At 43.7% G+C, this 72,089-nt stretch overlaps 1 protein-coding gene across 1 annotated transcript; it reads right to left on the bottom strand.

Moving 5' to 3' along the window:
• Positions 1–13,917: 13,917 nt before the first annotated feature.
• LOC124037999 (cytosolic phospholipase A2-like) lies at positions 13,918–65,127 on the bottom strand. The gene is made up of 18 exons (XM_046353340.1): positions 64,746–65,127; positions 41,996–42,120; positions 40,994–41,075; positions 40,551–40,699; positions 40,300–40,416; positions 39,831–39,868; positions 38,491–38,635; positions 37,471–37,607; positions 37,055–37,277; positions 36,821–36,935; positions 30,575–30,712; positions 30,320–30,409; positions 29,483–29,548; positions 25,155–25,400; positions 18,819–19,003; positions 16,326–16,515; positions 14,854–15,011; positions 13,918–14,291 (listed from the first exon to the last, which is right to left on the bottom strand). Exons 2-18 carry the CDS (start codon positions 42,026–42,028, stop codon positions 14,163–14,165), a joined length of 2,241 nt encoding a protein of 746 aa, XP_046209296.1. The 5' UTR covers positions 42,029–42,120; positions 64,746–65,127; the 3' UTR covers positions 13,918–14,162.
• Between the last annotated feature and the right edge of the window lie 6,962 nt (positions 65,128–72,089).

The following is a 72,089-nucleotide window of genomic DNA, read 5'->3' as shown; positions in this document are numbered from 1 at the left end:
TGTGCGTTTATGCTTACACAAGCGCACATGCCAAGGGGGAAAAAAACAAGTATCTTGGTAGCTGCAACCTGTTCAGAATGAGTCTGACGTCATCAGATATTTCCATTTCAATGGCTGGAGGTCAGTATGAATTGATGCCGACCTCAAGACATATGCTAAGGGGACCTGTAGTAGTTTTACTACAAGTCACTGTCTTACACCATTGCAGTGGCGGTAGGTATGAAGGAGTCTATTTCATAGCTATGTTATCCACAGAGGATCTAACATCACAATGGAAGTACTCTATAAGCACTGAACCAGTCGTTCGCGGTGTGATCATGACTTCTAATAATGTTCCTCCGGAATGGAGTGTTGTATTTATTAGTGGCATATGTGTTAACCATCAGGAAAGTGTTTTGGAGATTCCCTTCCACGTGTTGCAATCTAAGTGACTACTAACTCCTTTGTCAATATCATTTTGAACTGTGAGGTCTCTAACCTCCTTACTGATTGTTGCTGGACTGACAGTGCTGGCATTGGTACTGGTATTCAAGGGGACCAGTTATCCTTCCAGAACACATGATTAGAGCATTTTACTAGTTGCATTGTAGTTGAAACTACATATGGCAAGAAATTATTATTGTTGCCATTTCTCTTAGAGGTGGAAAGTCCACTGGAATTCTTTTATGACCAGTGTGGTATCTCAGATATATTCTAAGGTTAGACCCATCGAGGGGCCTGTCCACTCCTCATGGGGAGTTTACAAATTGATTTATATCCTGCTCTGGCGGCCTCGTACTGTGTTGCACGTAGTCTCAACCCACACACAGGCCTCGACGAGGCACATCATGGCTGGGCTAGAATATCCCCCCCTTTATATCTCGGGACCCCCCCCCCCACCAGCGGTTGACGTTGGTATACGAGTGCTTCAGAACGCTCAGAGGTTGTCGAGGTCTGTCAGTCACCACAGCGTCTGCGTGTGGCAACCGTTTCAGTACCTGCGAACTGAGACAAGGATATCTGTCTGCGATATCGCACAGTGTTTCAACAGTAAGAGTCATCGGGTCAGTTGCGGAACTGATGCCGTGAGTGTCATTCTAAGGAGTTTCAGTCCCCCACAAAGCGGAAAATGTATCATCGGAAGCACAGTACTTAGAGGTCATGTGTAGTTTAGTACGGTACCCTGCGTCACCACTTTATTGCTCCAGACCAGCGCAAGGGGGAGTTAGAGCACGGATTATGCTTTTGGGTCCTACTGTGTCTCTAACTAACAATGAATGGGCGACATAAACCTAAATATAAACTGATAACTGTGGACAACTTCAGTATTACTTCTTAAAACTGTTGTTACACTAATGTTTGTTTGTTGTTTTTTAAAATTATTTTGCTCTTACTGTATGCCACTCCTGACCGGTCACGTTGTACAGCGCCTAAGTGGCGTAACCGTCTAAGACGCTGCATAGCAGTGCAAGCTGTGTTGCTACAGATGCTGGTTCTATACCTGTGCTGGCCTTGACTGGGAGACCCAGGAGTTGACTGTAGGTTTTTGGTTTCTCTCTACTTCTAAAAAACAAACTGGCTTTATTTACAAATTAATTACAATATCTAACCCCATGTTCAAGAATGGCTTTTTTCCTTGCTAATTTTACATTATTTGAAAATGAAATCATCTCCAAAATAGTTATTTTTTAAACAAAGTGATTATTATTAGTATTATTATTAATTTAAAATGATATAAAAGCCCCTTGGATATTTCCACAGATATATTATTAACCCTGTTATTAGCAGGACAATATATTTTGGCCATATTGCTCATGTCTCCTGAGCGGCGCACAATGGTATTGCCTTGCTGTTCTCCAGCTGTATCCACTGAAAGTGCTCGAGGTTCAAGGCACGAGGATAGGGGGCACGGGATTGGCCGCAGAGCCACACACATAAGACAGACCTAGCCCATGGGGAAGGGAGGAAGAGGAGGAGGGAGGGAGGGTGGACCCCCACCCTGCCACACTGGGTAACTCAGAGGGACACTGTAATGGGCATTGCACTAATAAGGGCGCTGACGAGGGAAACGTTCCCGCTGTTCTAGCAGGTAACTGGACAATGATGGACGGTAGGGGGAGAATTCCATCGTCAAATGTATTTCTAAGTTAGGTTATAAGTTAATAATACTTATGTATCACATCCGACCATGATTGGGAGTCCCATTGTGACTTGGGTGGGCAAATCTATGTTTCTATTACTTTGTTGGCCTAGTATGGTTCCCAATCAGAGGCAGCTGTTTATCGTTGTCTCTGATTGGGGATCATACTTACGCAGCCTTTTTCCCACCTTAGATTGTGGGATCTTGTTTTTGTATAGTTGCCGTGTTAGCGCTACAAAACTTTACATGTCGTTTATCTTGTTTTTTGGTGTTCATTTAATAAATGTATGATGTACGCCGACCATGCTGCACCTTGGTCCGATCATTCCATCAATGAACGTAACACCCATAGGGCGGTGAAAAATTGGCCCAGCGTTTTTCTCCCTCTAAAAATAGAAAGAAATGTTTTGGCCTTCACAAATATTATTTTGACCTTTATTCAGATTACAATCGCTCACTTCCGTTTTTTTGAAAATGAAATAACCTCCAAAAAATCGTTATATATTATCAAGTTGATGGCACAGTCACATAGCCAGCACCTACATAAAGCTGAGTGACTCACTCATTCATGGCTTTGGGTCAAAATAAATAAGTACCAACATTCTTTCTGATAGTCTTTAATAAATACATGTTTTGGTTATCCTGACCTGGACACCGTGTACATTATTATAATAACACATTATGGGCTATTAGCAGAACAATTTACCTTTACCAACACCTCTCTGTAGTTTGACACTTTGTGGATGGGGCCTCCCCAGTGGCGCAGCTGTCTAAGTCACCACATCACAATGCGTTGCTACAGATACCTGTCCTGGCCGCCACCGGGAGACCCATGAGGCAGCTTTTGGTTTTAATTTAGAATCCTCCAATCTTCTATATGTAATTACTGGCGGAGAGTCACATATTTTTCGATATACTGTAGGTGACCTGAGTCTCACTAGTGTTGAGTAATGTGCTGTTACAAGACTTGAAGGTCTGATTTATTTAAAGAGCATATTGAATTTAGAAGCAATAGGATTTGATAGCCTACAACTATTTTAGCACCGTTTTGCGCTGCTATGAGACAAGTTTGGGGACGGGTCTTTTGAAATCAATGAGATTTGTATTTTCACTGAACCTCCGTTTTGGTATTGGTTAGACTAGAATTATGGTGCACAAATGTTATGCTCTTAGTGTAACCTTCACTTAACTAGGCAAGTCAGTTAACCTATTGCTCCTACCTGACACACAGGCGTCCCATCTAGACATCTGGAAATGCAAATGCACTACGCTAAATGCTAATAGTACTAGTTAAAACTCAAATGTTCATTAAAATACACATGCAGGGTATTGAATTAAAGCTACACTCGTTGTGAATCCAGGCAACAAGTCAGATTTTTAAAATGCTTTTCGGCGAAAGCATGAGAAGCTATTATCTGATAGCATGTAACACCCCAAAAGACCCGCAGGTGACGTAAACAAAATAATTAGCATAGTCGTCGCTACACAAACCGCACAAATAAAATATAAAACATTCATTACCTTTAACCATCTTCTTTGTTGGCACTCCTAGATGTCCCATAATCACGATTGGGTCTTTTTTTCCATTAAATCGGTCCATGAAGACTGTGTGATAAACAAAAAAATAGCGTCTTATAACGTAACGTCATTTTTTAAAATTAAAAAAGTCGACGATAAACTTTCACAAAACACTTCGAAATACTTTTGTAATGCAACTTTAGGTATTAGTACACGTTAATAAGCGATCAAATTGATCACAAGGCGATGTATATTCTATATGGGGTACGTCTGGAAATAATGTCCGGGTAAATCTCAACCAAAATATCCGGTCGGAGACCTGAACAAATGGCTTGTCTCTTCTTTGTTTGACCAAGAAACAAAGCCTAGGCAAATGACAAGACTGTTGACATTGTGTGGAAGCGGTAGGTATTGCAACCTCAGCCCCATTTAATGTGGTTCGCCTTTAACAATGGGTTGAAGTGGCGGATGGATATATTTTTCCATTTTCAGTGATCAGATTTTCCTGCGCTTTTCGATGAAACGCACGTTCTGTTATAGTCACAGCCGTGATTTAACCAGTTTTATAAACGTCTGAGTGTTTTCTATCCACACATACTAATCATATGCATATACTATATTCCTGGCATGAGCAGCAGGGCGCTGAAATGTTGCGCGATTTTTAACAGAATGTTCGAAAAAGTAGGGGGTAGGAGTAACAGGTTAAGAACACATTCTTATTTACAAGGACAGCCTACTCCTTCCTCCCCGTTGGGGAATTGAACCCCAGTCTCACGTGTGCCTGCACAACACGGGGATGCTTTATCTAAATAGCCCAGTACTGTATAACATACACCCAACCGTAAATTTGTACAGCACCATATTTTCCATTCCATCCTAATGGAAACAGAGGGTTTTTTGTTTTTCTTGGAATATAAACACCATAGTATTAATCAAATGAATCCCAAACTCTAAAAATAATTGGAAAGGTAGATACAAATGATTTGTGATGTGGTTACAATATAGAATGTAAACAAGATGTAAACAAGATGCTGTGTTTTTATTTACAGTAGTGATGGACAGCTGGTGGCATTTTGAAAACAGGTTTTCAAACACTTTTAGCAGGACACTTTTAGTAATAGCCCGATTAGCAGGACAATGGACCCTTTATAGCCGGCTACTGTAGGTGTGAACATCCCCCTACCTACAATGTATTCGAAGCTTAAGTATTAAGTACTCTGAAGTGTTACATTTCTAACTCAAAACAGCGGTACAGTATTTCTTCATCAACATCTTTATGCTTTCGTTAATAAAATAACTAGAAAAAAAGAATTTCAAAAATGCAGATGGTTATTTAAACTACATTTTAGTTGCACTTCCACCCAGCTCCACAACTACAGGTAAATCCTTGCTGAGATGATCAATGTATTTGTTGCATTGTGGCTTTTCAATTTCTCTAGCCAAAACATCTTGATGGCCTCAGAAGTTTGGACACACCAACTCATTCCAGAATTTTTCTTTATTTTGTACTATTTTATACATTGTAGAATGATAGGGAAGACATCACAACTATGAAATAACACATGGCATCAGTTAAGAACACTTATATTTCCAAGGACAGCTTACTTCTTCTTCTCCATTGAGGGATTGAAACCCGGTCTCCTGCGTGCGGTGCATGACACGGATATTCTTCAGCTAAATAGCCCAGCATTGTAGACTACTCAAGACCGTCACGTTGTAGAGTGCTATATTTTCCATCCTAACGGAAACCCAGAGGGTTTTTCGTTTTACTTGGAGTAGAAACACCATAAATGTAATCAAATTAATTAAGCAAGTACCAGTCAAAATCTTGTATACACATACTCATTCCAGGGGTTTTCTGTATTTTTAGTTTTATTCTACAATGTAGAAAATAGTATGAAATAACACATACGGAATCATATAGTAACCAAAAAAGTGTTAAAAAATATATAAATATACAGTTGAAGTCAGAAATTTACATACACTTAAATTGGAGACATTAAAACTCGTTTTTCATCCCCTCCACAAATTTCCTGAAAAAAGGAATTGCTTAACTTCTTTGAGATAGGGGGCGCTCTTAATTTTTGGATAAAAAACATTCCCGTTTTAAAGAAGATATTTTTTCATGAAAAGATGCTCGACTATGCATGTAATTGACAGCTTTGGAAAGAAAAAACTCTGCGTTTCCAAAACTGCAAAGATATTATCTGTGAGTGCCACAGAACTAATGCTACAGGCGAAACCAAGATGAAGTTTCATACAGGAAATGCCCCAGATTCTGAAGGCACTGTGTTCCAATGTCTCCATATATGGCTGTGAATGCGCCAGGAATGAGCCTGCTCTTTGTGTCGTTTCTCCAAGGTGTCTGCAGCATTGTGACGTATTTGTAGGCATATCATTGGAAGATTGACCATAAGAGACTACATTTACCAGGTGTCCGCCCGGTGTCCTGTGTCAAAATTATTGCGTAATCTTTAGGTCCATGCGCCGTTCCATTTCTTCAGAAGAGAAAGTTAACTGCCACGATGGATTTATCGTCGATAGATATGTGAAAAACACCTTGAGGATTGATTCTAAACATCGGTTTGCCATGTTTCTGTCGATATTATGGAGTTAATTTGGAAAAAAGTTTGCGTTTTAATGACTTAATATTAGTTTTTTTTCTTACCCAAACGTGATGAAGAAAACGGAGTGATTTGTCAACACAAATAGTTTTTTTGCAAAAACTGAACATTTGCTATCTAACTGAGAGTCTCCTCATTGAAAAGATCTGAAGTTCTTCAAAAGTAAATTATTTTATTTGAATGTTTTTCTGGTTTTTGTGAAAATGTTGCTTGCTGAATGTCAGGCATAATCATATGCTAGGCTATCAATACTGTTACACAAATGCTTGTTTTGCTATGGTTAAGAAGCATATTTTTGAAAATCTGAGATGACAGTGTTGTTAACAAAAATGTAAGCTTGAGAGCTAGCATATTGATTTCATTTCATTTGCGATTTTCATGAATAGTTAACGTTGCGTTATGGTAATGAGCTTGAGGCTGTATTCACGATCCCGGATGCGGGATGGCTCGTCGCAACAGGTTAACCCCTCTGTGCACGGAACCCGCTAGCGGGCTGAAATTCCACAACATTCGGTGATCGCTTCATAAATAGTCATATTAAACATTCCTGAAAATACAAGTGTCTCACATGTATCGAAAGCCTAGAATCTTGCTAATCCAACTGCATTGTCAGTTGGTAGAGCATGGCGCTTGTAACGCCAGGGTAGTGGGTTTGATCCCCGGGACCACCCATACGTAGAATGTATGCACACATGACTGTAAGTCGCTTTGGATAAAAGCGTCTGCTAAATGGCATATATTATTATTATATTATTAAAAAAATGATTTACTGCGAAAGAATACAATGTGATTATCTGAGCAGAGAGCCCCATAATTTTATTTTTTAGCCAGCACAGGCGTAACAATCACAAACTGATTAAAATAAATTGTTTACCTTTGACGATCTTCGTCTGTTTGCAATTCCAATGCTCATTGTTAAACAATGAATGATCTTTTGTTTGATAAAATCCGTTTTTATAGCCTAACACAAAACATTTTGTGAACCGCTTATGTCGTGAATACCGTCAGATTCCATTTTCGACGACACATTCAGAACGTGACTTTTCCAGTCATGTTTGGTTTCACTGCAATCAACTGGTTTGTTTGTAACACAATCAAACGTGATGGGCCATTTCGCAGGACGTATTGACTGAAAGAAACCGATTTGAAGACAACAAGTCATGACATCATTGTGCACCAATGATTTGCCCGCTGTTTCGTTGATTGACTGTCTTTTAACCCAATGACCACTGATCGTCTTGAAATCTGAGGCGGCAGGGTAGCCTAGTGGTTAGAATGTTGGACTAGTAAACGGAAGGTTGCTCAAATTCCCGAGCTGACAAGGTACACGTCTGTTGTTCTGCCCCTGAACAGGCAGTTAACCCACTGTTCCTAGGCCATCATTGAAAATAAGAATTTGTTCTTAACTGACTTGCCTAGTTAAATAAAGGTTAAAAAATTGCCAATGAGCTGAGGTAAACGGCAATAGGCCATGTTTATGTGTTGCAAGACCAACCCATGTAGTAAGCTCAAGAGTCATTCGCTATTGAAGTTTCATACCGGACGGAGAAACACATATTACGCACTGCATTGTTTGGTAAACGTGCAGATTCAGCTGTTTATTTATCAATCATTATGGCGACTAAGTCTAGATGTACATATGTACACACATTTTAGAATAAATTGATTGGGAAAGTGAGACGATTCATTTAGCGATTGTGGAGGAATATTTTTTGAATGGGAGTGGACATCGTTTTGGACTTGGGCATCGTTTTATCATGCTAATGGCATCGTTTGAAATTAATAAAATAAAATATTATTTGTGATTTTTTTAATTTTAGAAGCAATATATAAACATGTAATGTCATGAAATGTGAGATGCGTGTGTCAGCCGCCCCACCCCAACCCACATGAAATAGCCTATTTTGAGGCTGTTGAGGGGAGGGCAGGCCCACAACAATGGCCAAAGTGAAATGGAGACAGTAGATACAGCTGAAATGTCATAATATAAAAATAGACAGATCTAGCAGGTCATAATAATATATTTAACCTTATGTTCCCTGTACCCCATATATAATATCTGTTTATTATACCTGTTGATACAGGGCTCATATGTGAAACTATTCAAACTGAACATTTTCTTTCACAGTGACACTGACTCCAAATGGGAGTCTTATCCGGTGTCCTGTGTGATTTTAAGTATGCTCTCTCTAATTCTGTCTCTCGGAGGACCTGAGCCCTAAGGACCATGCATCAGGACTACCTGGCATGATGATTCCTTGCTGTCCCCAGTCCACATGGCCTTGCTGCTGTTCCAGTTTCAACTGTTCTGCCTGCGGCTATGGAACCCTAAACTGTTCATTTTTACTCGAGGTGCTGTCCTGTTGCACCCTCTACAGCCACTGTGATCTCCACCCGGCACAGCCAGAAGAGGACTAGGTTTCTTCCTAGGTTTTTGCCTTTCTAGGGAGTTTTTCCTAGCCACCATGCTTCTACACCTGCATTGCTTGCCGTTTTGGGTTTTAGGCTGGGGCTATATAAATAGATTTGATTTGATAGAGGACTGAGGGTCTTCCAAATATTGAAAGTGTGTAAATAGTTACCCATGTTATTTTGTAAATGTATATATTTTTTTCTTCTCATAAATATATATATTTTTCCCCATTTAAAAAAAATGTTATTTTTCTAAATTTTTGGGGTGTGTTAGAATACCATTTTGGTATTTTGTATATATTTATTTGTTTCAAAATGTATACCTTCACCAATTTTGCCACTTGGGTACATTTGGGCAACTTGTGTGGGAAACCTGGGTGACTTCATGGTAAATGTCATGTAGCACACTCATTTTGGAAGTTATCATTCTGGAACTTTGCACAAGTACTGTTGCCGTCTTATATTTGTCACTGAAATTGTCCCCATCATCCTATCTGAATGTTTGTTTTGTCTTGTTCATTTCAAAGATGATACAAAAATAAAATACGTATGGTTTTTTCATTGTTTTATCTAAACCAGATCTATTGCGTTATATTCTCCTACATTCAATTCACATTTACACAAACTTCAGAGTGTTTTCTTTCAAATGGTACCAAGAATATGCATATCCTTGGTTCTGTGTCTGAGCTACAGGCTGTTAGATTTGGGTATGTCTTCAGGCAGAAAGAGCACAAAACTATAGCTTGTTAAGAGGTTGACAAAGCTATAGTTTGTTAAGTCGGTTAGGACATATACTTTGTGCATGACACAAGTCATTTTTCCAACAATTGTTAACAGACAGATTATTTCACTTATAATTCACTGTATCACAATTCCAGTGGGTCAAACGTTTACATACACTAAGTTGACTGTACCTTTAAACCGCTTAGAAAATGATGTCCTGGCTTTAGAAGCTTCTGATAAATTATGTCAATTGGAGGTGTACCTGTGGATGTATTTTAAGGCCTACCTTCAAACTCAGTGCCTCTTTGTTTGACATCATAGGAAAATCCAAAGAAATCAGCCAAGACCTCAGAAATGTTTTCCCAAGGGAGCAATTTCCAAACGCCTGAAGGTACCATGTTCATCTGTACAAACACCATGAGACTACGTAGCTGTCATACCGCACAGGAATGTATTTGAAATGTATTTGGCTAAGATGTATGTAAACTTCCGACTTCAACTGTACGTGACTCACCACCTGGATTCGGTCTTATGTAGCAACATTTTTATTTTATGTTTTTTTACATTGGATAAAAGTAGAGACTCAGAGCTACAAAATGGTATATCATACACTGCATTTGAGGAAACAATGGGAAATTAATTCTGCTTTGAAAGTTGATAAACTTTCAGAACACCATCTGTTTTAGTACTACAATTTTCTACACCCATTCAGCCTTAGCCCCACCCATATCTTTAAGGGTTGATCGGAGCATTCTGTACTAAATTTTCAGCTACATCCAGACATCGAGAGAGAACAGGTCACTGAACATTACTTGCCCTAGCAAAGCTGGTTAGGCTGTTAAGTTATACAGAGCGCTGATGACTACAACTGTGCTGTCAGATTGTCTGTTGGTAATTTCAGAGTGTTTCGTGTTCAGAGCGCACACTGGATGTTCTGGCCAATAAGTAGGGTTGATCCGAAAGCTCTGACCTCACAACAACAGTCAAGCACCCAAGCTAACTGGCTGACATTGGCTAGCTACTTCCAGGCAAATAATGAGATAACACCCCACTCTGACCATTTTACTCACCCTAGCAGAGCTGGTTAGGCTGTTTTCATGTTGTCCAGAGCGTTGGTGACTAACTTTGCTGCTTGCAACAAATGAATTATGCTTTGTTGCCGACGTTAACTTACACCAGACATATTCAACGGGTGTTGAGCATAAAATGAATCAGTTATTCTGCACTCTGGCACACTAAGACAAGAGTTAAGGTAAACTATGAATCCCAATGCATGACGTAACGTTAGTTAACGGGCCAGCCAGCTAACGTTAGCTAATAATTATCCAAAATGGCATAGCAGTCAAATGTCTTGTCGTGTCGTGTCCCTTGTATATATCGTTTTGTTACATATTTTTTTTCGCATATCTTTTAAAACATTTGACTAAACCTCAACATCTAAATACTCTCCTGCAACCCGTCTCACACAATGTAGCGTGGATCTGCTTTTTCCCCCCTAAAGTATATATATATTTACTTTGGATCCGGAACCCCTCAACTGAAGCTAGCCAGCTAACTACCAGCTATCAGTCAGCAAACCATTGCTAGCGGTCATCGGCTAACCTTTAGCTCGGGAAAGCTCTCGCCAGTTCGAACAATGCGACTCTAACCAGAGCATAACGGACCTATTATTTTTATCCCCGGATTCCCACCACAAACTGAACATTTTCATCTGGGTCTTCACAACTAGCTTACCGCAACCCCGGATGACTACTCCTGGCTAGCGTTTCCATCCACTTAGCTTGAAGCTAGCCCAGCCAGAGCTCCTGTGCTACCACCGAAGCATACTCCTGGGCTACAATCGATGTCACCGCATGAAGAGGCATAAACAGACTTAACCCCATCGTGATGTCCCCCAAAGGCTAACTTTATAGCCCTTGCTATCTGCTTGCTTGCTAATTCGGCCTGCTAACTGCTAGCCTGCCCCAGTCTACTAACTGCTAGCTTGTTTAGCCCCAGTCTGCTAACTGCAAGCTTGTTTAGCCCCGGCCTAATAACTGCTAGCTTGTTAGCACAGGCCTGCTAACTGTCTGAATAGCCGTGTCCCCAGCCAGCCCAACCTCTCACTGGACCCATATTTATTTTCAATCTCTTTTCAATTTTTAATTCGTTTATACCTTCCGCTAACCTGCCTCACCCAATATGATATGGGATCGCTATTATTTTACATTTTTAGAACACACTCAAGAACCTCCAGAAGCTAACCAGCTACAAGCTATTTCGTCATTTTTAGTCACTGCTAGCGGCTTTTACCTTCTGCACAGCCAGCCAGTTTTTTTTGCTTGGATAATACTCGCCAGTCTAGCTTCCCTGTCCCATCTACCGCTGCCCCCTGCATCCTGTAGCTCTAACTCCAAAAAGTTCTGGGACACTAAAGTCCATGGAGAACAAGAGCACCTCCTCCCAGCTGCCCACTGCACTGAGGCTAGGTAACACGGTCACCACCGATAAATCCATGATTATCGAAAACTTCAACAAGCATTTCTCAACGGCTGGCCATGCCTTCCTCCTGGCTACTCCAACCTCGGCCAGCTCCACCCCCTCCCCGCAACTACTCGCCCAAGCCTCTCCAGGTTCTCCTTTACCCAAATCCAGATAGCAGATGTTCTGAAAGAGCTGCAAAACCTGGACCCGTACAAATCAGCTGGGCTTGACAATCTGGACCCTCTATTTCTGAAACTATCCACCGCCATTGTCGCAACCCCTATCACCAGCCTGTTCAACCTCTCTTTCATATCGTCTGAGATCCCCAAGGATTGGAAAGCTGCCACAGTCATCCCCCTCTTCAAACTGTTACAGACCTATATCCATCCTGCCCTGCCTATCTAAGGTCTTCGAAAGCCAAGTCAACAAACAGGTCACTGACCATCTCGAATCCCACCATACCTTCTCCGCTGTGCAATCTGGTTTCCGAGCCGGTCACGTGGTGCACCTCATCCACGCTCAAGGTACTAAACGATATCATAACCGCCATCGATAAAAGACAGTACTGTGCAGCCGTCTTCATCGACCTTGCCAAGGCTTTCGACTCTGTCAATCACCATATTCTTATCGGAAGACTCAGTAGCCTCGGTTTTTCTGATGACTGCCTTGCCTGGTTCAACAACTACTTTGCAGACAGAGTTCAGTGCGTCAAATCGGAGGGCATGCTGTCTTGTTCTCTGGCAGTCTCTACGGGGGTGCCACAGGGTTCAATTCTCGGGCCGACTCTTTTCTCTGTATATGTCAATGATGTTGCTGCGGGCGATTCCCTGATCCACCTCTACGCAGATGACACCATTCTGTATACTTCCAGCCTGTCCTTGGACACTGTGCTATCTAACCTCCAAACGAGCTTCAATGCCATACAACACTCCTTCCGTGGCCTCCAACTGCTCTTAAACGCAAGTAAAACCAAATGCATGCTTTTCAACCATTCACTGCCTGCTTTTCAACCGTTCGCTAGCATCACCAACCTGGATGGTTCCGACCTAGAATATGTGGACATCTATAAGTACCTCGGTGTCTGGCTAGACTGTAAACTCTCCTTCCAGACTCATATCAAACATCTCCAATCTAAAATCAAATCTAGTCGGCTTTCTATTCCGCAATAAAGCCTCCTTCACTCACACCGCCAAACTTACCCTAGTAAAACTGACGATCCTACCGATCCGCGACTTTGGCGATGTCATCTACAAAATAGCTTCAAATACTCTACTCAGCAAACTGGTTGCAGTTTATCACAGTGCCATCCGTTTTGTTACTAAAGCACCTTACACCACCCACCACTGTGACCTGTATGCTCTAGTCAGCTGGTCCTCGCTACATATTCGTCGCCAGACCCACTGGCTCCAGGTCATCTACAAGTCCATGCTAGATAAAGCTCAGCCTTATCTCAGTTCACTGGTCACGATGGCAACACCCACCTGTAGCACGTGCTCCAGCAGGTGTATCTCACTGATCATCCCTAAAGCCAACACCTCATTTGGCCGCCTTTCATTCCAGTTCTCCGCTGCCTTTGACTGGAACTAATTGCAAAAATCGCTTAAGTTGGAGACTTATCTCCCTCACCAACTTTAAACATCTGCTATCTGAGCAGCTAACCGATCGCTGCAGCTGTACATAGTCCATCGGTAAATAGCCCACCCAATTTACCTACCTCATCCCCATACTGTTTTTATTTATTTACTTTTCTGCTCTTTTGCACACCAATATCTCTACCTGTACATGACCATCTGATCATTTATCACTCCAGTGTTAATCTGCAAAATTGTAATTATTCACCTACCTCCTCATGCCTTTTGCACACAATGTATATAGACTCTTTTTTTTCTACTGTGTTATTGACTTGTTAATTGTTTACTCCATGTGTAACTCTGTTGTCTGTTCACACTGCTATGCTTTATCTTGGCCAGGTCGCAGTTGCAAATGAGAACTTGTTCTCAACTAGCCTACCTGGTTAAATAAAGGTCAAATAAAAAAATAAAAACAGTACACTTTAACTTGAAATAAATACTTTATGTCGAGAGCATGTCTGCCAAGCTGTCATCAAGGCAAAGGGTGGCTCCTTTGAAGAATCTTAGATATATCTTCATATGTTTATGTTCATATGTTTTTATTGGTTGCTACATGATTCCATGTGTTATTTAGTAAATAAAAATGTAGAAATAACTTTTGACTGGTTCTGTATGTCATTTCGCAAAGTCTTGTCTGATAGCTTGACGTTGCTTCTGCCAGCATTCCGGCTCTCACTTCCGGGCTTTCTCCCGCTTCAGGAACATTTTGTTCTGGATCTCGTTGAGTGAGAGGGACACAGAGCTGCGTGAGGGATTCTCCTTCCTGTACATAATGCTCTCCTTAATTGCTTCTTTTATCACCTAGAGAGGTGGATGGAGGATGTGGAATGGGTTAAACACTGTATTAACCTACACATGTGGTTAGTCAATTGACCGTTAACAAGCAATCATAATGAATTCAAATGTGGTTATAGGTTAGATTTTAAAAAACAATCAGCATAGGCCTATACACAGGCGTTTGATGTCCAGGGGACCCATAATTAGATCTGGCTAACCGAACTCGCCACTATGTGGAGGGTGGTTTGAACAGGAGTCAGGATGCACATCATCTACCACATACAGTACTAATGTCATATTGGAAAACCACTTCAGTCACTGGCATTTTAGTTCTGACCGACTGAACTGACTTTTTGATTCGTGGAATCTTTTTACACACCCACACAAAGTGCTTAAGAATCAATTTGACCTTGATGTTAAAAGCACTTCACGATAACGCACCAACCACAGACAAAACTAATATGACTCCACATCAACATATTCCTGGCTCTTTAATTAAAGAGCACTTAATTGTTTCAAAAACTGTCTGACCTAACATATTAGAGACGGATGTACAGTATGCGATGTTGTTGAAGGCTGAACATACCTCGATGTTGTTGAGCGTATTGAACTCCATGAGGTCGTGGAGTTGTGTGAAGGCCTGGTTTGAGTACTGGAAGTTAAACGTGGAGTACGGCGTCTCGGGGTCATCAAAGATGTCAAAGTCAGCCATCTTCTTCTCCTGTTCTGTTTCACGAGGCACTCCTTCAAACACACAGCAAAGGGATGATATTTATTTCAGGATGATAGTGACTATGACTAACTAATAAATGGTCATATACAGCTAATAATAGCCTATATCATATGACTAATTCAGAACTACGGTTGTTTCAGCCCCAACTCCAGTGGATTATGCACATTTTAACAATGGCGAAGTTACGTGATGGTTAGTCATCTGTGCCTCACCACCTGGATTCGGTCTTCTGTAGCAAAATTTGAAATCATGTTTTTGACATGGAATACAAGTAGAGACTCAGAGCTACAAAATGGTATATTATACACTGCATTTTTGAGTAACAATGGGAAAGTAATTCTGCTTTGAAAGTTGATAAACTTGTAAACTCACTTTAGCGAAAATGGCCTTTGAATGTTTTGGTATCTAGTGTAGAGCTCTTCTTTGTTTACACCCATTCAGCATCGTTCAAACCCTCTTAAGCTTTAGCTGTACCCATCTCGTTTCACTCTCTGAGGGTTCAGAGCGCACACTTGACGCTCTGGCCAATGATTTGTTTACCTCTGGATAACATGAAAACAGCCTTACCAGCTCTGCAGGCAACAATGTAATTCATGATACCGGCCATATTCAACGGGGGTTGTACACCTTAGCTTAAGTCATGTAGCTCAAGGCACACTTTAGCTTAAGTCATCCTAAATGAGGTGTACACTTGTCTTTGACTATACAGGGGATTAACAGACCAGTGATATAACCTACTCTCTCTCCTACACAGACCTAAATATATCAGTGTATGACAACATGTGAGTGGCCCTCGTCATGAGGCCCTAAACACTCTAGTTCAGTGTGTCTGCCGCAGAGGCCAGGCCAGTGTATATATGTGTTCCTATGGCTGATGATGTTTACCCTGTTTACACACACTGCTCTCCCAGCATAGTAAGAGATTCCCCCCATATCACCTGGTCACAGATCTGCTCCTTATGGGTTCATAAGTCACCCCACTAGGCAACTTGTAAAATACCAATCCCACACATGGCCCAGTTCTCCACTATAAACCCTCAACTTCCGTAGGGGCATATTCCCTATGGATAAACAGTCAGTAAGGGGCCTACTATTATGTATGGGATACATCGGAACAGACCAGACTTGATCGGAATACACTGGAATTGATCTAGGAACCAAAACCAAGATAGGGGAGACCAGTCACTAAAATAACATTAATTATAGCTAAACATAGCTTAATTGAAGAGGAAATCACTTTCAAACAGGGCTCACATATTTCACATGTACACAAACAACATGTACAGACATACATATGGCATACACTGTACATATACAGTACTTACCAGGGGCTTTGAACATCCTGAAGTTGATGTTGACCAGGACAAAATGGATGACAGTGGGGCAGTTCCGTTCCCCCTTTATTGGCTTGAAGATGTAGCACTCTTTCAGGCCCTCGCGGTCAAACACCTTGGGGTCGATCTTAGGGAATGGCAGCTTGTTCATCCGGGCCCACTTCTCAGCCAGCAGCAGCTCCTATACACCAAAGACAGGTCAAAAAGTTCACATCTCGATTACTACGGAATAGTAAAATGATTGTAACTTTTATCCTAACTCATAACTACTTAATCATCACACAAAATAATCTTTGATGATCAAATGAAATAAACATTTTAAAGCAAAGTACTGGCAGGCAGAGCTTGGCAGTACAATGATCTAACCTGAAGGGTGACCACATTTTGACTAGGCCATTCCAAGACATTTAAATGTTTCCCCTTAAACCACTCGAGTGTCGCTTTAGCAGTATGCTTAGGGTCATTGTCCTGCTGGAAGGTGAACCTCCATCCCAGTCTCAAATCTCTGGAAGACTGAAACAAGTATCCCTCAAGAATTTCCCTGTATTTAGCACCATCCATCATTCCATCAATTCTGACCAGTTTCCCAGTCCCTACCGATGAAAAACATCCCCACAGCATGATGCTAGATGGATAGTGTTCTCGGGGTGATGAGAGGTGTTGGGTTTGTGCCAGATGTAGCGTTTTCCTCGACGGCCAAAAAGCTAAATTTGTGTCACATCTGACCAGAGCACCTTCTTCCACATGCCTTTTGGCGAACACCAAATGTGTTTGCTCATTTTTTTCTTAAAGCAATGGCTTTTTCCTGGCCACTCTTCCATAAAGCCCAGTTCTGTGGAGTGTACGGCTTAAAGTGGTCCTATGGACTGATGTTCCAATCTCCACTGTGGAGCTCTGCAGCTCCTTCAGGGTTATCTTTAGTCTCTGATTCATGCCCTCCTTGCCTGGTCTGTGAGTTTTGGTGGGCGGCCCTCTCTTGGCAGGTTTGTTGTGGTGCCATATCCTTTAAACATTTGTATAATGGATTTAATGGTGCTCTGTGGGATGTTCAAAGTTTTTGATACATATTTTTTAACCCAACCCTGATTTGTACTTCACAACTTTTGGAAACATGTAATATTTTTCATTTCACTTCACCAATTTGGACCATTTTGTGTACGTCCATTACATGAAATCCAAATAAAAATCCATTTAAATTACAGGTTGTAATGCCACAAAATAGGGAAAATGCCAAGGGGGATGAATACTTTTGCAAGGCACATAGCCTTCCTGTCTCAGTTTGCATGCTTTTGAGTTTTGGCCACATTATTATTATTATTTTTTACTATTCAGCTGACCATCCTAAACTCTCATAACAAATTAGGTGGTGTTTTTGGTGTAACAGTAATGTTATATCATGTGATTATATTTGGTTCTGTTATGTAGAGTACTAATTATTCATTATGTGATCTTCCTAGACATTGATTCAGCTTTTGATCTAACTTCACAATGCTCCGGCCACACCTGCTCCCGCTGCACTGAGCGAGCAAAGGGAATGTAACACAGTTAAGAAGGGAGACTTAAAACAGGATTGAGTGAAGTAGCAGCAAATATGTTGAATAAGAAACTAATGAGCATGGAGAGCCTCACAAGTTTGATGAAATTACCTTATGTGTTTGAGTTTAATACGTCTATTTACTTAAATGTGTAGCTCTTCATCAGAAGTACACTTTTTACAAGTTGTTAGGCCTAACCAGTCCCTCCAGGATTGTGATTTCTGTGGCCAAAAATGCTTGATTTTGCGGCAGCTTTTCTGAAAAGCTGCGATACATTTTGCGATGTTTTTTTCACTTTAATTTTGAAATGGTTTTGCACGGTCGTTAGCTGTTATTTTTGTTTGCAAATGAGATTGATTTCTGTTCATGGCACCAGCCATCAACAATCACCCATCTTCGCACGTGAATACGTTGACAAACCAGGGGGAAAAAACTTCGTTGACATGTGGTTGTACTGGGCCATTTTCCACAGTAACAGTGCAGTAATTAGTCAATATTACAAACCCGCTTTTGATTGGATTCTTTAATGCACCAAAAGTGCAGGAATTGTTCAAAATCGCGAGCTCTCATATAATATGTGCTGATTAGTTGATTTTTCATTGAATTACGCGATCGCACAATCCTGGAGGGACTGCCTAACTGTCCTCTCCAGTTTTAGCTGGAATTTAACCTGAAAATATTTGAGAAATATGATTGATTGACAATAGGCATATGCGTTGCGCAGAATATCAGATCTCAACAACGATTGGAGAAGTGTTTGACATGATATGATATATATGTTTTCACAAGCACAACGTGACTGGAAGAGACAGGTTGAAATGTGACTGAAATATGGAACAAAACAACAATTAGTGATGTTTGAACTTGTTGATAAAATGCGGGACATGGTTGGTTTCGGGACTCAGGACAAAGGTCCAAATTGTGGGACTGTCCTGCACAATCTACTGACCTTGAAGGGTGGACTGGAGTCACTGGGGCGGGCTGAAAAGTCGAAGGAGATGATGAGGTCAACGCCACGCTGCGGGCGCAGGATGAGGGGGTACGGGAGGTTATAGGTCAGACCACTGTCCACTACGTGGATCTTCTTACTCTTCACGTCCAGTGGCTCGTAGATACCAGCAAACTCATCTGGGTCTGAGAATGTTATGGAATACAATGCAGAATAAATAACAGAAGGTGTTATAGTAGAAATGCGCAAGGGAACGGATGTGTGTGTTGATTGGGTGTGTGTGGAATTAAAAGTTAAAGGCGAAGGATAGGCTACAACTATCAAGAGCCAACAGCTTGCTTGACAAGTGTCTCTCAGTTTTATGCAGTCGAGACCGATACTATGTAATCATATTTGATGAGTTAACCTAGCTATGGCAGCTATTAGACGCAGACCAGCTGGCCGGTTTGTTTACGGACATATTCAGTCAATCCCTATACCAGTCTGCTGTTCCCACATGCTTCAGGAGGGCCACCATTGTTCCTGTTCCCAAGAAAGCTAAGGTAACTGAGCTAAACGACTACCGCCCCGTAGCACTCACTTCTGTCATCATGAAGTGCTTGAGAGACTAGTCAAGGACCATATCACCTCCACCCTACCTGACACCCTAGACCCACTCCAATTTGCTTACCGCCCAAATAGGTCCACAGACGATGCAATCTCAACCACACGGCACACTGCCCTAACCCATCTGGACAAGAGGAATACCTATGCGAGAATGCTGTTCATCGACTACAGCTCGGCATTCAACACCGTAGTACCCTCCAAGCTCAAGACCCTGGGTCTCGACCTCGCCCTGTGCAACTGGTTACTGGAATTCCTGACGGGCCGCCCCCAGGTGGTGAGGGTAGGCAACAACATCTCCACCCCGCTGATCCTCAACACTGGGGCCCCACAAGGGTGCGTTCTGAGCCCTCTCCTGTACTCCCTGTTCACCCACGACTGCGTGGCCACGCACGCCTCCAACTCAATCATCAAGTTTGCGGACGACACAACAGTGGTAGGCTTGATTACCAACAACGACGAGACGGCCTACAGGGAGGAGGTGAGGGCCCTCGGAGTGTGGTGTCAGGAAAATAACCTCACACTCAACGTCAACAAAACTAAGGAGATGATTGTGGACTTCAGGAAACAGCAGAGGGAACACCCCCCTATCCACATCGATGGAACAGTTGTAGAGAGGGTAGCAAGTTTTAAGTTCCTCGGCATACACATCACAGACAAACTGAATTGGTCCACTCACACAGACAGCATCGTGAAGAAGGCGCAGCAGCGCCTCTTCAACCTCAGGAGGCTGAAGAAATTTGGCTTGTCACCAAAAGCACTCACAAACTTCTACAGATGCACAATCGAGAGCATCCTGGCGGGCTGGATCACCGCCTGGTACGGCAACTGCTCCGCCCACAACCGTAAGGCTCTCCAGAGGGTAGTGAGGTCTGCACAACGCATCACCAGGGGCAAACTACCTGCCCTCCAGGACACCTACACCACCCGATGTTAGAGGAAGGCCATAAAGATCATCAAGGACAACAACCACCCGAGCCACTGCCTGTTCACCCCGCTATCATCCAGAAGGCGAGGTCAGTACAGGTGCATCAAAGCTGGGACCGAGAGACTGAAAAACGTCTTCTATCTCAAGGCCATCAGACTGTTAAACAGCCACCACTAACATTGAGTGGCTGCTGCCAACACAAAGACACTGACTCAACTCCAGCCACTTTAATAATGGATATTGATGGGAAATGATGTAAAATATATCACTAGCCACTTTAAACAATGCTACCTAATATAAGAGTAGAATGTACAAGCTGACATTTCGAAATTGAGTAGTGCTGTCACGCCCTGGTCTTAGTATTTTGTGTTTTCTTTATTATTTTGGTCAGGCCAGGGTGTGACATGGGTTTACATTTACATTTAAGTAATTTAGCAGACGCTCTTATCCAGAGCGACTTACAATGTGGGGTGTTTTGTATTGGGGTTTTAGTAGGTATTAGGATTGTGGCTTAGTAGGGTTGTCTAGCATAGTCTATGGCTGTCTGAATTGGTTCTCAATCAGAGGCAGGTGATTATCATCGTCTCTGATTGGGAGCCATATTTAGGCACCCATATTCTTTGAGTGTTTCGTGGGTGATTGTTCCTGTCTCTGTGTTTGTTGTCACCAGATAGGCTGTATAGGTTTTCACATTCTGTTTGTTGTTTCTTGTTTCTTGTATTGTTCGTTTTTCGTCGTCATTAAACATGTATCAAAAATACAACGCTGAATTTTGGTCCGACTCTCCTTCGACGGAAGAAAACCGTAACAAGTGCATCATCAGTTCCTCAAGGCACATTAGTCTTTGCACACCTTAGAGAGCTATTTATAATTTGTCAGAAATGTCCTGATCAACTAGCCCATGTCAGCTAACGTAAAGAATTAGAACCTAACAGTTGGCACTGAGAGCAGGGTTCACCACGATTTGTAGTCAAACCAGAGAGTCCAGATCAGTGGAGCAGGAGCTGGCAACAAACAACATACGCACAGTTCCCACACCTGTTATCCACTCATTTTGACATCTTGGGGAGATGAGAAAACATAGGCTGAACAATTATAGGATATGGACCTAGAGAGCCTGAGTTTATTCGGTAGGCCCATTGTGTAAGAACCGGTTGTAAATATCTGGTGGAGGGTAGGTTCCTTAAGGATAGGTCCTGAGTGGAGGTTTTCCTCTGCAAGATCCAGGTAAAAATCAGGTTTAGGGTAGGATCCATAAGGATAGGTTCCGAGTGGAGGTTTTCCTCTGCAAGACCTAGGAGTGACAATACAGTGTAGGGTAGGTTCCGTATTAGGATAGGTCCCTAGTGGAGGTATTCCCCTGCGAGATCTGTAAAAGGGACAAAAGTCCCAGCTGCAGTGAGTTTTTGTAAGACGAGAGTTCTAGAACATAATGAGTTTTAGGAAGACGAGAGTTCTTGCAACTAGTGAGTTTTAGAAGATGAGAGTTCTAGAAGCCAGTGAGTAAATTTTTTAAACAAAAAATAAGATATTCGGACACTGTTTGAGTTACATGCAGTAGCAATACAGAGAGAGGTTGGTTTATGCCCTATGGGGAGGGGGAACCATGAAAGATTATGTGGAAATTAGGAAGACAAGGATGAATAATTTTGGTAACGTATGTTATCAAAAACATTGATTTTTGTGGTGCAATATTGGAATCTGTATTCTCCAGTAATACATTTGCAGACGCTATAGTATTGGTACTAATATAAGGTATTAAGTGCCATGACCAATGAATTAGGTACAGAAACCATAACTAATCTCCCGGGGAAGTGGGTAGCGCTACCATGGAAAATAGTTAATACGTGTGTATTATAGATGGGAGTTAAGAAATTTAAAACACCCTAAACACAAATGGGAGAGGTTGTGGAATAATAACTATTGGCCAAAATACTCAGAAAGTTTAGTTTTTTTTGATCTCATGAGATATTTTATGTGGTTCTATTATGAAATTGATTTCTAGAATGTACGAAAGGGTGGTGGGGTAACGAGGAATTAGCAAAAGGGTTTAAATGTTTTTATTTATTTTTTAGTTAGTTCATGAACATTGTGGTGCGGTGGTTATGGAGAATAAATAGTACATGCTAAATAAAAGATAAATAAATTATGGAGTAGGCCATAAACAGAGTTCCAGATAACTGAGGCCTGTTCATGTGTGTTTTCGACCTATGGTTTACCACACACACACACACCTGCACGCACACACAACTTACAGGTTATGAATATGTGTTAGTGGTGTTGATACTGTGGGATTTATTTTGGTGGGGTCTTTTCAATTCAGTTTTAAATTGGGTATACAGAAGGATGGACATGTTTGGAAGGTTTTGAAATGGTTTCTGAAGGACAGGGAAAGAAAAGGGAGGGGAAATATTTAATTGTGTCAAATGCCTTGTGTCCTGACTTTCCGGTGAGCCCTGATCAAACTCACTAGAAATGATAGAAACAGGTGGGCTTGAATTATAAAATGAATGATTAACACCAGTTTCTACTCTATTTTACCATTACTTCATGAGATACTATTATTTCCTTATGGGGTTATCAAGAGTTGTAATTCTAAGTTGATTAGTTATTCAAATTTGTTTATTTTTGATTTAACATGTTGTTTTTGAATCACGATGTGAATCGTGTTCAAAGGGAAAATTACCAGTTCCCTGGGTTCCTGGTACTTGGGTAAATATACAAATGCACTTTGTTCAATCTGCATATAGAAGGAAAACTATGTTAAATAGGGATGACAGTTACTCCAAATGGATTGTGATATGTGTATTGCCGATTTCCGCTTTGTCTTTGTTTCGATACAAATTTCACCAGATTGGGACTTATGGAGTGTGGGATTCCCCAATGGGTTAGGGTGCTAACTTCCTGATCTGGTAACTCTTCCGAGAGGTTGCCAGTACAATAAGGGAGTATGAACTAACTTGAAAATGGTTTTAACAGTAACAGTATGTTGCTATGCTCTTTGACATTTGTCGTAGAGATAATGTTATTAAAAACTTCTTAGGGCTAGGCGTTCCGGTTGAAATTGGAGGGCGAGCAATTCAAATAAATAATCATAAAAAATATGTATATATTAAGGTTAATGTAATAATTTGTCATATAGTCAATGCTTGTCTGGATTTCCTGAAACAGATATGAATTGAACTAAACTGTTGTTCTGATCTGTCCTTTTTTGAGGTTATCATGGAAGGTGACGTCAGATCGTGTATTAATGCATGGTAGGAATAATTTGACCACAAACAGTGAACCTGTGTGTGAACCTCAAAACCCCTCCCTGAATGGCTGAAGAAAGAGCGACAAAAGCATTCATGCGACAGTGACAGTGACTTTTAACACTCCAATCTGAGTCCGAGCCAAACCAGAGTAAGGACAGCAGGAGGGCTGAGAGCCCATGTGGAGTGAGCGTGGAGAGAGAACGGCTCAGGTGAGAGACTTGTGTACGTTGGAGAAACGGATGGATATTAGGATATTGAAATCGGGACATTATCAAGGGCCAATCTAATGTGACAGGCAGGAGTTGCACGTGCCGTTGGGAAGATGAATTGTAAATGATATCTGAAGAAGACGAGCTAGAATGATAAGTGATGATAAATGTACTGTGGCGAAATCCTGCACGGAGCCTTCACCGTGCGCTGCCACTTTAAGAGCGCATGAGCAGTAAGGAAGGAGGAAATAAAGAGAGCTCGTTCACCTCTTTGGGGAGGGGCTCTTGGGTGGCGCGACAGTTTGATTGTGTGTGCTGTGCTGCAGAAGTTTTGTTTGTTTTCAGCGCGTGTAGTTTATAAAGTATTTGCCTCAATCATCAGTGTGACCGCTCTAGGTCGTGGTTGTTTTCGTTTGGGACAGCGCCCATTATGGATCGCATGGATTAGTAGCAACCTTGTTGCAAATCTTTAACATACAAACCATCGGACGGTCAGACAGTACACCTGCACGCCTGAAGACACAGCTAAGAGCTCTCTTGTTCTCTTTCCTCTATCTTTCCTGTGCTTTACCCTGAGGTGAGGCAGTTAAGGGAGGGCTATAGGTGATAAGGGTGGAGAGCTTTGGATTAGGCATCATGGGGGTTGAGGTCAGGTCACCTTAAGGGAGGAGGAACAGTTTATTACCCCATCACTTTGTCTTCCTGTCGAACCATAACAGATGTCAGGGTTGGAGAGCATCTAAATTGGAGTATATATACTTGTGTTGGTGGAAACATGTTTTGTCTGATGCAGCTGTATTGATCCTCTGGGAAGAATAAACTTTGTTAAGCTTCCATAGTGTCTGTTGAGTTTTTTGCTCTGAGAATTAGAACCGCACAACACTATGACAAAATATGCAGAATTGCAGGAAATAGGCTTTAAATCTGCAAAATTGTCTCCACCAACAAGAGGGGTGTGAACAGGTTTTGTTATGAACAGTGCTTGTGCCCATAGAAATAGATGTGGCACGTGCACGGAATGTTCCCCGAGTGAAAAAGTTTGGGAACCTATGCTGCAGTGGAGAGGGTCAAAAGCTTCAAGTTCCTCGGCGTGCATCAGAGGATCTGACTTTTTATTACTACTTGTTATTTTTTTGCTTTTGGCATTTGATTCTTGATGGATTGATCATGTAATGCATTGTTGAGGAGAGTTAGCAAGTAAGCATTTCACTGTACTGTGCACCTGACAAATAAACATTGATTTGATTTGCTTTAACTAGAATCTAACAACGGTCATAGACCTGTCATATATCTGGAATGTGTTACATCTAGAACTCCTAGATCTGCAGATTTGACATCTGACCTGTGACAGCGTCAACCTCATCCTCGAAGGAAGCGCAGGAGTTCTGGTGCATAAAGTCTCCGAAGGTAGAGAAGGGCATGTTGGTGTTGAGGTTGAGGCCTAGCATGAAGTTATGAACCTTCCCCGCCCGCCCCTCTCGCGTGTTGAGCAAGGAGTCGCCACTGAAGAGGGAGGTGATCATTCGCTGGACCCAGCTGTTCTGGGCGGTTCCGTACTCATCTTCCGCCCCTGGGTTCTCCTTGCCTCCTGGGGAGGGAGAGATGAAGGAAAAAGAAGGGAGGCAAGGGAGAGAGAAGGGGACAATGTTGATAAAGAGAGGCCACATGGGATGTACAGTAGGATTACAGAATGCATTTGGTGGCTAGAGGTGCTTGATAGGGTTTGATCTTAAATGCACAGTTCCTCGAGGGTCACAGTTTAATTGATCAATCGTTTCGTCTACAAGCCCAGGTATAAAAACATTACATACAGTGCATTCGGAAAGTATCAGACCCCTTGACTTTTTCCAGATTTTGTTACATATCACATTTACAAAAGTATTCAGACCCTTTACTCATTACTTTGTTGAAGCACAGCCTCTTGGGTATGACACTACAAGCTTGGCACACCTGGATTTGGGGAGTTTCTCCCATTCTTTTCTGCAGATCCTCTCAAGCTCTGTCAGGTTGGATGGGGAGCGTCGTTGCATAGCTATTCTCAGGTCTCTCCAGAGATGTTCGACCCAGTTCAAGTCTGGCTAGGCCACTCAAGGATAATCAGAAACTTGTCTCGAAGCAACTTCTGCGTTGTCTTGGCTGTGTGCTTAGGATCGTTGTTCTGTTGGAAGGTGAATCTTCTCCCAAGTCTCAGGTCCTGAGCGCTCTGGAGCAGATTTTCATCAAGGATCTCTCTGTACTTTACTCAGTTAAACTTTCCCTCGATCCTGACTAAAAAACCCAGTCCCTTGCGCTGAAGAATATTCCCACAGCATGATGCTGCCACCACCATGCTTCACTGTAGGGATGGTGCCATGTTTTCCCCAGCCGTGATGCTTGGTATTCAGGCCAAAGGGTTCAATCTTTGTTTCATAAGACCAGAGAATCTTGTTTCTCATGGTCAGAGTCCTTTAGATGCCTTTTGGCAAACTGTCATGTGCCTTTTACTGAAGAGTGGCTTCGGTCTGGCCATTCTACCACAAAGGCCTGATTAGTTAAGTGAGTTAATAGCACCGGAGGGGAGTTAATGGCATGTTGTTTGTAACACATTTTTTCACTTATTTGGTACATCATGTTGCTGCTGTCGTCTCTTATGACCAAAAATAACTTCTGTACATCAGAACAGCGATTATTCACCTCGAACTGGACAAAGATTTTTATTTTAACGAGTCCAACGTGAAGGATATACTGCTTTCTCGGGAATGGGCCCAAATCCCTGCCATTGTCGGAAAAAAAGACAGAGAAAAAGGGGGCGGCGGTCAGGCTTCATTCTGAGAATTCGTAGGCGCGTGACTAAACTTCCACTACCATCCGCTCTATTGACCATTGTGCAATCATTGGAAAACTAAATGGATGATATATGGTCAAGACTATCCTACCAACGGGACATTAACAACGGTAATATCTTGGTCGTTTGATAAGGAAATGTACTTTAGAATGGATCTTTCACAAGTACCACCCGGTGGTTATTGGTCAAGGTTACTAGAATAGATACTTTAGAGTTATCTATCATGGTGAAAGGAGATTGTTCTTCTCGCTCTTCTTCGGTCGAGTTTCCTAGACTATTTTACATATACAGTTGCAGACTGTGAATGTGTAGTCTTTAGTTTTGTAGATTTCTTAACCATTCATGACTTCAGGTTCACACCATCCGCCTGCTTGGTCTCTATTTAAATTGCCAACCATTTCAACATGTAGCTACAGCTCCAAGCTCTCTGGTCTATAGAGTAGCAGCCATTTCAAAGTGGGGACTCCCGTCCCTGCATTTTCTTGACTAAATGTAAATTTTGTCACAAGTGCTATTTAAGCACTCGTGGAAACAGGGGCGTTACATTCTTTTGTCGTAATGTGTGCTCACGTGGGTGTGAGCATTCTGCAGCAATATATGCCATACCATCTGGTTTGCGCTTAGTGGGACTATCATTTGTTTTTCAACAGGACAATTATCCAAAACACACCTCCAGGCTGTGCAAGGGCTATTTGACCAAGAAGGAGAGTGACAGTGATGCAACAGATGACCTGGCCTCCACAATCACCCAACCTGATTTAGGATGAGCTGGACCGCAGAGTAAAGGAAAAGAAGCCAACAAGTGCTCAGCATATGTGGGAACTCCTTCAAGACTGTCCGATGATCATTCCAGGTGAGCTGGTAAATAACAAGGGTGTGCAAAGCTGTCATCAAGGCAAAGGGTGGCTACTTTGAAGAATTTTAAATATAAAATATATTTTGATTTGTTTAACCATTTTGTTTGGTTACTACATGATTCCATATGTGGTATTTCATAGTTTGTCTTCACTATTGTTTTACAATGTAGAAAATATTGAAAATAAAGAAAAAGCCTTGAATGAGTAGGTGTGTCCAAACCTTTGACTGTGTTAGGTTGTAATTATCAGAGTAAGAATTCAACGGACACTATGAAAGCTTAAACCAAGTTTATTCTTCCCAAAGAATCGAACAGCTGAACCGACAAAAACATGTTTCCAATAGCGGTGGCATATGTATCCCACTTTGGGTGGAGTCTCCTCCTTCTCGCTAAACATTGTATCTTTATTGCTAGGCAGGAAACTAAGTGATACGGGCAATAATGTTTTCCTTCTCCCTTAACGTGACCCGACCGTGGCCCCCTTCATCACTAATACATGACTCTCTTCCCTTATCAATGCCTGCCACGTATGATCGTTCTCCCAACACTCACTACATTCTAAGCTTAATTGCACCCACCATATACCTTCCTCCTACAGTTGACCATTAAATCCACTTCAATGACTGTAGATGAAGGGGAGGAGACAGATTAAATAAGGATTTTTAAGCCATGAGGCAATTGAGACATGGATTGGGTATGTTTACCATTGAGAGGGTGAATGGGCAATACAAAATATTCAAGTGCCTTTGAATGGGGTATGGTAGTAGGTGCCAGGCGCACCGGTTTGTGTCAAGAACTGCAATGCTACTGGGTTTTTCACACTCAACAGTTTCTCATGTGTATCAAGAATATGCCAAGGACATCCAGCCAAATTGACACAACTGTGGGAAGCATTGGGCCAGCATCCCTGTGGAATGCTTTTGACATCTTGCTTTGATGAATTGAGGCTGTTCTGAGGGCACAGAGGGGGAGGGGTGCAACTCGATATTAGGAAGGTGTCCTTAATGTTTTTAACACTCAGTGTATGTAAGTTGTTTGTCATGAAAGATGGTCTCTAGTTCTATCGATCTTTGAGTGATTAGGGAAAAAAATTAAAGTGTTACTTTCGTCTCAGTTCTTCCCTACATGCACGACTAGGGTTGGGCGATACTATCATAGCATCGTCTATCGACGATAATTGACTGCCGTCGCTGATGGTGACAACATTGTGATGTGACAGATAATGGTTTAGCCTATTTTAACTATATAGCCAACTATACAGAACGAGAGGAATATAGAAAGAGAGGAATGCAAGAGAGGACTATAGGCCAGACAGAGCAGAGAATTCCACCAAAGCAGCACAATGTCCAGTCAGAAAATAGCCTATTGTTTCTCTCTCTGTCGGATGCATGGGCATTAGGCAATAGCCTAAACCTAATTTTGTTTTATAATGGACACTCATTTAACTATCTAGTGTCAAGCCGTTTAAAGTAATGTAGGCTATATTCCCTTCGATAGTCTATGAATATGACTGAAGGCTACACATACATGTCTTTCTCCAAATCAAACAATAAATGGAACAGAGGTCCATCTCCAAAGGATATTTGAATAGCCTAAAAACGTCAGGTACTCGAGCATGTCGTGATATTCAAAAATAACAAGAATGAAAGTCTATAGCCTCAGCCTAGGCATATGCTATTCTCAATCACAGCTTTATGAGAGATAGAACAAACAATATGATTTATTTCCTATTATTTTATGAGGCAAATAAAGCAATTATTATCCAGTTCTGAAGATGGTAGACTGCTTCTATCCAGCCCATGATGTAGCCCATTGACCTAGCTCACTATGTTGAGAGAGCCTGTTCCTCATCAGACAGTCACTGCAGCATCAAGGCTGTGACTTCCCCTGGACAGTTTGAATGTGTTAAAATAATGTAGACCACACAATTATTCAGGTTTCTGTGTATTTCGCATGAATCATTATGCATCATGGATATCGCAGTTCTCACCTTTCCAAGGCCTCTCGTCATTATCTAGTCTGTCCTCCCCCACAATGTGTTGAGGCTTTAACTGTTCTGCAGGAAAAGACAAGGACATCTTCTTTAAATCACACTTTCACTCAATATCCAAGTCTTCACTCCATCTCAAACAGAGGTTATCATAGCATGACATGTATCGCTTACATTAGGCTGTCCAATTAACTTTCAATTGTTTAGGCCCTACCTTTTTATAAACTCATTTGCGACAATGGCTTACATAGCAAACACAAAACAATTGGCATTTACTGGAATGGGTGTAGGTGTACCTGCTTGCAGATGCAGTGAGTGCAACATGTGCAACGCACGCGAAAAAGGTCAAATCAAACACAATAGCCCATAAAACAAACCTAAAAAGCAGTTCTAAATAATGACAGGAAGCTGAACATTATCTTTGTTTGGACCAAAAGGGAATCACACTCACATCTGTGAGCTGGCATCACATTCACCTGTGTTCACAAAGAGTCAGGTATGTAATCAAAATAAAACAGACTACAATGGGAGGTGCAGTTGGCTTGTGTTGTGCAGAGCAGATCCATCACATTGGATTGGGACTATGGGCTAACACAACACATAGGAACTAAGCCTTTGGGCTAAGCGCAGTCATTGTCTTCAGGTCTATATGCTGCAATGTATGAGATTCACTGTGAGTAGGTACAAGACAAGTGTGTGTGTGCTGTACTAACTGTAGAGGAGACCATGATGTGGTACTTTATCTGTACAGGGTGCATGACTTCATTTGAGTCAGAGATCAGACCAGAGGTCAGGGTTAGGATTGGGGTTATAAGACAAGTGTGTGTGGTTTCTTACCGAGCTCTTCCTCCATGGTGCTCCCCCCGACAGTGTCTTTGACACCCAGCACTCTGTTGAAGAGGATGGAGAAGGCACTCCCCCAAACCCCTGGAGAGCGATAAACCCACTAGATCAACATCATGTGATGACTTATGAGTATCATGTTTGATGATAGCTTATCATGTGAAGAATCTCTTTAGGAAGTCCTATGCAGAAGTGCCAGCAATATTCTGTTGTTTGTGTATGTGTGTGTCTATGTGTGGGGTTTCTTACCCATAAGGAAATGTAGTGGGTTCTCTTCATACTGCTTCACAGTGATTCCCATGAAGAACTTGCTTCCAAAAAGATCAGGGGTCATGAATGTTCCGTACTTTGCCATTCCAATCTCATACGGGCTGAACTCCACCCAGTCTGTCAAAAGAAATGGTTAAATAAAATAACAACATCCATTGATAAAAACCAATCCGTGTATGTAACTAACTAACTCTTTAATTTAGGGGAGCACACTGTAAGTGCAATGTAATTGGGAAAATGTGTATATCCTGCAGTAAATATGTGTATGTTATGGAAAAAGGGTAGCCCAGGTTTACAGTAACGGTGCAAGCCAGAAGCAACTGTCATTATGACCTCCATTACTGGAACCAGGTGACAGGGGGTATATGCCCTACCTGACTCTAGTGACACAACAACACCCACACATATAATTGTAAGGCACAACACAACACACTGTTCACACATGATAAGTCTGACAAGAGTTCCTCAGAATGACAATACACTATCACCTTTCAGCCTATCATTGGTCCTGGATTAAGGAGTATAATCTTACTACCGTATTGTAAGTTATGTGGTGTTATTTTTTGCCTTTCTCTGGAGTAGTTGTGACAGCGTTACCTTGTCACATCAGAGATAAAAGGTGGGGGATTTACAGTAAAACAAAAAAGTAAATAACTGACGATTTAATATTCTATTCCAGCTAATCTGTAAAATACACTGGAACACCAACATTCATTTGCATGAATATTATTACAAATATGTTGGTCACAGTACCAATGACTCAGCATACAGTAATGGACTCAGTCACCCTAACACGGGATTGGTTTCCCCTATGGACTGTTTTGAGGTCCGTTTTACATGTCGTGCCATTACGAGTCAAGTTCAAATTTGAGAAAGATCCTAGATCAGGACTAGGGGCGTACCACTACCACTGACACCTACATAACATTGCCCTTCCACATTGTACTACACCTACATAACATTACCCTTCCACATTGTACTACACCTACATAACATTGCACTACACCTACATGACATTGCCCTTCCACATTGTACTACACCTACATAACATTACCCTTCCACATTGTACTACTATTATATATACTAACTATTACACTCAACGGAACAACTTGATTAGTGTAGTGTCAACAACGCAGCCACTGCCAGCTAGCCTACAAAGTCAACAACGCAGCCACTGCCAGCTAGCCTACTTCAGCAGTACTGTATCATTTTAATCATTTTAGTCAATAAGATTCTTGCTACGTAAGCTTAACTTTCTGAACATTTGAGACGTGTAGTCCACTTGTCATTCCAATCTCCTTGCATTAGCGTAGCCTCTTCTGTAGCCTGTCAACTATGTGTCTGTCTATCCCTGTTCTCTCCTCTCTGCACAGACCATACAAACGCTCCACACCGCGTGGCCGCTGCCACCCTAATCTGGTGGTCCCAGCGCGCACGACCCACGTGGAGTTCCAGGTCTCCGGTAGCCTCTGGAACTGCCGATCTGCAGCCAACAAGGCAGAGTTCATCTCAGCCTATGCCTCCCTCCAGTCCCTCGACTTCTTGGCACTGACAGAAACATGGATCACCACAGATAACACTGCTACTCCTACTGCTCTCTCTTCGTCCGCCCACATGTTCTCGCACACCCCGAGAGCTTCTGGTCAGCGGGGTGGTGGCATCGGGATCCTTATCTCTCCCAAGTGGTCATTCTCTCTTTCTCCCCTTACCCATCTGTCTATCGCCTCCTTTGAATTTCATGCTGTCACAGTTACCAGCCCTTTCAAGCTTAACATCCTTATCATTTATCGCCCTCCAGGTCCCCTCGGAGAGTTCATCAATGAGCTTGATGCCTTGATAAGCTCCTTTCCTGAGGACGGCTCACCTCTCACAGTTCTGGGCGACTTTAACCTCCCCACGTCTACCTTTGACTCATTCCTCTCTGCCTCCTTCTTTCCACTCCTCTCCTCTTTTGACCTCACCCTCTCACCTTCCCCCTACTCACAAGGCAGGCAATACGCTCGACCTCATCTTTACTAGATGCTGTTTTTCCACTAACCTCATTGCAACTCCCCTCCAAGTCTCCGACCACTACCTTGTATCCTTTTCCCTCTCGCTCTCATCCAACACTTCCCACACTGCCCCTACTCGGATGGTATCGCGCCGTCCCAACCTTCGCTCTCTCTCCCCCGCTACTCTCTCCTCTTCCATCCTATCATCTCTTCCCTCTGCTCAAACCTTCTCCAACCTATCTCCTGATTCTGCCTCCTCAACCCTCCTCTCCTCCCTTTCTGCATCCTTTGACTCTCTATGTCCCCTATCTTCCAGGCCGGCTCGGTCCTCCCCTCCCGCTCCGTGGCTTGACGACTCATTGCGAGCTCACAGAACAGGGCTCCGGGCAGCCGAGCGGAAATGGAGGAAAACTCGCCTCCCTGCGGACCTGGCATCCTTTCACTCCCTCCTCTCTACATTTTCCTCCTCTGTCTCTGCTGCTAAAGCCACTTTCTACCACTCTAAATTCCAAGCATCTGCCTCTAACCCTAGGAAGCTCTTTGCCACCTTCTCCTCCCTCCTGAATCCTCCTCCCCCTCCCCCCTCCTCCCTCTCTGCAGATGACTTCGTCAACCATTTTGAAAAGAAGGTCGACGACATCCGATCCTCGTTTGCTAAGTCAAACGACACCGCTGGTTCTGCTCACAGTGCCCTACCCTGTGCTCTGACCTCTTTCTCCCCTCTCTCTCCAGATGAAATCTCGCGTCTTGTGACGGCCGGCCGCCCAACAACCTGCCCGCTTGACCCTATCCCCTCCTCTCTTCTCCAGACCATTTCCGGAGACCTTCTCCCTTACCTCACCTCGCTCATCAACTTATCCCTGACCGCTGGCTACGTCCCTTCCGTCTTCAAGAGAGCGAGAGTTGCACCCCTTCTGAAAAAACCTACACTCGATCCCTCCGATGTCAACAACTACAGACCAGTATCCCTTCTTTCTTTTCTCTCCAAAACTCTTGAACGTGCCGTCCTTGGTCAGCTCTCCCGCTATCTCTCTCAGAATGACCTTCTTGATCCAAATCAGTCAGGTTTCAAGACTAGTCATTCAACTGAGACTGCTCTTCTCTGTATCACGGAGGCGCTCCGCACCGCTAAAGTTAACTCTCTCTCCTCTGCTCTCATCCTTCTAGACCTATCGACTGCCTTCGATACTGTGAACCATCAGATCCTCCTCTCCACCCTCTCCGAGTTGGGCATCTCCGGCGTGGCCCACGCTTGGATTGCATCCTACCTGACAGGTCGCTCCTACCAGGTGGCGTGGCGAGAATCTGTCTCCTCACCATGCGCTCTCACCACTGGTGTCCCCCAGGGCTCTGTTCTAGGCCCTCTCCTATTCTCGCTATACACCAAGTCACTTGGCTCTGTCATAACCTCACATGGTCTCTCCTATCATTGCTATGCAGACGACACACAATTAATCTTCTCCTTTCCCCCTTCTGATGACCAGGTGGCGAATCGCATCTCTGCATGTCTGGCAGACATATCAGTGTGGATGACGGATCACCACCTCAAGCTGAACTTCGGCAAGACGGAGCTGCTCTTCCTCCCGGGGAAGGACTGCCCGTTCCATGATCTCGCCATCACGGTTGACAACTCCATTGTGTCCTCCTCCCAGAGCGCTAAGAACCTTGGCGTGATCCTGGACAACACCCTGTCGTTCTCAACTAACATCAAGGCGGTGGCCCGTTCCTGTAGGTTCATGCTCTACAACATCCGCAGAGTACGACCCTGCCTCACACAGGAAGCGGCGCAGGTCCTAATCCAGGCACTTGTCATCTCCCGTCTGGATTACTGCAACTCGCTGTTGGCTGGGCTCCCTGCCTGTGCCATTAAACCCCTACAACTCATCCAGAACGCCGCAGCCCGTCTAGTGTTCAACCTTCCCAAGTTCTCTCACGTCACCCCGCTCCTCCGCTCTCTCCACTGGCTTCCAGTTGAAGCTCGCATCCGCTACAAGACCATGGTGCTTGCCTACGGAGCTGTGAGGGGAACGGCACCTCAGTACCTCCAGGCTCTGATCAGGCCCTACACCCAAATAAGGGCACTGCGTTCATCCACCTCTGGCCTGCTCGCCTCCCTACCACTGAGGAAGTACAGTTCCCGCTCAGCCCAGTCAAAACTGTTCGCTGCTCTGGCTCCCCAATGGTGGAACAAACTCCCTCACGACGCCAGGACAGCGGAGTCAATCACCACCTTCCGGAGACACCTGAAACCCCACCTCTTTAAGGAATACCTAGGATAGGATAAAGTAATCCTTCTCACCCCCTCCCCCTTAAAATATGTAGATGCACTATTGTAAAGTGGCTGTTCCACTGGATGTCATAAGGTGAATGCACCAATTTGTAAGTCGCTCTGGATAAGAGCGTCTGCTAAATGACTTAAATGTAAATGTATGTACTACACCTACATAACATTACCCTTCCACATTGTACTACACCTACATAACATTGCCCTTCCACATTGTACTACACCTACATAACATTACCCTTCCACATTGTGCTACACCTACATAACATTACCCTTCCACATTGTACTACACCTACATAACATTACCCTTCCACATTGTACTACACCTACATAACATTACCCTTCTACATTGTACTACACCTACATAACATTTCCCTTCCACATTGTACTACACCTACATAACATTGCCCTTCCACATTGTACTACACCTACATAACATTGCCCTTCCACATTGTACTACTTACTACACCTACTAGTGATGGGGGGGGATCTATATAGTTACATATCAGGATTTTATTTTTGACGATATGTCATTTTGACAATATCACTATTATTTTTGAGCTAGTTGGCTGTACCTGCCCCTATTTGCTTCATAGCTTGTTCTCCATCTCCTTTTTAAATAGGCAGTCAATTTGTTTTCAGCACATTTATTTCCCATGACTAATCAAAACACGTTTTCTCACGGCTCTCTCTTTTCCCTCTGCAGCAGACATATGGGGAGCCATATGTTTGGAACATCGAATCGCTAATAAAATCACAGTATCGAATTGCAATACATGTAGAATTGTGAGAATCGGTATCTTGATAATATCGTGAGTTCCCTGGCAATTCCCAACACTAACACTTACACATTGTTGATGTTCCTTCTCACACTACAGCACTATAACGACAAGAATGCCTGGGGTCAATATGTTGATAGCTTCATTCATTGTATTGGAATAACATTGTTTGCGTAATCCTTGGTTCGTCAGTTCCTCCTTACCTTCAGTAACAGAGACTGTTTCAGATCTGCAAATTGTTCAGACCCGTGTCACTATTCATTTGTTTAAAATTAATGGGACAAACTTCACCAGCGCTGGCCATATGCACAGTGGCTATCTGCAGTACATTCATGGATGACTCTCTCAAAGCAACATTTGAATATTAGCCAACCATGACACATCAGTGTGTGTGAAAGGAGAGCTCCAAGCAAATGTAGAGAATGGAAATTTGCATGCGGGAGAGATTATCTGACCATCTCTGATTACTCATAATGCAAAAGGAATACACATATTCATTGTACTAGAGATCCAATGAGACACACACACACACACACACACACACACACACACACACACACACACACACACACACACACACACACACACACACACACACACACACACACACACACACACACACACACACACACACTTCAGAACTTGAATCGTCCATTCCAACTACATGCCCAATACTGTGGACACACTCACACTACGTGCATGACACAGGCGGCTGGTGGTATGTTAATTGGGGAGGACGGGCTCATTGTAATTGCTAGAACAGAATAATTGGAATGGTATCAAATACATCAAAGAGTTTGAGTTTGATACTTTTCCATTCACTCCATCCCAGCCATTGTTATGAGCAGTCTTCCTCTCACCAGCCTCCTGTGGTACATGAACGCCTACTGAAATGATACACTTCATTGAAAAACTGAGAACGGAGGAGAGCCTCAGAGCCACACTGACCTTGTGATCTACAGTAATACACAGAGACCCACACACACACACACAAACAAATGTTAACACACCATTATGAATGTAAATCAGTGAGGTAAAGGCAATAACAGGGGCTCATCACTCTCTCCTCCCCCCTTACGCAGGTCTACTCAAACTGACAACAGTGATTGTTGCGTAACCATTGTGTGAACAAACACAGACCACCCACACAGACACACACACGCTCACTGACCTGCGAACATGAGCTCGGACACGTCTGGTTTGACGTGCAGACAGGTGAACAGAGGGAGAGGACACTGGCCCTCGTTCACCTTCTCCTGCAACTCACTCAGCTTGGTGTCCATCCTCTGAAAACAGAGAAAGATTGGGTTATAGTCAGTTTAGTTTCATCCTCTTGAAGACAGAGAGAAGACGGGTGAAATAATGCAGTAACAACAAAAACAGGTGTGTGCGGTTCTCCTCTCACAGCAGGGATCAGTGTCTCTCCGATGAGCATGCCGAAGATGTCAGTGAAGGTGACGGGCTGTCCGTTGGCCTTCTTGCTCCACAGAGACTGGATGTAGTTGGTGATGTGCTGGGGCAATAGCAGTCTCAGAGGGTTACTGCTCACTCTTTTCATCAGCTCCGCGTTGATCTCCTTAGGACCCTTAGAGGGGAACTCTGGGTGAGAGAACAGGGTCGACATGTACCTGCGGGAGGGACGGAGATAAGGAGGGAGGGAGAGGGAAAGAGATAGTGAGGGAGGAAGGGAGGCATGAGAACACACAGGTAGAGTACATACAGTCCTCCATCTAAAAACGTGGGTAGATACTGTAGGAGAAAAGAGGAGTGGGAGGGAGGGAGGGAGAGAGCATGGTATAAACAGATGAATAGTTGACTGACCAGGTGGATCCAGAGAGGCCAGCAATGTAGGTGGCACAGTCCAGGACCCCAGACTCATACAGGCCCTTCATAACCCCAGAGAAGCCCACCATGGCCCTGAAGCCTCCCCCTGAACCCACTATTGCGATCACCGGCACCTGCACAGACAGACCATGACAGGAAGAGATTGGAAAGGATTCGGATGCCTGACTCCTTGAGATTCATAGCAGCTCAACTGTTAGTAAGCCCTACTTCCTGATGTTACGTTCGTCAGTCAGTCAGTCTACAGTAGATGACTGTTGTTGCCTCACTCTACTTGCTGATGTTCCTGGGTCTCTTTCCGCCTCTGCACCGACTTCTCTGAACTAGAACCACAGTCATTTTCAAAATATTATAACCCACTCTGACACAAAAACTGCACTTCGCCGAGTTGTGAAATGTTCTAGTATTTACTAGCCTCAATGGGAATGCGGCGTGGCAGCTCAGAAGTTCTGCAACAACACTTTTATGTGGTGGATTATTATCTCATTATGGCTGGTAGTTTCCGGATCATCCGAGAACACAGGCAGGCAGTGAGAGGTGTCGGATAGAGGCTACAACCAGGAGGACAGGGCCAAATGTCAGCTGCCTCTGAACCAGCCTTCAGAGCATTCGGTGTGAGAGGACGTTAGGGCCTATAAAATGATCATGTTTGAATACTAAGAGACCTGTGGATGTGGTGTACGTGTTCTTGCATGTAAAAAGTGGTGCCGTTGGCTAATATTGTCTAATATTGTCTCGTCTATGAACTTGACCACTATGCTCAGTAATGCTGCAGAGTAAGCCCCCTTCTATGGCAATAAATGTGTTATTTAGCTAATGTCTATTTTATTGCCCGTTCATTTTGAAATCGTTACCCTGCAATGCATCCTAATATACATGAGGTTTCACATGTAAAACACTGCATTTGACTGCAAGTCAAAAACTGATTTAAAAAAGAACACTGTGGTTGGCAGTAGGCCGCTTTGCAAGCGTGGGCCCACAGTACTCAGGTATGCACACCTCCTGAGGGGTGCTGGGGAGGAAGCGGGGCTTTTCCATGTCCAGCAGCTTCTTGATGCCCAGCATCACCCTCTCTCTGCGGGCCCGTCTGAATAGTTTCTCCTTGTCACACAGGGTCAGGCTGAACCGCAGATCCAGGTTTGCACTGCATGGGGACAGAGACAAGATAAGGTTATAACCCTGCATATGGCCATCATAAGCAAGACAAAATGTTTATCAAATAAATAGGTCCCACTTTATTTGGATAGTCCGGATTTTCATACTACGAATAAACTATTTGTTGATAAGCAACTGCTTGCTAAGGTTACGGTTAGGTTAAGAATACCCCTAACCATAACTAGGGTTAGAGTTTGTAGATAGTTGAAATGTTACTGATAGTATATGTAGAGCATCTACAGACTATCCAAATAAAGTGTCACCAATAAATATTTGTCATATTGGACCAATGTAATAATTTACTATCAATTTCGATTGTTAGAGTGCTCAGTTGACTGTGTCCCACTAGCAAAAGCCTGTTTGTGGGGTCAGGGAGTTTAGGATGTGTGTTGTTGAGTGAAATAAAGTAAGATTAGTTTAGAAGACCTACAATAATAAGCATAAACGAAAGCAGACAAAACACATTCACACTCATGTCATTACATTTCGACAACTGCTTTAAAAACATCACGTTTCCCCCATATGGAGACAGACAGACATCTCTGTATTCTTTATAGTCAGCCATGATGATTGATTTTATGTTCTGTAGGTTAGGCAGCCATGACTGAAGTTAACTTAGGCTCCAGATGTGATTAGATCTGGCTCCAAGTTGGTCTGGTCTGAGATAGACCTCCAGAGACAAACACACCCAAGACCTCCGACCTCCCACCTCCGCATTACTGAGACTACAATCATGCCAAGCATGTCCTCCCCTTCACCTAAAATAACAGTCTGGTTAGAGCACTGGGCCGGCAACCGAAAGGTCGCTGGTTTGAATACCCATGCAGACAAGGTGAAAAATCTGTCTATGGGCCCTTGATCAAGGCATTTAACCCCGATTTGTTCCAGGGGCGAGGCACTACTATCGCTGACCCTGTAAAACAACACATTCCAGTGTATATGAAAATAAAATATATTTTTTTTCAACAGTCCAGTACATCTTAGCCACGTGTTTACTGAAAACAGTTACAGTTGTTAAAAAAGGAATAGAAAGAAATATGGTGGCTCCCATTGCCCTGAACAAAGTGGTGCTTTGTTTAAGCTGACCACAGTAAGAGTAGCTGCTGCTTCTGCAAATGCTAAATGGGGTTCAAAATAAATAAACAGACAGATGAGGAGGGGAGTGTTAATGGAAGAACACGTACCAGACCTCCAGGGCCATCTCTAAGTACACATTAGTTGCCTGTCAAAAACAACACAAAAGACTCCGTGGTTATTGTAGAAGAGAAAACATTGATTCATCTGTCAACAGCTTGGGATAAAACAGAACAAAAAAACAGCAAAACACCCTGGGATACAGTACAACATTCACAAGGAGAGGGGATGAGAAACACTGTAGGAGGATGAGAGTCATTTGAGGAGAGAGATGCAGATGGGTAAGCTACAGTAAAGGAAGAGGAAGAGTGGATGAAGAGGGATAGATGGAGGGTGAGAGAAGAGAAAGGAGAGGGATATTCAGTAAGAGGTAGGAGGAGAAGAGAGGAAAACCTCACTGCCATAGATGAGTCAACATCTCTCAACAGACAATTATATTTGTGTGAGCTAATGTCGTTCAGGCACAAGCTTTCCTTCAGAATACTCTACAGACAGACAGTGAAAGTACAGAGGTCTTACTTTGCCGATGAGGAAAGGCACCGTCTCTGTGTGGCCAGTTTTCAACATCTTGGAGATGTTGTACGATGCAGACCCAAGCTTCTCGTCCATCACGTAATTGGCGTCCATTAATGTTATCTGATTGAGTACAGCACCAACCAACAAGCTTAAGGCTTCAGCTTCCACATCTTGACCTGACTGAGAGTTCAGTTGATTTGACTTAAATTAAACTGTGCTGATCTGAGTTGAACTGACACGGTTCCATCGCTCACCTCTAGAACATTGTCCTGGTTTGGGTCCAGTATGAAGTCAAAGGTCTCATTCCATTCTGGGTGGATGTCGTTGTCTATGTGCCTCGTTCGTTTCCTGCTCTCAGGGGTGGTGGGAATGAACAGCTCCACATAGGGGTCAGGAGTGTCCACTGCAGACACAAACACACAAATGCATGTGTTACATACAGTACACACATTTACATACAAGCTAACATAGAATATATTGTTATTACATAGTTATAAGAGCAAGTTAATATGAAGTATTTGAATATTCTGCCAGGTCTTGAGTATTTGGAATAATTACATTTCACGACACAATATCAATTATTTTCTTTTACATATATAAATGACAACTCCCTGTGAAATGTTTTTATGTTGGAGAATTTGTGATTGTTAACATGTGAACTAGGAGCATGTGGAATAACGGGTGTTGTCAGACTCACACAGGTCACCCAGTGCTCCCTTAGTGACATTCTTAGCTCGCACCACCGTCACTCTGAACTTGTGAGAGAACTGCTGCTCCACCTGCAGACAAACATCAACGGAAACATAGCCTGTGAGCAAGGACACACTCACCAGACATGCCCAGATCTATCACACTTGAACTCCAACAACTGCCTAGAACTACTTAGGGACCGATATTAACTGTGCTTTTTGTCTAAACCTAGGCTTAGATACAACCATGTGATACAAGAGGTGTCAAGGTGAGGTGTGAGTCCTATCCCTTTTCTTTAAGATTATCAGAGCTCCCTTACCCCAACTAAGGGGCAGCCGCTGGTCTTTTTTGTTACCTTGCTATTGTTTTGCAGTTATTTGTAAACATAAGGCATGATGACGTCATTTTGTCTTATCACCATTCCTCTTGTAGAGAATCTGTAGATCTGCTAGTCTTCACTACAGTGTAACAGTGATGAGTGAGGAGTGAACAGCAGGCACAGACTTTCACTGGGAAATAGACTGCCATGGTGGGGCTACAGAAAAGTGGCATATCTCCTAGTCAAGCCAGTTGGGCGCCTTCTTCATATAAAAATGGTTTTTATTTGTGTTCTCTTTATTGAAATAGAAAGGTCACAAATGAGAAGAGCAGACAGCTAGGTAGAGTAATACATATATGAAGGTGGAAGCAGGGTTTGAACCCATGCCCCACAAGGGACACTGTGTGGTCTTGAGTCAGCAGCACTACCACTAGACCAGACTCCATCACCAGCAGGGTGTCTTCTTTATCCTACCATGATATATAGTATGCCTAGAGCTTCAATGACGAGAAACATGCAGTGCTGCTCACTAATGTGCTGATAGAGTGAGACAGAAAACAGATAAGAGGTTTTCAACTGAAGTTATACTGCTGTTTATTTCCTCAACAGGGTCTGAGCTTACACACAAGCCAATGCAGTGGGTTCCCCCTGCCATAGACTTTGAATGCAAGTGGACATGTGTGTACTTACAATAATGTACTGGTAGGAGTCAATGGAAGACATTGTTGGCTGGTTGGTGTTTCCCTCTTGTCCAGTCTCCAGTGTCCTTGAACTCAGGAAGATCCTCCAGTGATACCGGGTACCATCTACAGACTCTGGGGACACACAGAGCATCATAATGTAAGGCAGGGGTACTCAACTACTATTTGAGAAGGTCCAGTGACACATATTTACTACGTGGCAAAGTCCCAGATGGATATCGTCCTTTATTGGTGCAGTGGTACATTAAATACATTAAATGAGACTAAGAATTTGAAGTAATTAGAACTTATTTCAAATGTAAACATGTGCAACATCCAATTTCTTTTGGAAAGTCCAGACTGCTGTTATGATAATCACACACTGTGTTGTCCCGTCCTTGCAGCTTAACATTCAGTTGATTAAGGTGTGGTGTAATGTCTGTCAAAAATGCAACTGTTTCCATCTTCTCCTCATCTTCCAAAAACTCTGAAAATTGAGTTGCCTTGTCACTCTTTTGCTCTGATTAGAAAGCTTTGATTTCCTACTAAACGGCCCAAAAGCATTCCAAAACCCTGCCTTTGCTGAGTCCTCTGACATTGGTGTGCAGTAGTAAGTCACCAAAACTGGTATTGGCCTTTGTCAGAATGCCTCGTAGCAGGCGGTGTTGTTGCTCAGTTTCATTATTGTTGTCATGACCTCAGAATACTATTGTCCCAGACTGGCACACAGGACAGATTGACGGATTGTGCAGTGATATGATGTCAGGTCAGGGTTGTCCTCTTTCAAACGTGCAACCAGTCCCCTCCCTCTTCAAATCATGGCTGGAGCTCCATCTGTGGTGATGGAGACCACTGACTTCAGATCTATCCCCATTTTTGTCAGCATCTCGTTGATGGCCTCAGGTACAGTACCAGTCAAAGGTTTGGACACTCATTCCTACTCATTCCAGGGATTTTCTTTATTTTGAACTACATTGTAGAATAATAGTGAATACATCAAAACTATGAAATAACACATACGGAATCATGTAGTAGCCAAAAAAGTGTTTAAAAAAAAAAATCGGAATATATTTTATATTTCAGATTTTTCAATTAGCCATCCTTTGCCTTGATGACAGCTTTGCACACTTAACATTCTCTCATCCAGCTTAATGAGGTAGTCGGCTGGAATGCAATTCAATTAAGAGATGTGCCTTTGAGCCAATCAGTTGTGTTATGACAAGGTATTACATTTACATTTAAGTCATTTAGCAGACGCTCTTATCCAGAGCGACTTACAAATATGGGTGGTGTACAGAAGAGAGCACTATTTGGTAAAAGACCAAGTCCATACTATGGCAAGAACAGCTCAAATAAGCAAAGAGAAACGACATCCTATTCTCATACATTTTTGTAAAGAAAAAAAAAAGTCAGTTAAGAACAAATTCTTATTTACAATGACGGCCTACACCGGCCAAACCTGGGCCAATTGTGCACCGCCCTATGGGACTCCCAATCACAGCCGGTTGTGGGGCCTCACGATGCGCCTCTAGCACTGAGATGCAATGCCTTAGACCGCTGCGCTACTCGGGAGCTGGTCAGGTTTACTACAACGGTGATGATGCAAATACTAAAATAATGCCTTGAAATAACTGTGTAACTGGTTAGCAAACTACTGTAGTGAATGTAGGACCAGGGAGAGAGGAAGTGTGCTAAAGCCACAGGACTGAGATAGGCCTCTGTGTGTGTGTGTGTGTGTGTGTGTGTGTGTGTGTGTGTGTGTGTGTGTGTGTGTGTGTGTGTGTGTGTGTGTGTGTGTGTGTGTGTGTGTGTGTGTGTGTGTGTGTGTGTGTGTGTGTGTGTGTGTGTGTGTGTGTGTGTGTGTGTGTGTGTGTGTGTGTGTGAGAGAGAGAGAGAGAGGCCTATGTGACGCAACAAAGTAAAAGATGCTACCACAGTTTAATAATGTTGTGTGTGTTACCTCGCGTGTGTGTGTGTTACCTCGTGTGTGTGTGTGTGTGTGTTACCTTGCGTGTGTGTGTGTGTTAACTCGTGTGTGTGTGTTAACTCGCGTGTGTGTGTCTCACAAGCCCAGTGTGGCTAAAAGGCTTTCCTCAGTTCTCACTTGTTCAATAAAGCGTAGCATTTCTGTGAGCAGTTCATGCACGTATTGTGGGTGTGTGTGTTCGCAGTGCTGGTCACGTAGTTTGAATGGATGGTCCAAGCTTTGAATGAGCTCGTTCGGTCTGCGACGTGGTGACCTGCATATGCACCATATTTCTGAATGATCCACAAAGCAATAAGAGCTGAGTAGATTGGACAGGAACACAGACACAGCAGGGCTTGACGCTCTGCCACTACTGAGTGGTCGTCTGGTTCTTTAGCTGCCAGGGACATTAAAGAAAGTGCCAATGTGCTTAATAACTACTGGCATCATTATTGGAATGGAATAACAATAATGGTTGATCACATTTAAATGAGAATATCATGACTGCATTTTTATGTTCCTAAGCACAAAGCCATGGTCAGAGAATGTAGATTATATTTCTCTCTATTTTAACATCATATTCCAGACTCCTTTCACAGACATACCAGTAACTAACATGCAGTAATATGCCATGCTGGAACACTTGTGTTATTATGTTAAGGTATCACTCTGCTCATAGAGTGTGGCGGGACACAATAGCATTTAACTAACCCAAATGCCCTGACTTTGATCCAAATGAAAGTCAATGACAAAATTGCAGATAAAAATAATAACATTTTACATGGCCAGTAGGGCAGAGAATTACCAGGGACATCAAGTTACGATATTATCACGATACTTTACTGCCGATACGATATGTATTGCGATTCTCACGATTCTATATTTATTGTGATTCGATGTTCCAAACCTATTGCTCACCATATGTCTGCTACAGAGGGAAAAGAGAGAGTTTTGATCAGTCATGGAAATAAGAGCTGAAAACAAATTGCTTCCCTATGTAAAAAGAAGATGGACAACAAGCTAGGAAGGAAAAGTGCTGGAGTTTTGGTGGAGGTACAGCTAACTAGCTCTGAAATAATATTTAGATATTGTCAAAAAAATTATAAATCTTGATATGTAACCGTATCGAGCTTCAACTTTCAAATAATTTCTGAGGAGTTTTCTGGACCTCACTAAAACCATGGTTACGGCCCTGAACTTAACATGCAGTCCACAGAGCTTCTGTCTTCTAGCACTCATTGCTAGGTTAGCCATGTCCCACTGGGCACACCACGTAATTTCAAAGTGGACATTTTGTTTATATTTGGACGAGACGTTGATCAACGAGATTATTCACCCACTGAAAAAGTGGGCTAGCCTTGAGCTAGGCCCATCTGCCGGCTAGCCGAAGAGGTATACCCGCTAATTCGTGGGCTACAATACCTCTTTTGCCAATTGGCCTGGACCCTTTATTGCCGACACGGAGCCCTGCCAATCCATTATGACTGGTCTGCTGACGTAATCGTCGAATGTGGTTTCAACAGGCTTTTCCGTTACGCTGTCGCTGAAGACCAATCTTCTAGCCCCGGCTCGCTAGCTCACTGAACGCTGTGCCTCCCGCTCACCTAGCATAATAGCGACGACCGGACGACACCCTGACTCACCTATTGCTGCTCATTGGACCCGATGTTCACTCGGCTCCACATGCCTCTCTCTAATATCAATATGCCTTGTCTACTGCTGTTTCGGTTAGTTATTATTGTTTTATTTCACTGTAGAGCCCCTAGTCCAGGTCAACATGCCTTAGATAGCTCTTTTGTCACACACCCCACACATGGGGAGACCTCACCTGGCTTAGCTGGTGTCTCCAGAGAGGCAAGCTCTCTCATCGTCACTCAATGACTAGGTTTACCCCCAGTGTACTCACATCCTACCATACCCTTGTCTGTACATTATTCCTTGAAACTATTCTACCACGCCCAGAATTCTGCTCCTTTTATTCTCTGTTCCCAACACACTAGTCGACCAGTTCTTATAGCCTTTAGCCGTACCCTTATTCTACTATTTCTACGGTGATGTAGAGGTTAACCCAGGTCCTGGAGCACCTGTTCCCCAGGCGCTCTCATTTATTGTTATTGACTACTGTAGCCGTAAAAGCCTTGGCTTCATGCATATTAACATCAGAAGCCTCCTCCCTAATTGTGTTTTATTCACTGCTTTAGCACAATCCGCAAACCCTGATGTCCTAGCCATGTCTGAATCCTGGCTTAGGAAGGCCACCAAAAATTCTGAAATTTCCATCCCAAACTACAACATCTTCCATCAAGATAGAACTGCCAGGGGGGTGGAGTTGCAATCTACTGCAGAGATAGTTTGACAGAACTCTGAAGGCTATCCAGGTCTGTGCCCAAACAGCTTGATCTTCTACTCTTAAAAATCCACCTTTCCAGAAATAAGTCTCTCATGGTTGCCGCTTGTTATAGACCCCCCTCAGCCCCTAGCTGTGCCCTGGACACCATATGTGAATTGATGGCTCACCATCTATCTTCAGAGTTCGTACTGTTCGGTGACCTAACCTGGGATATGCTTAGCATTGCAGATATTAGCAGAACAGATATAGTCCTTGGTTCACTCCAGACTTGACTGCCCTTGGCCAGCACAAAAACATCCTGTGGCGTACTGCATTAGCATCAAATAGCCCCCGCGATTTGCAACTTTTCAGGGAAGTCAGGAACCAATATACAGTTAGGAAAGCTAAGGCTAGCTTTTTCAAGCAGAAATGTGCATCCTGTAGCACTAATTCCAAAAGGTTTTGGAACACCGTAAAGTCCATGGAGAATAAGAGCATCTCATCCCAGCTTCCCACTGCACTGAGGCTAGGAAACACTGTCACCACCGATAAAATTTACGATAATTGAGAATTTCAATAAGCATTTTCTACGGCAGGCCATGCTTTCCACCTGGCTACCCCGGCCAACAGCCCTGCACCCCGCAGCAACTTGCCCCCCCCCCCCCAAATCCAAAATTATATATCTAGAATCAGCTTCCTATTTCGCAACAAAACCTCCTTCACTCATGCTGCCAAACATACCCTCGTAAAACTGGCTATCCTACCGATCCTTGACTTCGGCAATGTCATTTACAAAATTGTCTCCAACACTCTACTCAGCAAATTAGATGTAGTCTATCACAGTGCCATCCATTTTGTCACCAAAGCCCCATATACTACCCACCACTGCGACCTGTATGCTCTCGTTGGCTGGCCCTCGCTACTTATTTGTTGCCAAACCCACTGGCTCCAGGTCATCTATAAGTCTTTGTTAGGTAAAGCCCCACCTTATCTCAGCTCACTGGTCACCATAGCAACACCCACAGGTAGCACTCGCTCCAGCAGGTATATTTCACTGGTCATCCCCAAAGCCAACACTTGCTTTGGTCGCCTTTTCTTCCAGTTCTCTGCTGCCAATGACTGGAACGAATTGCAAATATCTCCCTCACTAACTTTAAGCATCAGCTGTCAGAGCAGCCTACCGATCACTGTACTTGTACACAGCCCATCTGTGAATAGCACACCCAAATACCTCATCCCCATATTGATATTTATTTTTTGCTCTTTTGCACCCCAGTATCTCCACTTGCACATCATCATCTGCACATCTATCACTCCAGTGTTAATGCTAAATTGTAATTATTTCACCACTATGGCCTATGTATTGCCTTTACCTCCCTTATCTTACTACATTTGCACACACTGTACATAGATGTTTCTATTGTGTTATTGACCATATGTTTGTTTATCCCATGTGTTGTTTTTGTCGCATTGTTTGCTTATGCTGGCCAGGTCACAGTTGTAAATGAGAACTTGTTCTCAACTGGCCTACCTGGTTAAATAAAAATTAAATAAAGAAATTTTTAAAATTGGTTACAGTGATGACATATTCCTGTGGTTGAAAGTTCACCGTCAAAACAACAGTCTACATGGATTACTTTTTCAAATCCAATGTATTTTCCACGTAGATTCCTTGTCACAATACGTTGACAAATGCTCGATGACTTCCTCAATGATGTAATTTCTTTCTATTCTGTCCAATTCTTCCACCGCTTTTGGAACGAGTGGAAAAGGAATTCTGAGTGGCGAAGTCAGAGAATAGTCAGAGACTGCATCCGGCCTAAATCAATCTTAACTGGTTCACAGTTCAGTTCTGCATTGATCTCGTCTCCTCTGAGGATCAAACCCATCTGGCATGCAACAGTTCTGCTTGTATATGGTCACAAAGATCCAGAATTTGTACTATTATTATGTTTTGCTCGGTTGTGGTTTGGAATTTTCTCACGCAATCAATCTGCCACCTGGGCTGCAGAAGCCTTGTTCAGTGTTGACCAGCTGAGGGCACTGTGGCAAGCTCTATTACTTGCTCGAAGACATCACTGTAATATCTGTGTCAACTTTACGTGTGCCATTCAGTGGGAGCTCAACATGACTCTTCATCAGAATCGGACGGCCTTGTAATTGACCCTAAAATAATGTCATTTGCTTTTTTTCTTCATTTTCTTCAGTTATTTCATCGACCATTTTTGTTTAGCATGCAATCCCACAGTGCCCCATTATGTTACACTACCAGCATCTTTTATTGCGCACTGGACAATTTTTACTGTCATCATGGCTGCGTTTACAACGTGAGCAATTTCCCTATTTTGACTCTTTGCTTGAACTGTTTGCCCTGGCCGCCTGTATAATTTTTAGAATGTTTGTAACGCTGTGGTTTGCGTCTCACCTCGTCAACTTCATTATGGGCTCCGGCGCACATGTCTGTGTGTTGCTTCTTTATTTGCTCTGACTGGCATGCAATTTCAATCGCCTTCTCCAGTGTCAGGCTCCAGTTGTAGCTTTTGTGAAATATCACTGTCCATAATGCCAATCACAATCCTGTCCCTTATTTGTTAGTCCTTTGTAATGCCAAACTCGCAGTGTTCAGGTAGCTCATATAGATTCCTCACAAACTATGAAACAGCCTCTCCCCCTTTTTTAATCCGCTTAAGGCCCGCATGGACTGTGTGATTTTAAAATGTCCACGTTGTTGGCAAATTCTAAAGTTGGAAACAATCTTTGGACGTCTTGGCCAGGGGCAGATTGGACCATTTATGGTGGGTGGGCTGGTAAAAATTAACACCCACAAAAACATCTTGTTTATATAAAGTACCAGTCAAAGGTTTGGACACGCCTACTCATTGAAGTTTAATTATTTAAAAAAAACTATTTTCTACATTATAGAATAATAGTGAATACATCAAACATATGAAATACCATATATGGAATCATGTAGTAACCAAAAAAAAGTGTTAAACAAATAAAAATAGATTTTATACTTGAGATTCTTCAAAGCAGCCACCCTTTGCACACTCTTTTCATTCTCTCAACCAGCTTCACCTGGAATGCTTTTCCAACAGTCTTGAAGAAGTTCCCACATATGCTGAGCACTTGTTGGCTGCTTTTCTTTTGTTCTGCAGTCCAACTCATCCAAAATCATCACAACCGGGTTGTGGTCAGGTGATTGTGGTGGCCAGGTCATCTGATGCAGCACTCCATCACTCTCCTTCTTGGTCAAATAGCCCTTGCACAGCCTAGAGGCGTGTTTTGAGTCATTGTCCTATTGAAAAACAAATGATTGTCCTACTAAGCGCAAACCTGATGGAATGGCGTATCGCTGCAGAATGCTGAGGTAGCCATGCTGGTTAAGTGTACATTGAATTCTAATATAAATTACCCATAGTGTCACCAGCAAAGCACCTACACCATAACACCTCCTCCTCTATGATTCACGGTGGGAGCCACACATGCGGAGATCATCCGTTCACCTACTCAGCGTCTCACAAAGACACAGTGGTTGGAACAAAAAATCTCATATTTGGACTCATCAGATCAAAAGGACAGATTTCCACCGGTCTAATGTTCATTGCTCGTATTTCTTGGCCCAAGCAAGTCTCTTCTTATTATTGGTGTCCTTTAGTAGTGGTTACTCTGCAGCAATTCAACCATGAAGGCCTGATTCATACAGTCTCCTCTGAACAGTTGATGTTGAGATGTGTCTGTTACCTGAACTCTGCCTGGCTTAGGTGTAGTTAAACTAATGACGGACTGTCGGATCTCTTTGCTTATTTGAGCCGTTCTTGCCATAATATGGATTTGGTATTTTACTAAATAGGGCCGTCTTCTGTATACCACCCCGACCTTGTCACAACACAACTGACACATCAAACGCATTAACCTTTTCACATGCAAGTTATCCAATGTTAGCATTTATTTTAGTTGTCAATCAAATGTATTTGGCAGGCAGACAGGCAAGTTCCCATTCAATTGTCAAAATGTGGGTTGGGACAAGCATGCATGGGAAGGCAAGCCGCCGAAGGATGAGCAGGCTTCTATTCCCCATTGTTTATTAATGAAATTTTGAAGGCCAATTGGCTGAAAACATTTGAGAGCGTTTATCTAGTGTTGCCTCATTACATTTGAGCTCATCTCGCTCTGGCTAGCATTAGTTGTTGATCTTGTTGTTGTGGATGTGCATATGAAACGGAGGGAGAGAGCCTGCCTTTTCATGGTTGTTTGATCAATAAGTCTGTCATGCAGGTGAATGAGGACCCAAAAGCGACTTGGCGAAAACAGAGTATTTAATCCAGAATAAACTTTACAAAACAAAAAGCATAATACTACACGTAAAGACGAGAACAGACTGGAGACTTGATCGAGAACTGCAGGTTGCCTCGGGAAGGCACTTGAACCTAGCAGACTCAGACACCTGCTCACCACGCAGCATCTGAGGGAAACACGACACGACAGGGCAAAACATAGACACAGCACGGTGAATTATAAATGAGGATCCGACAGGGCAGGTACGGGAAACAAGGAGAGAAATAGGGACTCTAATCAGGGAAAAGGATCGGGAACAGGTGTGGGAAGACTAAATGATGATTAGGGGAATAGGAACAGCTGGGAGCAGGAACGGAACGATAGAGAGAAGAGAGAGCGAGAGAGAGAGAGGGAGGGGGAGAGAGAGGGATAGAAAGAGGGAAAGAACCTAATAAGACCAGCAGAGGGAAACGAATAGAATGGGAAGCACAGGGACAAGACATGATAATAAATGACAAAACATGACAGTACCCCCCACTCACCGAGCGCCTCCTGGCGCACTCGAGGAGGAATCCTGGCGGCAACGGAGGAAATCATCAATGAGTGAACGGTCCAGCACGTCCCGAGACGGAACCCAACTCCTCTCCTCAGGACCGTAACCCTCCCAATCCACTAAGTATTGGTGACCCCGTCCCCCGAGAACGCATGTCCATGATCTTATGTACCTTGTAAATAGGTGCGCTCTCGACAAGGACGGGAGGGGGGAGGGAAGACGAACGGGGGTGCGAAGAAAAGGCTTAACACAGGAGACATGGAAGACAGGATGGACGCGACGAAGATGTCGCGGAAGAAGCAGTCGCACAGCGACAGGATTGACGACCTGGGAGACACGGAACGGACCAATGAACCGCGGAGTCAACTTACGAGAAGCTGTCGTAAGAGGAAGGTTGCGAGTGGAAAGCCACACTCTCTGGCCGCAACAATACCTAGGACTCTTAATCCTGCGTTTATTGGCGGCTCTCACAGTCTGTGCCCTGTAGCGGCAAAGTGCAGACCTCACCCTCCTCCAGGTGCGCTCACAACGTTGGACAAACGCTTGAGCGGAGGGAACGCTGGACTCGGCAAGCTGGGAAGAGAATAGAGGAGGCTGGTAACCCAGACTACTCTGAAACGGAGATAACCCGGTAGCAGACGAAGGAAGCGAGTTGTGAGCGTATTCTGCCCAGGGGAGCTGTTCTGCCCAAGACGCAGGGTTTCTGAAAGAAAGGCTGCGTAGTATGCGACCAATCGTCTGATTGGCCCTCTCTGCTTGACCGTTAGACTGGGGATGAAACCCGGAAGAGAGACTGACGGACGCACCAATCAAACGACAGAACTCCCTCCAAAACTGTGACGTGAATTGCGGGCCTCTGTCTGAAACGGCGTCTAACGGGAGGCCATGAATTCTGAACACATTCTCGATAATGATTTGTGCCGTCTCCTTAGCGGAAGGAAGTTTAGCGAGGGGAATGAAATGTGCCGCCTTAGAGAACCTATCGACAACCGTAAGAATCACAGTCTTCCCCGCAGACAAAGGCAGACCGGTAATGAAGTCTAGGGCGATGTGAGACCATGGTCGAGAAGGAATGGGGAGCGGTCTGAGACGACCGGCAGGAGGAGAGTTACCCGACTTAGTCTGCGCGCAGTCCGAACAAGCAGCCACGAAACGGCGCGTGTCACGCTCCTGAGTCGGCCACCAAAAGCGCTGGCGAATAGACGCAAGAGTGCCTCGAACACCGGGATGACCAGCTAACTTGGCAGAGTGAGCCCACTGAAGAACAGCCAGACGAGTGGAAACAGGAACGAAAAGGAGGTTACTAGGACAAGCGCGCGGCGACGCAGTGTGCGTGAGTGCTTGCTTAACCTGTCTTTCAATTCCCCAGACTGTCAACCCGACAACACGCCCATAAGGAAGAATCCCCTCGGGATCAGTAGAAGCCACAGAAGAACTAAACAGACGGGATAAGGCATCAGGCTTGGTGTTCTTGCTACCCGGACGGTAAGAAATCACAAACTCGAAACGAGCGAAAAACAACGCCCAACGAGCTTGACGGGCATTAAGTCGTTTGGCAGAACGGATGTACTCAAGGTTCTTATGGTCTGTCCAAACGACAAAAGGAACGGTCGCCCCCTCCAACCACTGTCGCCATTCGCCTAGGGCTAAGCGGATGGCGAGCAGTTCACGGTTACCCACATCATAGTTGCGCTCAGATGGCGACAGGCGATGAGAAAAATAAGCGCAAGGATGAACCTTATCGTCAGACTGGAAGCGCTGGGATAGAATGGCTCCCACGCCTACCTCTGAAGCGTCAACCTCGACAATGAATTGTCTAGTGACGTCAGGAGTAACGAGGATAGGAGCGGACGTAAAACGTTCTTTTAGAAGATCAAAAGCTCCCTGGGCGGAACCGGACCACTTAAAACACGTCTTGACAGAAGTAAGAGCTGTGAGAGGGGCAGCAACTTGACCGAAATTACGAATGAAACGCCGATAGAAATTAGCGAAACCTAAAAGCGCTGCAACTCGACACGTGACCTTGGAACGGGCCAATCACTGACAGCTTGGACCTTAGCGGAATCCATCTGAATGCCTTCAGCGGAAATAACGGAACCGAGAAAAGTAACGGAGGAGACATGAAAAGAGCACTTCTCAGCCTTTACGTAGAGACAATTCTCTAAAAGGCGCTGTAGAACACGTCGAACGTGCTGAACATGAATCTCGAGTGACGGTGAAAAAATCAGGATATCGTCAAGATAGACAAAAACAAAGATGTTCAGCATGTCTCTCAGAACATCATTAACTAATGCCTGAAAAACAGCTGGCGCATTGGCGAGACCAAACGGCAGAACCCGGTACTCAAAATGCCCTAACGGAGTGTTAAACGCCGTTTTCCACTCGTCCCCCTCTCTGATGCGCACGAGATGGTAAGCGTTACGAAGGTCCAACTTAGTAAAGCACCTGGCTCCCTGCAGAATCTCGAAGGCTGATGACATAAGGGGAAGCGGATAACGATTCTTAACCGTTATGTCATTCAGCCCTCGATAATCCACGCAGGGGCGCAGAGTACCGTCCTTCTTCTTAACAAAAAAGAACCCCGCCCCGGCCGGAGAGGAAGAAGGCACTATGGTACCGGCGTCAAGAGACACAGATAAATAATCCTCGAGAGCCTTACGTTCGGGAGCCGACAGAGAGTATAGTCTACCCCGAGGAGGAGTGGTCCCCGGAAGGAGATCAATACTACAATCATACGACCGGTGAGGAGGAAGGGAGTTGGCTCGGGACCGACTGAAGACCGTGCGCAGATCATGATATTCCTCCGGCACTCCTGTCAAATCGCCAGGTTCCTCCTGAGAAGTGGGAACAGAGGAAATGGGAGGGATGGCAGACATTAAGCACTTCACATGACAAGATACGTTCCAGGATAGGATAGAATTACAAGACCAATTAATAGAAGGATTATGACATACTAGCCAGGGATGACCCAAAACAACAGGTGTGAAAGGTGAACGAAAAATCAAAAAAGAAATAGTCTCACTGTGGTTACCAGATACTGTGAGAGTTAAAGGTAGTGTCTCAAATCTGATACTGGGAAGATGACTACCATCTAAGGCAAACATGGGCGTAGGCTTGTCTAACTGTCTGAAAGGAATGTTATGTTTCCGAACCCATGCTTCGTCCATGAAACAACCCTCAGCCCCAGAGTCAATCAAGGCACTGCATGTAGCACCCGAACCGGTCCAGCGTAGATGGACCGACATAGTAGTACAAGATCTAGATGAAGAGACCTGAGTAGTAGCGCTCACCAGTAGCCCTCCGCTTACTGATGGGCTCTGGCCTCTTACTGGACATGAATTAACAAAATGTCCATCAAATCCGCAATAGAGGCACAGGCGGTTGGTGATCCTCCGTTCCCTCTCCTTAGTCGAGATGCGAATCCCTCCCAGCTGCATGGGCTCAGTCTCAGAGCCAGAGGAGGGAGATGGTTGCGATGCGGAGCAGGGAAACACCGTTGATGCGAGCTCTCTTCCACGAGCCTGGTGACGAAGATCTACCCGTCGTTCTATGCGGATGGCGAGAGCAATCAAAGAGTCCACACTGGAAGGAACCTCCCGAGAGAGAATCTCATCTTTGACCACTGTGTGGAGTCCCTCCAGAAAACGAGCGAGCAGCGCCGGCTCGTTCCAGTCACTAGAGGCAGCAAGAGTACGAAACTCTATAGAGTAATCCGTTATGGATCGATCACCTTGGCATAGGGAAGCCAGGACCCTAGAAGCCTCCCCACCAAAAACTGAACGGTCAAAAACCCGAATCATCTCCTCTTTAAAGTTCTGGTAATTGTTAGAACAATCAGCCCTTGCCTCCCAGATAGCTGTGCCCCACTCTCGGGCCCGGCCAGTAAGGAGTGAAATGACGTAAGCAACCCGAGCTCTCTCTCTAGAGTATGTGTTGGGTTGGAGAGAGAACACAATCTCACACTGGGTGAGAAAGGAGCGGCACTCAGTGGGCTGCCCGGAGTAGCAAGGTGGGTTATTAACCCTAGGTTCTGGAGGCTCGGCAGGCCAGGAAGTAACAGGTGGCACGAGACGAAGACTCTGGAACTGTCCAGAGAGGTCGGAAACCTGAGCGGCCAGGCTCTCCACGGCATGGCGAGCAGCAGACAATTCCTGCTCGTGTCTGCCGAGCATGGCTCCTTGGATCTCGACGGCAGTGTTACGAGCGTCTGTAGTCGCTGGGTCCATTCCTTGGTCGGATCCTTCTGTCATGCAGGTGAATGAGGACCCAAAAGCGACTTGGCGAAAACAGAGTATTTAATCCAGAATAAACTTTACAAAACAAAAAGCATAATACTACACGTAAAGACGAGAACAGACTGGAGACTTGATCGAGAACTGCAGGTTGCCTCGGGAAGGCACTTGAACCTAGCAGACTCAGACACCTGCTCACCACGCAGCATCTGAGGGAAACACGACACGACAGGGCAAAACATAGACACAGCACGGTGAATTATAAATGAGGATCCGACAGGGCAGGTACGGGAAACAAGGAGAGAAATAGGGACTCTAATCAGGGAAAAGGATCGGGAACAGGTGTGGGAAGACTAAATGATGATTAGGGGAATAGGAACAGCTGGGAGCAGGAACGGAACGATAGAGAGAAGAGAGAGCGAGAGAGTGAGAGAGGGAGGGGGAGAGAGAGGGATAGAAAGAGGGAAAGAACCTAATAAGACCAGCAGAGGGAAACGAATAGAATGGGAAGCACAGGGACAAGACATGATAATAAATGACAAAACATGACAAAGTCGGAATTTCCTAAATGAAAGAGGACTCCAGTGGTATTTACATATTTGCAGAAATCCATTCAGGTGTATTTTGAGGCTTTTCGCGAACGCGTTCCAATTATCTAAAGTCATGGTGGTGCTACTGCCTGTAAACACAGCCCAGTTCAAAGTGAATGATGGCAGGCCCCTGTGGTAAATGTCTTATTTGCATATGGGCCTACTGTAGCTCTGATTGGCTATGGCCCACCGTGTCTTCGTAGACACCGGTCCTGGACAAGAGATGTTTTTATTAGGTTTTATTTACGTCAGTGTCTATTAATTGTCCAAACACACGGCCGTTTTCCCGCTCTACAGTATTGTTATAGAATTTCCACAAATGCATTAGCATAAATCTTTCCAAAACATTCTATGAATTTATGGTCATGTGAAAATGACCATATCTAAGTGCTCGCTTGTCAGAAAAACAAGAAAAAAAGTGTCATATTCTTCCTGGGGGTGGATATGAACAGATTTCAATAATATTTCTGGTTGCTAAAACGCTGTCAGTTCCACTTTAAGCAGACAGGCAGCATACAAGAATAAGCACAGAGTGAAGGCAAACAAAATGGCTAGAGCTATAGTTATAATGGTGTGTTGTAACTCCTGTGGTGTTTTGAAATAATTGTAAATGTGACAAGATAAGCTGTCATCTTGAATTGCTTTTTCAATTATTTTTCACTTGCAGTATGAACATATGTTTATATATACACTGTACAAAAATATAAACACAACATGTTAAGTGTTGGTCCCATGTTTCATGAGCTGAAATAGAGGATCCTAGAAATGATCCATATGCACAAAAATATATATTTCTTTCAAATGTTATGCACATTTACATCCCTGTTAGTGAGCATTTCTCTTTTGCCAAGATAATAAATCCACCTGACAGGTGTGGCATATCAAGAAGCTGATTAAACAGCATGATCATTACACAGGTGCACCTTGGCTAGGGACAATAAAAGGCCACTAAAATGTGCAGTTTCGTCATAAAACAAAATGCCACAGATGGCTCAAGTTTTGAGGGAGGGTGAAAAAGGCTGACTGCAGGAAACAGCTCTACCAAAGCTGTTGCCAGAGAATTTAATGTTAATTTCTCAGCGTCATTTTAGAGAATTTGGCAGTACCTCCAACCAGCCTCACAACCGCAGACCACGTGTATGGCGTTGTGTGGGCGACGCCATACATGTCAATGTTGTGAACAGTGTTCCATGGTGACGGAAAGCTTATGGTATGGGCAGGCATAAACTACAGACAACGAACACAATTGCATTGCAATTTGAATGCACAGAGTCCATTGACAAGATCCTGAGGCCCATTGTCATGCCCTTCATCCGCCGCCATCACCTCATGTTTCAGCATGGTAATGCACGGGCCCGTGTCGCAAGGATCTGTACACAATGCCTGGAAGCTGAAAATGTCCCAGTTCTTCCATGACCTGCATACTCACCAGACATGTCATGCATTGAGAATGTTTGGGATGTTCTTGTTAAGGTATCTGTGACCAACAGATGCCCATGTAACTCGTTTCAGGAAGCTAGACGTATGTTGCGTGTCACTTCTTCACAGGAGAGACATTTGAACAAAGTTTTTTTTAAATCAAAATGCGATTTTGGGCAAAAACGCCTTCTGGAACATGTGAACTTTTATGTGCCTTAATAAAAAAACTTGTATTTACAGATGGCATACGAATACCATTGTTAAATTACCAGCCTAGTTGGTTTTGCCACAGAAAGGCAGCAACCTTCCCTCTAGCCATGATTGGCTAAGATAATGAGTGGGCTGGACATGCTGAGAGATGAGGTCGAATTGGTCTGCCATGTAGCGCGCTTCTGTCTATATTATGAGCCGGTCAGTATGTGTAGGTAATCCTTTTTAACACGGCTTTTTGAAAGATATCACCTAGTAGAAGTGCTTAAGTATTGCTCTCCACTGGGCAACATCCTCCAGCATGACCGGTTTGGCGGTGGGTCAGCGCTACCTCTGGCGAACACATGGAGGGCTGTGCGGCCCCCCCAAAGAAATGCCACCCCACACCATGACTGACCCACCGCCAAACCGGTCATGCTGGAGGATGTTGCAGGCAGCAGAACATTCTACACGGCGTCCCCAGACTCTGTCACGTCTGTCACATGCTTTCATCTGTGAAGAGCACAGGGCGCCAATGGCGAATTTGCCAATCTTGGTGTTCTCTGGCAAATGCCAAACATCCTGCATGGTGTTGGGCTGTAAGCACAAACCCCACCTGTGGACGTCGGGCCCTCATACCACCCTCATGGAGTCTGTTTCTGACCGTTTGAGCAGACACATGCACATTTGTGGCCTGCTGGAGGTCATTTTGCAGGGCTCTGGTAGTGCTCCTCCTTGCACAAAGGCGCAGGTAGTGGTCCTGCTGCTGGGTTGTTGCCCTCCTACGGCCGCCTCCACGTCTCCTGATGTACTGGCCTGTCTCCTGGTAGCGCCTCCATGCTCTGGACACTACGCTGGCAGACACAGCAAACCTTCTTGCCACAGCTCGCATTGATGTGCCATCCTGGGTGAGCTGCACTACCTGAGCCACTTGTGTGGGTTGTGGACTCCGTCTCATTCTACCACTAGAGTGAAAGCACCGCCAGCATTCAAAAGTGACCAAAACATCAGCCAGGAAGCATAGAAACTGAGAAGTGGTCTGTGGTCCCCACCTGAAGAACCACTCCTTTATTGGGGGTGTCTTGCTAATTGCCTATAATTTCCACCTGTTGTCTATTCCATTTGCACAACAGCATGTGCAATTTATTGTCAATCAGTGTTGCTTCCTAAGTGGACAGTTTGATTTCACAGAAGTGTGATTGACTTGGAGTTACATTGTGTTGTTTAAGTGTTCCCTTAATTTTTTTGAGCAGTGTACCATTTTCTAGCTCTGAGTCTCTACTTTTATCCAATGTAAAAAACACAATTTCAACTTTTGCTACAATAGACCGAATCATGTGAAGCCCATAGTGTCACGTTGTATAAATTATTGTCGACAGGCACAGGAATACGTAAAGGGGGGGAGGGGGGGGTTTAATACTCCACCCAAAATTACAACATGCCATGAAAGGCTCGGGGACGAAGCCCAAAACAAACACATACACAAAAACACAGGGATGTAAACCCAAACAAAAAAAGGGAGGTTAAATCTCTAATTAATACACTCCGCACGAAAGCCAAAATAACAAAGCACAGGTACACACAAGACCAACGGACATGGGAACAATAACCGACAAGACAATGGTGAACAGAGGACACATACAGACAATTACTTAACAGGGGGAATGGAAACCTGATGTCACTGAACTGTTTCATTACACACGCCTAGAGGCCAGTGACGTAGAGGCCAGTGACATAGCTGGGAATCCGTGACACATAGTTGGGCCTAATGAATTTATTTCAATAGACTGATTTCGTTATATGAACTGTAACCCAGTAAAATTGTTGCATGTTGAGTTTATATTTTGTTCAGTATATGTATGTGTGCCTTTTATTTTGCTACAACAAATATAGTATCTTATAGGCCATGTGAGATGGCCATCTAATGATGCATGACACTATAATAATAAAATAAATAAACTCAAATTGTATTTGTTTTAAACATGAGGTGGTTAAAAAATATGAGACGGACCATGTCTCGCCAGTCAGCAGGGTCTACAGACAATTACGGTCTACAAAAGGAAAACCAACCACGTCACGGAAACCGACGTCTTGCTTCCTCTTCTTCACCCTCTTTGAGGATAACACAGTGCCAAAGACGAGGGACCGCTACCAAGGACTGTGGGCTCTCCTTCTCCGTGGCCAACGTGAGTAAGACAATTAAGTGTGTTAACCCTCGCAAGGCTGCCGGCCCAGACGGCATCCCGAGCCGCATCCTCAGAGCATGCGCAGACCAGCTGGCTGGAGTGTTTACAGACATATTCAATCTCTCCCTATCCCAGTCTACTGTCCCCCCATGCATCAAGATGTCCACTATTGTTCCTGTACCCAAGAAAGCAAAGGTAACTGAACCGTAGCACTCACTTCTGTCATCATGAAGTGATTTTAGAGACTAGTCAAGGATCATATCACCTCTACCTTACCTCACACTTCAATTTGCATACGGCCCCAATAGATCCACAGACGATGTAATCGTCATAGCACTGCACACTGCCCTATTCCATCCGGACAACAGGAATACCTATGTTAGAATGATATTCATTGACTATAGCTCAGCATTTAACACCATAGTACCCTACAAGCTCATAATTAAGCTTGAGGCCCTGGGTCTGAATCCCACCCTGTGCAACTGGGTCCTGGACTTTCTGACAGGCCACCCCCAGGTAGTGAAGTTAGGAAAAACACCTCCACTTTTCTGATACTCAACACAGGGGCCCCACAAAGATGCGTGCTCAGCCCCCTCTTGTACTCCCTGTTCACCCATGACTGCGTGGCCACACACGCCTCCAACAAAATCATCAAGTTTGCAGATGACAACAGTAGTAGGCCTGATTACCAACAATGATGAAGACAGCCTACAGAAGGAGGTGAGGGCCCTGGGAGTGTGGTGCCAGGAAAATAACCTCTCACCCAAAGTCAACAAAACAAAGGAGCTGATTGTGGAATTCAGGAAACAGCAGAGGGAGCACCCCCCTACCCACATTGACGGGACAGCAGTGGAGAAGTTCCTCTGCGTACACATCACTGACAAACTGAAATGGTCCACCACACAGACAGTATGGTGAAGAAGGCGCCACGTGCAGTGATGTAGGCTTGTGTGGATAAAATGGTAGGGACGAATTCTTGTCCCAGTCCGGCCCTGGTCTTTGGCTTGTTCAGTGTGACAAGGTCTAGGTCTGCCACTTAAGTACCACTAGGTGTGGTCATAGGCTCCAACAAATTTATGTCAGTGTCAGAAATGTAGCCTTTATCATGTAGTGTGGCAGGTATTATGAGCCGATCCCAGTGACTGACCAATAGGAACACGGCCGGCACTGATTATGCAGTCAGATTAATATAATGGTTTGATTTAAACCAGATGATTTCCTAATAATCATGTTTACAAGTCATTTCTGAAATCAGGCTACCTGATGGATTTTTGATAAAGGAATAAAAATGTCAATCAAAATAAACATTCTACCAATGCGACCTTGTTCGTTTTGGGAATCCTATTTGATTCTTAGTTTGGACAAATTCACTTCACACCTGCATATTGTAAGAGGGATGCTGGTGCTGGCACATGTGCAGATCAAACACAATGCTGCAGCTGACATAGCCTAGATCGGCTGACGTAGCCTCGCAAGCCAATTGCAGAATGTGACGACAAACTGAAGTAAATTGTACAATAAGGCCAGGTTGAAATCAAGATTTTAATTTTGTAAAGCCAGGCTATACGACTTTCAAAATCCTAACATTGTTGAGCCTCTCACATTAAACAATTCCTCACATTAAACAACTCCTGTGGTTTTTTGTCTTGCCAACGTAGGGGTGCGCACACTGAATTGTGTGGCCGCGACGGGGTCACACACTACAAGATTCTTCACTTGGCCGTGAGGATTCTCAATACCACGCAGTTAAGCTTATAAAGGATGAGTTATGGCTCAAAGCAGGCTCAAAAAAACTTTCAGTCAGACATTCACGCATGCCATGTACACAGGTGAAATATCTAGCCAATACATTTTGAATTGAATAACACTGTATTAGGGATGACCATGGAGGCAATGAGAAACACTTAGATAGGGTGCAAACAAGTAGGGGTTTTATTCTCAATTTTCAAAAATACAAATAATTACAAGAGGAAATCAACCAAAAAGTGCTTTAAAATAGACCAAATGGATAACTGAACTGAACTGAAAAAACAGACTATCCTATAAATTCTTAACTTAAAAATGAACTGACATCTAAGGTACAGGAACAAAACATACATACATCATAATTCAACTGACAAGGGGTTGACACAGAGAATACACTACATTACCAAAATTCATCCCAAAGGTGTTCGATGTGATTGAGGTCACGGCTCTGTGCAGGCCAGTCAAGTTCTTCCACATTGATCATGACAAAACTATTTCTGTATGGACCTCGGCTTGTGCACAGGGGCATTGTCGTGCTGAAACAGGAAAGCGCCTACCACAAACTCTTGCCTCATAGTTGGAAGCACAGAATTGTCTAGAATGTCATTGTATGCTGTATTGTTAAGATGTCCCTTCATTGGAACTAAAGGGCCTTATCCCGAACAATGAAAAACAGCCTCAGACCATTATTCCTCTTCTATCAAACTTTACAGTTGGCACTATGCATTCGGGCAGATAGCGTTTGCCTGGCATCCGCCAGACACAAGATTTGTCTGTCGGACTGCCAGATGGTGAAGCGTGATTCATCACTCCAGAGAACGCGTTTCCACTGCTCCAGAGTCTAATGGTGGTGAGCTTTACACCACTCCAGCCGACGTTTGGCATTGCGCATGGTGATCTTAGGGTTGTGTGTGGCTGCTCGGCCATGGAACCCCATTTCAGGAAGCTCCTGACAAATAGTTTGTGTGCTGACATTTCAACCGAGGACAAGCTACACGCTTCTGCAGTCTTGTTGTCTGCAGTCTTGTTCTGTGAGCTTGTGTGACCTTCCACTTCGCAGCTTAGCCGTTGTTGCTCCTAGACGTTTCCACTTCACAATAACAGCACTTACAGTTGACTGGGGCAGCCCACCATTGCCCCCCCAGCGAAATCATATTTTTTAACCACACCACACTATGTTGAGGTAAAAATGTGATTATAATGCTTGTATAGATGTCAACCCCAATACATGTTCATGTCATCAATCAATTGCATTACAGTTAAAAACTACTTGGACTACCACCACCAATTTCTGTATGCTATCTATGTTACAAGCGTATACGAATGGCAGTTAGCATTTAGCAGTTTTCCTGAAAAGTGTCTTCTAAATGTTACCTAGTGAAAAAAGCCAAATATGTCGAAATCAAATTTTCCACTTTGTGGGCCTGTTACAATGAATCAATCATAATGGATTTGACAAATATCCACTTATTTGGACAGATTTGTTGAATGTGCGCCAATCCATGTGCACCAATCGCATCTATTCCGTTTACCTCCCCGATCTCTTTCCAGGAGTTCAAAAACATTTTTGTGTCTTTGAAATCCCTACGAGGTATCAAAAATATGCTTTTGATTTGTGAACTTTTGTCAGTTCTCCATGTTTGTTGTCAAGGAAGTGTGATGCAGCAATGGTGGTGGCAGCATCATGCGGCAGGGACTGGGAGACTAGTCAGGATTGAGGGAAAGATGAACAGATCCTTGATGAAAACCTGCTCCAAAGCGCTCAGGACCTCAGACTGGGTCGAAGGTTCACCTTCCAAAAGGACAACGACCCTAAGCACACAGCCAAGGCAACGCAGGAGTGGCTTCGGGACAAGTCTCTGAATGTCCTTTAAGTGACCCAGCCAGAGCTCGGACTTGAACCCAATCGAACATCTCTGGAGAGATCTGAAAATAGCTGTGCAGCGACGCTCCCCATCCAACCTGACAGAGCTTGAGAGGATCTGCAGAGAAGAATGGGACAAACCCCAAATACAGGTGTTCCAAGCTTGTAGTCATACCCAAGAAGACTTGAGGCGGTAATCGCTGCCAAATGTGCTGCAACAAAGTATTAAGTAAAGGGTCTGAATACTTACGTAAATGTGAAATTTCTGTCGTTATTTTTTATACAATGAAGCGACACACAGATTGATATAGCCTCCTAATATGGTACAATCTGTGTGTCGCTTCATTGGACTGGGCTATTTTTTATTTGAATTCAAGACCAGATTGATCTCAGTTTGTCAAAGTAGTCACTATTTCAGTCATTTGTGTGCTATTGAAAAAAAAACATTCAGCTGATGTCTTCTATCATGTATATAATATAACATTTGATGAAATGCGTTTTTGAAAGGCAATTAACAAATGTTCCCCATATGTGGAAATCGTAAAAATGCTTCTGCTCAAGTGGAGTCTATGCCACATTGCAAAAGTTATTATGCCTTTATTATTAAAGGGATTTTTCTTCAATAGTAAATGTACCACACATCGAATTGCATCGTGGTGCACGGATTTGCATCTTGGTGCACGGATTTGTTTACATTAAATTATAATTTGCACGGAAAACCCCCCCTCACGGCCTATGATTTCTTAACCAGGCCCTGTTCAGAGCATTCAAGCAATGCATTCCGCCAAGACTTGTTTACAGTCTAGTCAGGTTGCGGTCACAACTAGACCTCGTTTCAAATGTATCAAGAAATAGTAGTATTTGTATGCCTAGCAATCAACCAATGTACTGTTTTTACATCACACTGTTACAAGTCTCATTCACAAATGACAGCTACAATAAGCCCTTGTGATGAACGACATGTGAACGAGATGCTTGTAGAATCATGACTCTTTCTTTAGAGAGTTTTCAGTTCATCGTTCGCGGGTAGAGGTACTGCATGCTCTGGGCATTACAGACACAAATGAACGAAATGAGTCAAACGAATTGTTATTTTTACTGAACGAGTCGAAAAGATCCGAGACAGTAAAAAGAGCCTAACTTCTCATCACTAGTAGCCTACTCATCGCTAGGTTAGTCATGTTAGCAGAATCTGCTAGATTGGAATCATCCGGTTAAGGTTGCTGTGCATAATCAATCCCAGATAGATCAGACATCACTATTTGACAAATATCTTCAGTGGTTGATCATTTTATGAATCGCATAAAGGTCATTCAAAAATAGGCTATGTCCTACATAATAGGCCTAATGTGTTTGTATTGTAAAAAAACATGCAACATTGAAGAATGCCAGTTATTTTTCAACTTACCTTAAGAACAGTATCAGCTCATAAATCCAGGAAAATATGTCATCCTATGCAGAAGTACTGTTCTACTGTAAACGAGGAGCAGGAGGTGCTAAACACTGACTCACGAAAAACGTACTCACCCCTGTAGCGCAACTCAACTTCCAGCTGTAATAATTAAGGAAGTCAGAACTTTTGGGGGGACAAATCGAAACCTGAAATGTGGCGCATGGGTTGTATTAGAGAAATTGTTATAGGCTAGCCTAACATTATTTATCTGACCACAAATGTGTCCCATGGGAGAAGGCGACATTAATTGCAGAGAAACCCCGTTAGAGAAGTAACCTGCAGATATTTCAATTCCTTTGGTAACCTTGGTACGCCGCTACATCCGTAGGCTACGCCGCTACATGCGTAGGTTACGCAATAATTTCCAAAAGAGCGCCCCTGCTTCCATATTGGTTCCACCAGCAGCGCAAACGACAAAGTCACTCTGTATGGTAACGATGAAACCTTTCAAATAAAAGCCTGCATTTAAAAATGTCAATGTCGATAACTATTTCAAAAGATATTACATTTTAATCAATGGCCTTTTTATTGTGCTTATTCCGCAAGAAGGAATTTATGAAAACAACGAGAGATTAAACTTTAAAAAATCAATAGGGTACTTTTAAAAACGGTTTTAAAGTCACCATTGGCCTCATGGTAAAATCCCTGTAATTGCAGCCAAAGGTGCTTCTACAAAGTATTGACTCAGTGGTGTGAATACTTACTGTATATAAATGAGATATTTCTGAATTTCATGTTCAATACATTTGCAAAGGTTTCTAAAAACATTTTTTCACTTTGTCATTATGGGGTATTGTGTTTAGATGGGTGAGAGACAAAACATGTAATCCCTTTTTTAATTCAGGCTGTAACACAACAAAAGGTGTTATTTGATAACTGGTTGACCCTCCTTTGGCAGCAATAACCTCAACCAAACATTTTCTGTAGTTGCGGATCAGACCTGAACAACGGTCAGGAAGAATTTTGGACCATTCCTCTTTACAAAACTGTTTCAGTTCAGCAATGTTTTTGGGATGTCTGTTATGAACTGCTTTCTTGAGGTCATGCCACAGCATCTCAATCGTTTTTTATTTATGTTATTTTTTATTCAACCTTTATTTAACCAGGTAGGCTAGTTGAGAACAAAATCTCATTTACAACTGCGACCTGGCCAAGATAAAGCAAAGCAGGTAGACACATACAACAACACAGAGTTAGACATGGAATAAACAAACATACAGTCAATAATACAGTAGAAAAAAGTCTATATACAGTGTGTGAAAATGAGGTAAGATACGGGAGGTAAGGAAATAAATAGGACATGGTGGCGAAGTAAATCCAATATAACAATTAAACCCTGGAATAGTAGATGTGCAGAAGATGAATGTGCAAGTAGAGATACTGGGATGCAAAGGAGAAAGATAAATAAATAAATACAGTATGGGGATGAGGTAGTTGGATGGGCTATTTACAGGTGCAGTGATCTGTGAGCTGCTCTGACAGCTGGTGCTTAAAGCTAGTGAGGGAGATATGTGTCTCCAGCTTCAGTGATATTTGCAGTTTGTTCCAGTCATTGGCAGCAGAGAACTGGAAGGAAACGTGGCCAAAGGAGGAATTGGCTTTGGGGGTGACCAGTGAGCTGAGATAAGGTGGGGCTTTACCTAGCAAAGACTTGTAGATGACCTGGAGCCAGTGGGTCATGAAGCGATGGCCAGTCAACGAGAGCGTACAGGTTGCAGTGGTGGGTAGGTTATGGGGCTTTGGTGACAAAATGGATGGCACTGTGATATGAGTGAAGGATGCTTTGTTGCGAAATAGGAAGCCAATTCTAGATTTAATTTTGGACTGGAGATGCTAAATGTGAGTCTGGAAGGAGAGTTTACAGTCTAACCGGACACCTAGGTATTTGTAGTTGTCCACATATTCTAAGTCAGAACCGTCCAGAGTAGTGATGGTGGACGTGCGGGCAGGTGCGGGCAGCGATAGGTTGAAGAGCATGCATTTAGTTTTACTTGCATTTAAGAGCAGTTGGAGGCCACGGAAGGAGAGTTGTATGGCATTGAAGCTTGTCTGGAGATTTGTTAACACAGTGTCCAAGGAAGGGCCAGAAGTATACCGAATGGTGTCGTCTGAGTAGAGGTGTATCAGAGAATCACCAGCAGCAAGAGTGACATCATTGATGTATACAGAGAAGAGAGTCGGCCTGAGAATTGAACCCTGTGGCACCCCCATAGAGACTGCCAGAGGTCCGGACAACAGGCCCTCTGATTTGATACACTAAACTTAATCAGAGAAGTAGTTGGTGAACCAGGTGAGGCAATCATTTGAGAGACCAAGGCTGTTGAGTCTCCCGATAAGAATGTGGTGATTGACAGAATCGAAAGTCTTGGCCTGGTCGACGAAGACGGCTGCACAGTATTGTCTCTTATCGATGGGGGTTATGATATCGTTTAGGACCTTGAGCATGGCTGAGGTGCACCCATAACCAGCTCTGAAACCAGATTGCAGAGCAGAGAAGGTACAGTGTGATTCGAAATGGTCTGTGATCGGTTTGTTAACTTGGCTTTCAAATACTTAGAAAGGCAGGGTATGATAGATATAGGTCTGTAGCAGTTTGGATTTAGAGTGTCTCCCACTTTGAAGAGGGGAATGACTGCGGCAGCTTTCCAATCTTTGGGAATCTCAGACATTATGAAAGAGAGGTTGATCAGGCTAGTAATAGGTTGTTGCAACAATTTCTGCAAATCATTTTAGAAAGAGAGGGTCCAGATTGTCTAGCCCGGCTGATTTGTATGGGTCCAGATTTTGCAGCTCTTTCAGATCATCAGCTATCTGGATTTGGGTGAGGGAGAAATGGGGGAGGCTTGGGCGGGTAGCCAGGTGGAAAGCATGGCCAGCAGTAGTAAAATGCTTATTGAAATTCTCCATTATATTGGATTTATCGGTGGTGACAGTGTTTCCTATCCTCAGTGCAGTGGGCAGCTGAGAGGAGTGGCTCTTATTCTCTGTGGACTTTAGTGTCCAAGAACCTTTTTGAGTTTGTGCTACATTATGCACATTTCTGCTTGATAAAGCTAGCCTTAGATTTCCTAACTGTCTGTGTATATTGGTTCCTAACTTCCCTGAAAAGTTGCATATTTGGGCTATTTGATGCTAATACAGAACGCCACAGGATGTTTTTGTGCTGGTCAAGGTCTGAAGAGAACCAAGGGCTATATCTGTACCTGGTTCTACATTTTTTGAATGGGGCATGCTTATTTAAGATGGTGAGGAAGGCACTTTCGAAGAATAACCAGGCATCCTCTACTGACGGGATGAGGTCAAATTCCTTGCAGGATACCCGGGCCAGGTCGATAAGAAAGGCCTGCTCCCTGAAGTGTTATAGGGAACGTTTGACAGTGATGAGGGGTGGTTGTTTGACCGCAGACCCATTACGGATGCAGGCATGGAGGCAGTGATCGCTGAGATCTTGGTTGAAAACAGCAGAGGTGTATTTGGAGGGCAAGTTGGTTAGGATGATATCTATGAAGGTGTCCGTGTTTACAGCTTTGGGGTTGTACCTGGTAGGTTCATTGATAATTTGTGTGAGATTAAGGGTATCAAGCTTAGATTGTAGGATGGCCAGGGTGTTAAGCATGTCCCAGTTTAGGTCACCTAGCAGCACAAGTTCTGAAGATAGATGGGGGGCAATCAGTTCACTTATGGTGTCCAGAGCACAGCTGGGGGCAGAGGGTGGTCTATAGCAAGTGGCAACAGTGAGACACTTGTTTCTGTAAAGGTGGATTTTTAAGAGTAGAAGCTCAAGCTGTTTGGGCACAGACCTGGATAGCCTTCAGAGTTCTGTCAAACTATCTCTGCAGTAGATTGCAACTCCACCCATTTGGCAGATATATCTTGTCAGAACATGTTATAGTTAGGGATGGAAATTTCAGGGTTTTTGGTGGTCTTCCTAAGCCAGGATTCAGACACGGCTAGGACATCAGGGTTGGCAGAGTGTGCTAAAGCAGTGAATAAAACAAACTTAGGGAGGAGGCTTCTAATGTTAACATGCATGAAACCAAGGCTTTTACGGTTACAGAAGTCAACAAATGAGAGCACCTGGGGAATAGGAGTGGAGCTTGGCACTGCAGGGCCTGGATTAACCTCTACATCACCAGAGGAACAGAAGTAGGATAAGGGTATGGCTAAAGGCTATGAGAACTGGTCGTCTAGTATGTTCGGAACAGAGATTAAAAGGAACAAGTTTCTGGGCGCGGTAGAATAGATTCAAGGCATAATGTAAAGACAACGTTATGGTAGGATGTGAATACAATGGAGGTAAGCCTAGGCATTGACTGATGATGAGAGAGATGTTGTCTTTAGAAACACCATTTTAACCAGGTGATGTCATCGCATGCGTAGGAGGTGGAACTGAAGGGTTGACTATGTTATATTGAGCAGGGCTAGAGGCTCTACTGTGAAATAAGACAATAATCACTAACCAAAACAGCAATGGACAAGGCATACTGACATTAAGGAGAGGCATGCGTAGCCGAGTGATCATAAGGGTCCAGTGAGTAGTGAGGCTGGTTGGAGACACGGCAATTCAGACAGCTAGCGGGCCGGGGCTAGCAAGCTAGCAGAAGGTCCTCAGGGACGTCGCGATGGGGAAGTCTGTTTATAGCCTCCTCGTGCGTTTACTTCGGTAGACCAGTCCTGATGAATTAGCAGGGTTCCGTGTGGTAATGGGGACCAGTCCAATTGCCAGAATAGGTATAGTGGCCCAAGAAATTGTCCGATGGACCTATTCAGCTAACAGCCGATATGCTCTAGACAGCCAGCGGTCCGTGGTTAGCAGGCTAGCAGATGGGCATGTCGCGACGGAGGGGCCAGTTGAATACCCCCCTCAGGCAGATTACGTTGGTAGTCTAGTCGTGAAGGACCAGTGGGGATCCGCACCGACAGTAAAATGGGTCCAGGCCAATTGGCAAAATAGGTATAGTAGCCCAGGAGTGGCTGATGGAACTCTTCAGCGAGCCGGGAGATGGGCCTAACATGGGCTAGCTCTATTTTCTTCTGTTGAAGCCATTCTGTTGTTGATTTACTTCTGTGTTTTGGGTCGTTGAGCTTCATTTGGTGGACAGATAGCCTAACATTCTCATACAAAATGTCTTGATAAACCTGGGAATTCTTTTTTCCGTCGATGATAGAATGCTGTCTAGGCCCTGAGGCAGCAAAGCAGCCCCAAACCATGATGATCCCTCCACCATAATTTACAGTTGGGATGAGGTTTTGATGTTGGTGTGCTGTGCCTTTTTTTCTTCACACACAGTGTTGTGTGTTCCTTCTAAACAACTCAACTGTAGTTTCATCTGTCCACAGAATATTTTGCCAGTAGCGCTGTGGAACATCCAGGTGCACTTTTGCAAACTTCAGATGTTTTTTTGGACAGCGGTGACTTCTTCAGTGGTGTCCTCACATGAACACCAATCTTGTTTAGTGTTTTACAGTGAGGAGAACAATAATTTGATACACTGCCGATTTTGCAGGTTTTCCTACTTACAAAGCATGTAGAGGTCTGTAATGTTTATCATAGGTACACTTCAACTGAGAGACGGAATCTAAAACAGATATCCAGAAAATCACATTGTATGATTTTTAAGTAATTAATTAGCATTTTATTGCATGACATAAGTATTTGATCACCTACCAACCAGTAAGAATTCCGGCTCTCACAGACCTGTTAGTTTTTCTTTAAGAAGCCCTCCTGTTCTCCACTCATTACCTGTATTAACTGCACCTGTTTGAACTCGTTACCTGTATAAAAGACACGTGTCCACACACTCAATCAAACAGACTCCAACCTCTCCACAATGGCCAAGCCCAGAGAGCTGTGTAAGGACATCAGGGATAAAATTGTAGACCTGCACAAGGCTGGGATGGGCAACAGGACAATAGGCAAGCAGCTTGGTGAGAAGGCAACAACTGTTGGCGCAATTATTAGAAAATGGAAGAAGTTCAGGATGACGGTCAATCACCCTCGGCCTGGGTATCCATGCAAGATCTCACCTCGTGGGGCATCAATGATCATGAGGAAGGTGAGGGATCAGCCCAGAACTACATGGCAGGTCCTGATCAAAGACCTGAAGAGAGCTGGGACCACAGTCTCAAAGAAAACCATTAGTAACACACTACGCCATCATGGATTAAAATCCTGCAGCGCTCGCAAGGTCCCCCTGCTTAAGCCAGCGCATGTCCAGGCCCATCTGAAGTTTGCCAATGACCATCTGGATGATCCAGAGGAGGAATGGGAGAAGGTCGTGTGGTCTGATGTAACAAAAATAGAGTTTTTTGGTCTAAACTCCACTCGCTGTGTTTGGAGGAAGAAGAAGGATGACTACAACCCCAAGAACACCACCCCAACCGTGAAGCATGGAGGTGGAAACATGATTCTTTGGGGATGCTTTCCTGCAAAGGAAACAGGATGACTGCACCGTATTGAGGGGAGGATGGATGGGGCCATGTATCTCGAGATCTTGGCCAACAATCTCCTTCCCTCAGTAAGAGCATTGAATATGGGTCGTGGCTGGGTCTTCCAGCATGACAACGATCCGAAACACACAGCCAGGGCAACTAAGGAGTGGCTCCGCAAGAAGCATCTCAAGGTCCAGACCTGAACCCAATAGAAAATCTTTGAAGGGAGCTGAAAGTCCTTATTTCCCAGTGACAGCCCAGAAACCTGAAGGATCTGGAGAAGGTCTGTATGTAGGAGTGGGCCAAAATCCCTGCTGCAGTGTGTGCAAACCTGGTCAAGAACTACAGGAAACTTATGATCTCTGTAATTGTAAACAAAGGTTTCTGTACCAAATATTAAGTTCTGCTTTTCTGATGTATCAAATACTTATGTCATGCAATAAAATGCAAATTAATTACTTACAAATCATACAATGTGATGTTCTGATTTTTGTTTTTGATTCCGTCTCTCACAGTTGAAGTATACTTATGATACAAATTACAGACCTCTACATGCTTTGTAAGTAGAAAAACCTGCACAATCAGCAGTGTATCAAATACTTGTTCTCCCCACTGTACATATTGTAAACTTGTCAACAAAGATGTTAGCATGTTCCAGAGATTTCTGTAATTCCTTAGCTGACACTCTAGGATTCTTCTTAACCTCATTGAGCATTCTGCACTGTGCTCTTGCAGTCATCTTTGGAGGACGGCCACTACTAAGGAGAATAGCAACAGTGCTGAACTGATGAACATCAAGGCTTTTACATATACTTTTGTAACCCTTTCCAGCTTTATGCAAGTCAACAAATCTTAATCATAGGTCTT

Source organism: Oncorhynchus gorbuscha, linkage group LG06, assembly GCF_021184085.1.
Source record: "Oncorhynchus gorbuscha isolate QuinsamMale2020 ecotype Even-year linkage group LG06, OgorEven_v1.0, whole genome shotgun sequence".
NCBI lineage: Eukaryota > Metazoa > Chordata > Actinopteri > Salmoniformes > Salmonidae > Oncorhynchus > Oncorhynchus gorbuscha.
Note: the sequence above shows the minus strand (reverse complement) of the source record. Positions and strands in the feature narration are given on the sequence as shown.

What these genes read in the sequence shown, in the direction of transcription:
- LOC124037999 (XM_046353340.1), bottom strand. Translation starts at nt 42,028, where the DNA reads ATGTCTTCCATTGACTCCTACCAGTACATTATT. An exon ending in ACCAGGACAATGTTCTAGAG is followed by an intron (nt 40,417 to 40,550) that starts GTGAGCGATGGA and finishes GTACTCAATCAG; the next exon opens with ATAACATTAATGGACGCCAA. An exon ending in GAGAGACACTGATCCCTGCT is followed by an intron (nt 36,936 to 37,054) that starts GTGAGAGGAGAA and finishes CTCTGTTTTCAG; the next exon opens with AGGATGGACACCAAGCTGAG.